This window comes from Gossypium arboreum, chromosome 10 (assembly GCF_025698485.1).
Source record: "Gossypium arboreum isolate Shixiya-1 chromosome 10, ASM2569848v2, whole genome shotgun sequence".
In the NCBI taxonomy this organism is placed as follows: Eukaryota; Viridiplantae; Streptophyta; class Magnoliopsida; order Malvales; family Malvaceae; genus Gossypium; species Gossypium arboreum.
Window position 1 is genome coordinate 84,447,818 of NC_069079.1, and position 72,089 is coordinate 84,519,906.

Here is a 72,089-nt window from a genome sequence, read left to right on the forward strand (position 1 = left end):
TTTTCTTTTCCTCGATCGCGACTTGAATCTCGTTTCTCTTGATCTATAATGCCAAATTAATCTTATTTAATACATACATTCATCAAAACAACATTTAATACGAACTTTGGAAAAATTACACTTTTGCCCCTAGGCTCGGGAATTAAACTTTATTCCTTATTCTTATGTTTATAACATGCTGATCACTTTTCCCTTCTATGGAAACATCAAATTCTCTCTCTAACATATACTTGTGACTATTAGGTATTTTTACCGATTAAGCCCTTTTACTCGTTTTCACTCAAAACCGAGTAGCACAAGTTGTCTAACATAATTTAAAACCTCATATTCTATCATAAAACATCAAAATACACAAATTTCACCTATGGGTATTTTTCCAAATATAAACCCTAGGTTGAATTATTGCTAACATAAGCTTAATCGAGCTACCGGATTCCAAAACGTAAAGAACATTAAAAGCGGGCTTGGAATCACTTACTATGGAGCTTGGAAGCTTGAAACAAACCCTAGCTATGGAGAACCCTTGAAATTTCGGCCTAATGAAGAAGATGGACAAAATTGGCTTTTAATTTTGTTTTAATTCATTTTAATAACTAAATGACCAAAATACCCTTACTACTAAACTTTCCAAAATTCCTTCCATGTCCTAATTTTGTCCATGAACTTAAAATTGGTCAAATTGCTATTTAAGACCTCCTAATTAATATTCCAAAACAATTTCATACTAAAAACTTCTAGAATGCAAGTTTTACAACTTATTCGATTTAGTCCCTACTTTCAATTTAAGCACTTTAGACATAGAATTTCATCACGAAATTTTCACACAATCATGTAATCATATCATAATCATCAAAATAATTATAAAATTATTATTTCTATCTCGGATTTGTGGTCACAAAACCACTATTCCGATTAAGCCCTAATTCAGGATATTACAACTCTCCCCCCTTTTTAAGGATTTTCGTCCTCGAAAATCTTACCGGTAAACAGGTGTGGATATTGATTTCTCATAGTTTCTTCAGGCTCCCATGTAGTCTCTTCTACCCCATGCTTTTGCCACAACACTTTCACAAGTGCAACACTTTTATTTCTTAGTTGTTTGACTTCTCGAGCTAAAATCTTAATCGGTTCTTCTTCATAAGTCATATCCGGTCGTAGTTTAACTTATGTCGGTGAAATTATATGTGAAGGATCCGAACGATACCGACGTAACATAGATACATGAAACACATCATGAATCTTCTCTAATTCAGGTGGTAACGCTAGCCAATATGCTAGCAGTCCAACTTTTTCAGTTATTTCATACGGTCCAATAAAACGCGGACTTAACTTGCCCTTTCGTCCAAATCTAAGGACTTTCTTCCATAGAGACACTTTCAAAAATACCTTATCACCAACTTGAAACTCCATTTCTTTTCGTTTCAAATCCGCATAAGATTTCTGTCTATCTGAAGCAGGTTTCAAACAATCTCGAATCACTTTCACCTTTTCTTCGGTTTCTTTTATTAAATCAACTCCATAAATCTGACTTTCCTTGAGTTCCGTCCAATACAATGGTGTCCGACATTTACGACCATATAATGCTTCATAAGGTGCCATCTTTAAACTTGTCTAATAACTATTATTATAAGCAAATTCTACCAATGGTAAGTACCTTTCCCAACTATCTTGAAATTCCAATACGCAACATCTGAGCATGTCTTCAAGAATCTGAATTACTCTCTCTGATTGTCCATCAGTTTGTGGATGAAAGGCAGTGCTGAAATTTAACTTTGTACCTAATGCTTCTTGCAACTTTTTCTAAAACCGTGAGGTAAACCTCGGATCTCTATCCGAAATGATTGACAAAGGTATCCCATGAAGTCTAACAATCTCTCAGATATACAATTCAGCTAACTTATTAAGAGAATAATCTGTACGTACCGGAATAAAATGAGTCGATTTAGTCAGTCTGTCAACTATTGCCCAGATGGCATTTTTCTTCCCTGGAGTTAACGGCAACCCTGATATAAAATCCATAGTAATCCGATCCCATTTCCATTCAGGAACCATAATAGGCTGAAGTAATCCAGAAGGTACCGTGTTCACTTTCACTTGTTGACAAACTAAGCACTTTGATACAAACTCGAAATATCTCTTTTCATTCCACTCCACCAAGACATTTTCTTTAAGCCATTATACATCTTCAGATCGCCGGATGAACCGCCAAACAACTATTATGTGCTTCATGCAAAATCTTTTGAATCAACTCATCATTTTTCGTACACAAATCCAATTTTAAACATCAAACAACCATCAAAACCGATTCAAAATCGATCCCAGATCGACTTCACATTATTTCCTTTTGGCTAGCAAATCTTGATCATTTTTTGAGCTTCGAAATCTCTTGTAAAAACATCAGTCTTGCTCTTAACTCGCTAGAATCGAATCATCATCTGAAATTTTCAACCGAGCGTTCAAAACTCTCAAAGCAAACAACAACTTTACGCTTAAAGCATCGGCAACCACATTCGCTTTTCTGGATGATAATCAATAACAAGCTCGTAATCTTTCAATAACTCTAACCATCTTCATTGTCTCAAATTCAAGTCTTTTGTGACATCAAGTATTTAAGACTTTTCCGATCGGTATATACTCGGCACTTTTCACCATACAAATAATGTCGCCAAATCTTCAAAGCAAATACCACCGCACCAATTCCAAATCGTGAGTAGGATAATTCTTCTCATGAGGTTTTAACTGCCTCAAGCATAAGCCACCACTTTTCCTTCTTGCATGAGTACACACCCCAAACCATTTAGAGAAGCATCACTATACACCATAAATTCTTTACGATTCGGGTTGTATCAACACCGGGCTTGATTAATAACTTTTTCAATTCTTCAAACTCTGTTGACATTCTTCCGTCCATTCAAATTTAACATCCTTTCTGAGTAGTCTAGTCATAGGAGCAGCAATTATAGAAAATTCATTTACTGAACCGCCGATAATACCCACTAGCCCCAAGAAACTCCTAACTTCAGCTTACATTTTTCGGTGGTTTCCAATCAACAATGGCTGAAATTTTACTAGGATCAACCCGTATACCATCACGAAACAATATGACCCAAAAATCTAACTTCCGGAGCCAAAATTCACTTTTACTAAACTTAGCATACAGCTGCTTATCTCTCAAAGTTTTCAAAACTATCCGCAAATGCTCAAAGATGCTCTGTCTCATCTTTTGAATAAATTAAAATATCATCTATAAACACCACAACAAATCTGTCCAAGTATGGTCGAAATATGCGATTCATTAAATCCATAAACACAAAGAGAGCATTTGTCAACCCGAATGGCATAACTAAAAATTCATGATGACCGTACCTTGTTCTAAAAGCGCTTTTAGGCACATCGACTCTTTTACTCGCAATGATAATACCCGGATCTCAAGTCAATCTTTGAAAACCATGTCGCTCCTTTTAGCCGATCAAACAAATCATCAATTCTTGGCAATGGATACTTGTTTTGATTGTCACCTTGTTTAACCGCCGATAATCAACACATAATCTCATAGAACCATCCTTCTTTTTTCACAAATAACATGGGAGCACCCCAAGGTGAAAAACTCGGTCTCACAAAGCCTTTATCACTCAACTCTTGCAACTGGGACTTTAATTCTTTCAACTCTGTTGGTGCCATTCTATATGGAGCAATCGAGATCGGAGTCGTTCCCAGATAAATCAATACCAAATTCTACTTCCTCGACCGGAGGCAAACCCGCAATTCTTCTAGAAATACGTCCAAATTCACACACAACCAAGACCGATTCAACTTTCTTTTCAACTTCTTTTGTATTAATTACATATGCCAAATAAGCTTCATAACCCTTTCTCAAATATCTCTCGAGCCGACATCAAGAAATCATACTAAATATTGCCTCGATTTGTCCGGTTCAACCCGCAAGATTTCACCACTTTCACATTTTAATTCTATAACCTTTTCTTTGCAATTTACTATAGCATCATGCAATGTCAACCAATCCATACCCAAAACAACATCAAATTCATCAAACGGCAATAACATCAAGTCGGCCGGAAAGTAATGACCCTGAATCATTAAAGGGCATTTCTTGCATACTTTATCAACTATCATGCATTTGCCTAACGGGTTCGACACTCTAATCATAAATTCTGTGTTCTCAACAGGTATATTCATACTAGACACCAGTTTCATGCATACATATGAATGAGTAGAACCGGATCAATCAAAGCAATAACATTAGTATCATAAAGAGAAAATGTACGGTAATCACATCGGGTGAGGAAGCATCTTCACGCTTTAATAGCATAAGTTCTAGCTGGAGCTCTTCCTTCAGATCTAACTGTTGCATCTCTGGCTACATTCTTACTGCTTGTTTCACTTCTAGCTTTTCTCGGATACCTTCCCCTCGAGTCTGCACCACTAGCTTTTACACTCTAAAATTTTTCTTTCTCAGCTCTCTCTGGGCAGTCTATAATAAAATGATCCGGAGAACCACATCGAAAACATTCATTTGCTCTGCACGGACCAAAATGATTTCTACCAGACCGCTGGCACTCGGGTTTAACAAATCTCGTATTTCCCACACTAGCCATAGAAGTAGTCTGAGATTTAGGACCCATATTTCGCTTCTTAAAATTTCCATATGATTGCCCAGCTGAAACTTGGGAATGAGGATCCATATTTCTTGACTTTTCGATTTGCTGTGAGGGTGCATTACTCATTGGTCTTTTCTTCCAATTTCGTGTTTCAGATTTTACCTTTTTCTTTTCCTTCAGTAATTCTTCAGCCTTGCAAGCTCGATCGACAAGTACCACCATTTCTTTTAGTTCAAGGATCCCAACAAATACCTTAATGTCTTCGTTAAGCCGGTCTTCAAATCGTCGGCACATCTTGGCTTCAGAGGAACATATTCCCGGCATACTTACTTAATCGAACAAACTCTCTTTCATATTCGAGATCATCATATTACCTTGCTTCACTCAAGAAACTCTTTACATTTCGATCAATAAATCTCTCACTAATATATTTCTTCCAAAACTCTTCTTGAAAGAATTCCCAGTGTTACCCTCTCGTTCGGTACCACCGAAATTAAAGTCTTCCACCAATTATAGGCTGAATCTCTCAACAAAGATGTAGCACATTTCAAACATTCTTCAGGTGTACAAGATAATTCATCAAATACCCGGACAGAATTTTCAAGCCAGAACTCTACTTTCTCTGCATCATCATCAATATTTGCTCTAAATTTTTCAGCCCCTTGTTTACGAATTCTATCAACGGGGGTTCTATGAAATTTTATCATATCCACTCCTTGAGGCATTGGAGGCATAGGTTGAGGAATTAGGGGAGGTCGTACATTTGGGTTCGTCTGAAACGAACTCAAGGTACCATGCACTCATCATTTGGAGAAAGGCTTCCGATCCCTTTCTCCTCCTCCCCGACCAACAAGGGAGGTGGGTTTTCATCGGCGTTGCCCTTCAAATGGAGTCATGCGCATTACTCTCAGCTTCATCTGCCACAAATGGATCGAGATCCATTTACTATATAAAATTCATTTAAAAGGTCAAGTCGTCACACTATCACAATTCATACATATGGCATGTATAGCAAAATCCGTACATACAACACGTAGTCCGAGAACCGACTAAACCTGCTCTGATACCACTAAATGTAACGCCCCTACACCCGAGACCATCGCTGGAGTCGAGCTTGAGGGGTTACCAAACAATATTTATCAAATTAAGAACTTCAAATCATTTATTTCTACATTCACAGCTTTCTAACTACCCGCATCACAGTTACAAGAAAAATCATATCTCGAGTTATGAAACTTGAAATCTAGATCTGTAAATTTTCCCTAAATCTAGACTCATATATCTATTTACTAATTTTTTTCTAGAATTTTTGGTTGGGCCAATTAGTACAGTTTATTAGTTAAAGTCTCCCCTATTTCAGGGATCAACTGCTCTGACCTCTGTGTATTACAAATCAGATATTTCTCTATACAGAAATTAAATGACTATATGGTTTGTTTCTCTTAAAACTAGACTCAATAAAGAACCTGTACATATAAATAAAAACTTCTAATTATTTTTTTAAAATTTGTTATGAATTTTTAAAGTCAGAACAGGGGATCCAGAAATCACTCTGGTCCTATTTCACAAAAGTTTAAATATCTCATAAAATATAATTTATATTCCTGTTTTGTTCAATCCACATGAAAATAGACTCATTAAGCTTAAATTTCATAACTTACTCATCATTTAGTTCCATTTATACTATTTTTAGTGATTTTTCAAATTCATATAATTGCTGTAGCAATATTCTGTTTTAAGGCAAGTTTCATCTTTCCATGAATTTTTATGAACTAGATAACCTATTAAACTTCCATAATATCAAACATGATCTGAATTAGCCATCACCATGACTTATCAATATCAAAAATTTTCTCAACCAAACATGGCCATATCATAAAATTATTTACACAAAATAAGTATATTGCTATACATGCCATACTTAAGTTTTACAAGCCATTTACCCAGATGAAAGTCCTTTGGATAGTGTGATCGAACCTTCGACCCGTCCCAATTCCCGAGCTGGCTTGTTCAAAACTACAGTAAATAAAGAGGAGGGAGTAAGCATAAATGCTTAGTAAGTTCATATGTAAATAACAAGTAACATAACAATACAAATATTCCAAACAACTTTAGCATGGTACCACCAAAACATATATCATATTTCTAAACATCATTCATCATCTTACCACCTTATCGTTGTTGTATCTATTTTCAACCCGAGGGTTAAGAACATACCTGTCCAAAGTGTCCATTTCACAACACTTACCAAAACGTCACTTGCATTTTAAGTTTCTTCCATTTCACTAGAAATTTCACCCGTTGAACACATCGGAATACAACTTGGATACACGGATAATTTGCACATAAGTGCCTCATATGTAATCAAGAAATCATGTAACCCGCCCCTAAGTGAACTCGGACTCAACTCAACGAGCTCGGGCGTTCGCATCCATTCGTGAACTCGGACTCAACTCAACGAGTTCGGATGCCTAGTTACATCTCACGAACTCGGACTCAACTCAACGAGTTCGGACATTTGCATCCATAAGTGAACTCGGACTCAACTCAACGAGTTCGGATGCCCAAACATCCTAGTGACATGTCACTTGTATCCTAATCTATTCCTAAGGTTCAAACGGGCTTTTTCCCTCGATCTCACATTTGCCGTCTTCCATGGAATATCGGAACCGATACTCGGTAGCAATTCATATTTATCAAGTAGTAAACATAATTTGCATATTACTCAACATTAACCACAAAGCATAATATTTCACGATTAAAAATCAGCATATCATATAATTAACATTAATAACTTAAAAATAACATTTATGCTACATTATTTACGCATGAACTTACCTTGGTACCAAAATATAAAGATTTTGCAATTTAGTCCACAATCTTTTCTTTTCCTCGATCGCGACTTGAATCTCGTTTCTCTTGATCTATAATGCCAAATTAATCTTATTTAATACATACATTCATCAAAACAACATTTAATATGAACTTTGAAAAAATTACACTTTTGCCCCTAGGCTCGGGAATTAAACTTTATTCCTTATTCTTATGTTTTATAACATGCTGATCACTTTTCCCTTATATGGCAACATCAAATTCTCTCTCTAACATATACTTGTGACTATTAGGTATTTTTGCCGATTAAGCCCTTTTACTCGTTTTCACTCAAAACCGAGTAGCACAAGTTGTCTAACATAATTTAAAACCTCATATTCTATCATAAAACATCAAAATACACAAATTTCACCTATGGGTATTTTTCCAAATATAAACCCTAGGTTGAATTATTGCTAACATAAGCTTAATCGAGCTACGGATTCCAAAACGTAAAGAACATTAAAAGCGGGCTTGGAATCACTTACTATGGAGCTTGGAAGCTTGAAACAAACCCTAGCTATGGAGAACCCTTGAAATTTCGGCCTAATGAAGAAGATGGACAAAATTGGCTTTTAATTTTGTTTTTAATTCATTTTAATAACTAAATGACCAAAATACCCTTACTACTAAACTTTCCAAAATTCCTTCCATGTCCTAATTTTTTCCATGAACTTAAAATTGGTCAAATTGCTATTTAAGACCTCCTCATTAATATTCCAAAACAATTTCATACTAAAAACTTCTAGAATGCAAGTTTTGCAACTTATTCGATTTAGTCCCTACTTTCAATTTAAGCACTTTAGGCATAGAATTTCATCACGAAATTTTCACACAATCATGCAATCATATCATAATCATCAAAATAATTATAAAATTATTATTTCTATCTCGGATTTGTGGTCACGAAACCACTATTCCGATTAAGCCCTAATTCAGGATATTACACCTCCTTTTTGGTTTATCTGGGGTGCCATAAATGAAAGCAACAAAAATTGGTTTTGACTGAAGAATGGATGAAATACGAGTCAAAATAAATTGAGGATGATTTCTGATCACCTGTATGTCAATAGACTCCTTCCATCCTAGCCAAATACCACCCAAGAAGCCAATTGATTCCACCTAATGAGTTTTATCCAACCCTCATTTTGTAATAATTTTATCGGCTTTGAGATGATTGACCCTTGGTTCAAGCACACTAAAAATATCAAGTTTAAATTCATTACTATATTCTTGAAAAATTTGTGGAAATTTTAGATTTGCACAACCCTGCACATTCCAAGATAAAATGTATAAATTCATAATAAACTTGAAAAAAGAGGGGACTCATTTACTGACGACCATGGATAGAACTATCCAAGCCTTCGGTATCTCCTATCAATTTTTCCTTGGAAGCTTGGTCATCTAACTCTGAAGAGATAAGATCCATTACCATCATCATGGATCCTGCAAGATAGACCTTGTGAATTCCTCATAGCCTTAAAACGGTTACTTGGTCCCTTAAGAGTTTTGTTAATCTTCTAACCACCCTTAAGGTCCCTTACTTTTCCACCATTATCATAGTTAAAAGTATCTCCTGAATTAGAATCTTTATTAACGTCCTTTACCCCAATCAAAGTTGAACTAGAGGTAGCATGGAAGGTAATTGCCAAATGGTTGTTAGAGTTGAGAAGACCTTCAACTTTCATTTCTTCAAATGCAAGATTAAAATGTAGGGATTTTTTATCATTAAAACCTACAGGAACCTTAAGTACAGAATCACCCAAATTTCTAACTTCTAAATTGTTAATTCGACCAGACTTTACAGTAGCAGTATCGGCTTGCCCAATGTTAGATTGGATCGTCCCACCTAATAAATGGTCCTCCAAAAATGCATTTGGCCCAGGCGCACTACTGGGTCCTAAAATCTGCCCAATTGATAGCCCATCTATTTTGCTTGGGCCTTTGTCATTATAAGGACACCGGTACACCCCGTGGCGCAACGAAAAAAATAAATTTGGCAATCACATCTAGGGATCCATATGCAAGGAACGAATCGGGGTGAGAAGGGTATGGACGATTACCTTTAATTGTCTAAAAAATCAAAGATAACTATTGTGAAATTGATTACGCTATTGTATGTCGATTCCAAGCCACTACGAAATGTTTTGGCCTCTACGTAATCCGCCCGGTGTGACAACGAATGGCAAGAACTCTCTTAAACTTTTCAAAGTGAATTCACTATATAATGGTTGCTAGGCCTCACTCTTTTTATTTTAGGTATGTTAGGTTTTCTTAAAAACCCTATATTTCCTAATTCAAGAATAGTTGATATTTCAAGATGAATCAAAATTCATTATAATAATTAATGAATATAATAATTATAATAATGTTTGACCGAAAAATTACAATTAGAATAATTATAATAATATTTGATCGTAAATTATAATTACAATAATTATAACAAGGATTTCGGTAAATTATGTTTAGTTAAATTTTATACGAATCAAATTCATATATATTAATTTAACCATGTTATCATTATGTGTATAACATAGTTGTACATATAATTCATTTAATATTTAACTGCCCAATTAAATCAACTCTATAATCATTTTAATTCATATGACAGCTAGACACAATACCAACTATATTTGGATTTCGTTTATTTCAACCATAGCGTGTAACCCTGTAGGTTCTTGTAATGTTACCAGTAATACTAGAATGATTCTAATATTACAAACAATGAGTGACATCTAGCAATGCATCATTTCTACCTAAGTTACAAGAACTCATGATTCGACATAACCTCTTTGTGATTAGCCCTTCATGTATTAAATCCTTTTGTCCTTTATATCTATAATTGACACAAGTCACGGAATAGTCACACTTGCATAGTCCATCTAATGTTTCTTGATATCCTAGTAGACTATGATAAATAAATAAGTATGGTATCTCATATCAACTTATTCGAGCAAGGCCATGCATTTCTAGTCTCACTCAATCAAATGGCCTAAGATATTGCTCCCATTATGTATGAGGGACAAATCCAATATTAATCAACTATATCCCACTACATAGATTCACCAGAAATCCATAAAAGAAAAGAATACTTCACAGTTGCGACATTTACCAATAACGCAAGAACCCAAAACAAAGGTGGCAAGTTGAGGCAATGAAAACCAAGGATTAAGGAAGGAATGACTTATAAGGAAAATCCAAAGCTGTGAGAAGAAAGGAAAAGAAAATTTAATTGTAACACCCCTTACCCGTATCCGTCGCCGGAACAGGGTACGAGGTATTAACAAATTATAGTATATACTATTAAATAAAATGCAACAAAAATATGGCGTGCAATTTGATCATGAATCATTATGACATATGCCATTAACAATACAAACCAATTTCAAAGGCTTCGTACAAAATGATTAGTTTGATACTATATGTAGTATTTTAAACCTAGACAATTATGACACGTAACAAAATAACTAAGTCTACTATACATGCCATATTTCAAAATGTTGAGTTCAGATACCAAGAGTATTGATAGTGCGGGCGGATCTTCAACGATCTCTAACTCCTGTGCTAGCTAGATGACACTATAAGACAAAGGAGAGAAAAGAAAGTAAGCTTATAGCTTAGTAAGTAAGGATATAAATAACAGATAAGGAATCTAATATGTTTACAACATAACTCAATTATATCATATTTTTAATTTTTTTACTATTTACTCCGGTTTGATCAAGCTGTCCCTCCTACGTCATGATCACTAAATAAATCATAACTCGAGTTACGAAACTCTAAATTCAAATCCGTAAAATTTCCCTGAATCTAGACTCATAAAAATTATTACTAATTTTTCTCACCCATTCATGCATATACCTACAACCACTTTTGCACCAAAAAACAATCCATCAAAATGCACCAAGACCATGCATAATCAAGCTATTCAAATATGGTACATTTGCATACAACCAATATGCCCAAAGGGCACCTCAATCTCAACAACTACACATACACAATCATATACTCAATTTTTCCAAAATGTTCACTAACTTCAAACTAAGTTTACATCAAAAACATACCATTTGATTTACCTATCAATAACATAACAAATGGTACCAAATATTCCATTCAACAACTAACATCAATGGCCATTTATGTCATTTATAATAATTGTACCAAATTACCACATTCCTACATATCACAAAACATTTATAGCATGCATTTTAAACCATTGTTTCATCTTTACTCATTCAAGCATCAAGAGCCAGGATATCAACCACTTTAAGGCCAAATATTTACATACCAAAACTAGTTCATATCATTCCCCAAAATACCATAAACACAAGCCAAGAAAAATGGCTACTTCAATAACCAAAATACCTATACATGCCATTATAACCCAAACTTAAAATACCAAAAGTACCGATATAGACGATGGATAGTGTGGTATAATTCTAACAAGCTTCTAACCCAAACGAGCTTTAGATTCACTATAAAACATGAAAAATAACACAGAGTAAGCACAAAATGCTTAGTAAGTTCGTATAATGTAAAAGTCAAATTATCATTTCAACACATAATAAGTAAGCTAAACATGGCATAATCCAACCACAACTTGGCCTAAGCCTAAGCATGTACACCAAACATGTTAGCCATTTTAATCATGTAACATAGGCAATATAATCATTGATGAACAATCATGTATCATATATATATATCATCCATTTCAACTCTCGATATACCATGTATCACCATTTCATTGAAATTCACATGTGTCCATGTCTTAGTTCGTATTGCATTCTTACCACTTTCTTTCAAATCATGCCTGTTGAACTATTTAGAATACCGTTGGATACCTGAGATAGCTCACACATAGTGTGCTAAATCATATAACTGTAATCTATGAATTTCTATACATGTATGCTCACACGAGCTTTGAAAATGGGCCTGCTTACACTAGTTGTGGATCAGAACATAGCTACACGATGCTGTTCACACGAGTTGTGGAGTATCCACAAGACATGTCGGACCTCAGCATCGGTAGGATGTTTAAGACTAGCACTCAAATCATGTAAACCCTACTGACATGTCATTTATATCGTATGAATTTCTAAGGTTCAAACAAAGCTCGATAGTTGGCATAACATCGTTGGATATGCGATTGAGATATATATATATATCTATATATATATATATATATATATATATATATATGGCAATTCAAAATATAAGTATAATTCAATTAAAAACATATAAGTACAAATTAATTACACAAATTTACCTCGACGATTAAACGTAGATACGGATGCGACTATTTTGAAACTTTATCTTTGCCTCGATCTAAAGCCGTACAAGGTTTGCCTTGATCTAAACGGATAAATTCAACTCAATTCAATAATTATTCTATTCAATTTAATCCAATTTCATATTTTAGCAAAATTACAATTTTGCCTCTATACTTTTGATTTCTTTTCAATTTAGTCCCTAGCTCATAAAAATGGAAATTCATGCAATTTTCCCAAAACCAATTATAGCCGAATTTCATATAGGTCCCTAGCAAGCCCTATATTTCATTTATTTCACAATCTCACCATGTATAATTTTATATTTTCCAATTTAATCCCTATTTGACAATTTCACCAAAAATAATTTAACAAAAATTGTTTATCTATCAACAACTAACCATTTTCTTCCATAAAACATCAAAACTCATACACATTCATTCATGGAAAAACTTTAATCCTTTAACTGTTTTACAAATTAGTCCCCCGGTTAGCTAGACTAAGCTACAACAATCCCAAAAACATAGAAATAATTAAAAACGGGACTAAAATACATACCATGCACTTAGAAATGAACTAGCCGAATGATGAAGCTTCTCCAATGGCTTTCTAACCCTTATTTTCGATTGAGGATGAAACAAAAAGATTATAACTTTTCTTTATTTTATTTAACTTGTCATTATTTAAAAATTACTTTTATAACGTTTTAAAACATTAAAAATTTCACTAATACCAAGCCATGTACATCCACTAACTTCTTTTATGGTCTAATTACCACACAAGGACTCATACTTTAAGGTTTTATAGCTATTTAATACCTTTAGCTACTACTAGAACACTACTTTTGCACTTTAAGCGACTTAGTCCTTTTTATTCAATTAAGCATGTAAACGGTAAAATTTCTTAACGAAATTTTTATACGATACTACTAACATGCTGAATACATTAAAATAATAATAAAATAAATATTTTGACTTCAAATTTGTGGTCCTGAAACCATTGTTTTGATTTCCATCGAAAATGGGCTGTTACAAATCTGACTCAACCTAAGTACATGTCGTATAACCAACAAAAGAAACTATACAAACATTGTTGAGTCTAGGATCTTTGTCTAGATGATGAAGTTAATGCTCAAGACCTCAATATGAATCTAACTTGTGCATGGAAAACAAAACCGTAAACTGAGCGATAGATCTTAGTGGTATTTCCATGTTTCAAATCAATATAGTACCAAATCCAAATCAATTGCATAATGTAACACCCCAAACCCGGCCCAGACGTTATGGCCAGATCTGACGTGTTACATGGACTTATGACTTAGTATGCATTTGCTGGTTTAAGTGATTAGGGTGGTCTTTGTAAAAATAGAGGTTAAATGAAAAGTCGGTTTATCAATCTTTAGGCTATCCATTTGTTGTGCTTGTTGAGTCTTGAAAACACTCATTAATTTTGAAAACCCGCAAGACCTAACACTAGCAGCTTGGCCATAGTATAAATATAATCGAAAATAAAACCATAGCGAAAAAAAGAAATTTAAATAGCGGTCTTATTACAACTTAAAACCCAAAATTAAATCGAATATAAAAATAATAAAATAAACTAACTTAGAAAACCAACTTTGCGATGATGTGGCCACTCAATCCTCACAGCCCAAGCCCACTATGGTTGGGGATTTCTGCAGAGATGAAAATAAAGGGTGAGTTTGGTAAACTCAAGTGTAACATAACCCAACCATAGCCCAAAACAGATCAAACCTTAGAGTCGACTTATCTCGGCCTTAGCCCAAGATGTAAATCGAATGAAACCCATAGGCCCGTAGCGGATCTGTAACAAATATGTCATGAATGCGAAATCCCAACCCGAGCCATCCATAACACCCCTGCACCAACCTTACACCATGTGGGAGACTACTCGACCCACCCAACCGCTACACACCACGTAAATTGAAGCGAGGTTGTTAGATATTGTGACTAAGTCACCAGATATGATATATTGTGGCTAGGCCACCGAACAAATATATATATATATATATATATATATATATATATATATATATATATGTGCGAAGCCACCAAATTGTAGCGTAGGTCGCCGATATTGTGACGAAGTCACTGTATCGTATATATGTGGCAAGGCCACCAGATTGCAAATGAGGTCGCTGTAACGCTTCCTCCATCAATATAAACCTATGTCCCATGCAATGTAAATAATATGTCATGGCATACGATACGTAAACAAAACATCATGCTTTTCACAAAAAATAACCCTAGGGTAAAATCGTAATTTTGCATGCATAAGGGTATTTCAGAATTATTACCTATTGCTAAGGTTTCATGCTCATTCTAACGCTTAACAAGTAATCGAAGTACTTACCTCATCTTTTTACCAAAGTGGGCCCATTGGCCCATTGGCCCGCTTCGCCCATTAAGCCCAATATACCGCAGTACCTAAAATGCACACTCTACACTCTAATCATCCAAATGCACCATATTCATTAACAACTATTCACGAGTGCTCGTGACGTCATGAAGTTCACAAAATACCAACCTTTCGGTATTTCGGCTTTTACCGATTCAGTCTAAGGGAGGGTGTCGTTTACACACCTGGTTGATGACGATTGATGACGATATCTCCCATGCGATAATCCTACAATCGATCACTAACACATTAGACTTACGAATTAACGATAACTAAAATAAATCCACGTCAACTAACCCAATCATCACACAAGTTAGTCATTTACGCACGAGGGGCAAAATAGTTATTTTACCCTCCAGGGGTAAATCGGTAGTCCTACCCTACAGAGGTATTTTAGTAATTCTACAACTTATCCATTTGGGCCTATGGACCCATCGGGACCACATGGCCCATTTCAGCCCATCGCGGCCTGAAATAGCCGTCCTACTGCTAGAGTAATAAGAAATACACACCTGTTAGGAAACTGCAGTTAATCCGCACTCCAAACACTCTTAGCTGACACCCAACCCAAACGAGCACGCCACAAAGCGAAAGGGATCAGCCATGAAGGGTATGCCTACTCTCCTCATGGTTTGCTCTATTTAAAGCCAGCTCTCCATCTACTATAATGTTAGCTTCCCGATGTGGGATCCCTCCATCACCAGAGTTTAAAACCAACACCAACTCTTGCCGTCCCAACATAGCAAAATAATCAACCTTTGCGTACCAAGGGATTCGAACCAAAGTCCTCTCACTTGCCAACTCACGCCACCACCACTAGGCCATCAACTCATTTGTGTCATAAATCCATCACATTAAACTTTAAAGTGCACCTACTTGCTTCCAGATTTATTGAAAAGAAAAACCAAAATATATTGCAAGAGCCAAGACTTGAACCTTGGACCCTTGCTTCCTCTATGACGTCACTTCCTTGTCCCCTAAGTGGCGCCACCTTGCCACTACACCACACACCTTTTTATGTCATCTTTTACCCCTTTACTCTTAAAAGCCCAAACGCCAATTGCATCACCTGTTCATAAAATAAAAATTTCGAAGACTACCACAGATTTAACTTAAGTTTGGGCCTTCCAAAGGACCACTAACTTACTAAAATATATATTTTAACCAACCAGAACACACACAAATTTTAAAAATCACAAAAACACAGAAAACCCAAAAATTGGGGCGTTACAACTCTACCTTCTTTAAAGAAATTTCGTCCTTGAAATTTTACATGAATCAAACAGATGAGGATATTGTTGACGCATCGCTACTTCTGGCTCCCAAGTAGCTTCCTCTCTGCCATGATTATGCCACAGCACCTTTACTAGCAAAACTGATTTCCTCCTCAAAATCTTAACATCTCAATCCAAAATCTGCACAGGCTCTTCCTCAAAAGTCAAGTGTGTTTGGACCTCGATCTCTGAGACCGGCACAACATGAGTAGGGTCAGAACGATACTGCCTTAACATGGAGACATGAAAGAGATCATGAATCTTATTTAACTCTGGAGGTAGCTCCAACTGATCAGCCACTGGACCCATTCACTTAAGAATCTAATAAGGCCCAATGAATCGCAGACTTAACTTGCCTTTCCTCCCAAACCTTAATATTTTCTTCCAAGGAGAAACCTTCAAGAAGACCATATCACCCACAGAGTACTCAATTTCCTTGCGCTTCAAATCTGTATATGACTTCCGTCTATCAGATGCTTCCTTCAACCGGTCTCTAATCAACTTGACCTTATCCTCAGTATCTGCCACAACTCAGGTCCAAGAACATGTCGTTCACCCAACTCAGTCCAACAACTAGGTGTACGACATCTTCGCCTATACAGTGCCTCATAAGGAGCCATTCGAATACTTTCCTAATAACTGTTGTTGTATGCAAACTCTGCCAACGGTAAGTAATCCTTCCAACTGCCTTAAAAGTCGATAATGCATCCCCTCAACATGTATTCCAAAATCTGAATAACCCTTTCCGACTGACCATCAGTCTGAGGATGAAAGGCTGTACTAAAGTTCAACCGCGTACCCAACGCCTCATGCAACTTTTGCCAAAATTGAAATGTGAATCTAGGATCTCGATTAGAAATAATCGACACTAGCACTCCGTGAAGTCGCACTATTTCCGCCACATACAATTTGGCTAACTTCTGAAGTGAATAATCAGTGCGGACAGGTATGAAATGAGCAGATTTGGTCCACCTATCCACAATTACCCAAATCGAGTCTTTCTTCGACGGTGTCAAGGGTAACCCACGCACAAAATCCATGGTTACCTTCTCCCACTTCTAAAGTGGTACTTTCACTGGCTGCAAAAGTCCAGATGGTAATTGATGTTCAGCTTTCACTTGCTGACAAGTCAGAAATTTTCCCACAACTTCCGTTACCTCTCGCTTCAATCCAGGCCACCAATACAACTCTTTTAAGTCGCGATACATTTTACTCCCTTCAGGATGCATAGCACACAGACCTCCATGAGCTTCTTTCAGAATTGCTTGCCTCAAGTCAGAGTCCTTCGGAATACAAACTCTACCTCGGTAACACAGAACTCCCTCACTGTTCAGTCCGAACTTAGAAGTATCCCCATTCTTAACTTGTCAGGATCGAAAAACCAGGGACTCATCCCTCGACTGTTTTTCCTTAATCTTATCCACCCAAGTCGGCCTAACATGCAGTTCTGCTAACAGACTACCGTCGTTATATAGTCTTTAACGAGCAAACATGGCTCTCAGATCAGATACAGTTCTACGACTTAGGGCATCAGCCGCCACATTAGCTTTGCCTGGGTGATACTCAATCGCGCAGTCATAATCCTTAAGCAACTCTATCCATCTCTCCTGCCTAAGGTTCAGCTCCTTCTAAGTCAGCAAGTACTTAAGACTCTTATGATCTGTGTATATAATTCACCTTCCTCCGTACAGGTAATGTCTCCAAATCTTAAGCGCAAAGATTACCGCTGCCAACTCTAGATCATGAGTAGGATAGTTAACTTCATGTGGTTTAACCTATCGCGATGCATAAGAAACCACTTTACCTTCTTGCATCAGCACACAGCCCAACCCTACATGTGATGCATCACTGCATACGGTAAAATCTTTTCCAGACTCTGGCTGAATCAGTATAGGTGCCTAGGTCAAAACTTTCTTCAGCTTCTCAAAAGATTCCTGTTGTTTCTCAGTCCAAACAAACGGTACTCCCTTCCTTATAAGCTTTGTCAAAGGCGCTGCCATCACAGAAAATCCTTCCACAAACCTTCTATAGTACCCAGCTAAACCCAGAAAACTTCAAATTTTCGACATTGACCTCGGTGGCTTCCATTCCAGAATCGCTTCAATCTTTCGAGGGTCCACCTTTATCCCTTCAGCAGAAACAACATGCCCCAAGAAAGTTACCTCTCTCAACCAGAACTCACACTTACTGAATTTCACATAAAGCTCCTTCTCCCTCTGCACTTGCAGCACAATACGAAGATGCTCATCATGCTTCTCCTTAGTTTCAGAATGAACCAGAATATCATCGATAAAGACGACCAGGAATCGATCCAAGTATGGTTGGAACACTCAATTCATTAGATCTATAAATACCGCAGGTGCGTTCGTCAACCCAAATGGCATAACAAGAACTCATAGTGACCATACCGAGTTCTGAATACCATCTTGTGAATATCCACCTCCTTAACCCTCAACTGATGATACCCAGATCGAAGGTCAATTTTGGAAAATACTGAAGCTCCTCTAAGTTGGTCAAATAAATCATCGATTCTCGACATGGGTACTTGTTCTTAATCGTCAGTTTGTTCAACTGCTGATAATCGATGCACATCCGCATTGACCCATCTTTCTTCTTTACTAACAACACTGGTGCTCCCCACGGAGACACACTTGGTCTAATGAAGCCTCTATCCAATAACTATTGAATTTGGGCTTTCAGCTCCACCAAATCCTTCGGTGCCATCCTATAAGGTGCAATGGACACCGGTGCCATTCCAGGCAACAAGTCGATTCCAAACTCAACCTCTCGATTCGGGGGCAAACCCGGAAGCTCCTCTAGAAAAACATTTTGAAAATATTTGACGGTTCTAACTTTATCCACTGTCAGATCCTCAGTTTTTGATTGCCTTACAAATGCCAAATAAGCCTCACATCCCTTTTGAATCCACTTCTCGACTCTCAATGCCGACACCACATTAGACAGATAATCCTTACGCTCGCCTATCACTAAAACCTCATCATCCTTTATGGTCTTTAACATTTTTCGCTTAGCAGCACAATCCAGAGTAGCCCTATGTTTAACAAGCCAATCCATTCCCAAAATGAGATCGAATTCTCCGAAAGGTAGCTCCATCAGATCTCTAGAGAAAATTTTTCCGTGAGTTTCTATAGGCACATCTATATATAGTTTATTTGCCCTAACCGAGTGACCCAAAGGACTTAGTACATATACCCCATTCACGGTCTCCTCAGAGCGTACACCCAGAGACCCAGATATAGCACATGCAACATATGAATGGGTAGATCCAACATCTATCAATGCAGTGTATAGCATACTGGAAATCAGAAATATACCAGTTATGACATTAGGTGCATCACCCTCCTCTCGGCGACGAGCTGCATACACCAACGCCTGCTGACGATCCTCATCAAATCCAGTACCCCTGCTAGGCACTCCTCTTCGTCGACCATTTCCATTACCACCTCTGCCTTGCCCACATCCTCTCGAAAACTGTGGTCCACCCCTCACTGGTTGAGCGACCCTATGCTCTAAAACTTAAACCTGATCTAGTTTCTGGGGACAATCTTTAACCCTATGCTCCATAGATCCACATCGAAAACAAGCACCAGAACGTTTTCGACACTCGCCCATATGCATCTTCCCACAATTCTTACAACCCTGCGGTCTAACAACATTCATCGGTACTGCTCAAACTGGCTCCATTACCCTTGCTCTCTTAACATCCCTGTTCATACCACCTGAAAGTCTTGAATCTCTCCTAAAACAGTTCCGATCTTTCTCACGATTCTATCTTTCTGTATGCTTCACTTCCTCAGCTATCTTAGCTTTCTCCACTAAAACAGCGAAGTTACGCTCCCTCTGCGGAGCAATCAGCACCCTAAGTTCATCTCTTAGACCATCCTCGAAGTGTACGCTACGCTCATACTCTGTAACGACAACCCTAGAAGCATACTGGCTTAGTCTCAGAAACTCAGACTTATACTCAGCCACTAACTTACTCCCTTGGACCAGGTTCAGAAATTCTTTCCAGCGAGCGTCCACGTAACTAGCCCCAACATACTTTCCTTTGAAGGTTGTCTTAAACAGCTCCCAAGTCACACTATTAGCAGGAGTTCCATCTCTCACCATGAGCCACCACTGATAAGCCTCATCCCTGAGTAACAATATGGCTCCCTTCAGCTTCTGCTCCACAGAGTAGTCCAGATCATCCATAATCCGCTCTGTGGCTTCTAACCAATACTCAGCCACATTCGGAGCTACACTAGATACGCCCCTAAATATCTCTGGTCCATTGGCTCGGAGCCGCTCAGAAATAGACCCTCAAATTTCGTTTCCCGTACTTTCCCCAGCAACCCTTTCCAAAACTTGGAGCATTGCCTAGGACAGAGCATCGTCCCTGGCACCTCGATCATGAGACGCTACCTCTGTTGCCGGTAGTACAGGTGCATCTACTGCCGGCACATGTCCTGAAGACGAAGATTCAGCCTGAGCATTACCTCGGCCACGTCCACGGCCTCTTCCACGAGCTGCTCGTGTACTCATTTCATATTATCTCGATTAAGAATTTTATGAATCGCTTTAATATTTCGTGTTTATTACAGATGTCTTATGAATAACAAGAATTCGAGTTTGAGTTTGTTTCCTTTTGCGGTAGCCTAGCTACGATCTCGGTCTACTTATCGAGTTTCTATAGTTCGTTGTTACCCTAACTAAAGTACCATGATAAGGTTTTGTACAAGCATATAATGATATTTCGAAACAATCGAAAGGCTCGTAAAACTTACAGACTTGGGCGGAGATTCTGCTGCTCCACCTTCTAAAAATTTAATTTTAGAAAATCGATTTTAATCTTTAAAATCATCTATTTGTAAAGAGAAAATATTGGAAACATTCTCGAAAACAATTTATAATCAAGTTCCAAAAAAAACGATTTTCGAAAACCTTTATTCAGTGTTTCTTTACAAACTCCCGTTTTTAGACCCGTTCCAAGGCCGAGTTGTTGCAACTTGGCTCTGATACCACTAAATGTAACACCCCAAACCCAACCCAGACATTGTGGTCAGATCTGACGTGTCACATGGACTTACGACTTAGTATGCATTCGCTGGTTTAAGTGATTGGGGTGGTCTTTGTAAAAATAGCGGTTGAATGAAAAGCCGGTTTATCAATCTTTAGGCTATCCATTTGTTGTGCTTGTTGAGTCTTGAAAACATTCATTAATTTTGACAACCCGCGCAGCCTAACACTAGCAGCTTCGTCATAGTATAAATATAATAAGAAAATAAAACCATAGCAAAAAAAATAAATTTAAATAGCGGCCTTATTACAACTTAAAACCCAAAATTAAATTAGAATATAAAAATAATAAAAATAAACTAACTTAGAAAAACCAACTTTGCAGATGATGTGGCCACTTCGAATCCTCACAGCTCCAAGCCCACTATGGTTGGGGATTTCCTATAGAGATGAAAATAAAGGGTGAGTTCGGTAAACTCAGTGTGTAACATAACCCAACCATAGCCCAAAACAGATCAAACCTCAGAGTCAGACTTATCTGGGCCTTGGCCTAGTATGTAAATCAAGATGAAACCCATAGGCCCATAGCGTATACTGAACAAATATATCATGAATGCGTAAATCCCAACCCGAGCCATCCATAACACTCCGTGCACCAACCTTACACCATGTGGGGAGACTACTCGACCCACCCAACCGCTACACACCACAGAAATTGCAGCGAGGTTGCTAGATATTGTGACGAAGTCACCAGATACAGATATTGTGGCTAGGCCACTAGAACAAATATATATATATATATATATATATATATATATATATGTAAGGCCACCAAATTGTAGCGAGGTCGCGATATTGTGACGAAGTCACTGTATCGTATATATGTGGCAAGGCCACCAGATTGCAAATGAGGTCGCTGTAACGCTTCTTCTATCATTATAAACCTATGTCCCATGCAACAGAAATAATATGTCATGGCATACGTATATAGAAACAGAACATCATGCTTTTCAGAAAAAAATAACCATAAGGGTAAAATCGTAATTTTGCATGCATAAGGGTATTTCAGTAATTATTACCTATTGCTAAGGTTTCATGCTCATTCTAACGTTTACCAAGTAATCAGAAGTACTTACCTCGTCTTTTTACCAAAATGGACCCGTTGGCCCATTGGCCAGTTTTCGACCCATTAATCCCAAAAATACCGTTGTGCACGAAAATACACACTCTGCACTCTAATCATCCAAATGCACCATATTCATTAACAACTATCTCACGAGTGCTCACACGCTCGTGAGTTCACAAAATACCAACATTTCGGTATTTCGACTTTTACCGATTCAGTCTAAGGGAGGGTGTCCTTTACACACCTGGTTGATGACGATTGATGATGATATCTCCCATGCGATTATCCTACAATCGATCACTAACACATTAGGCTTACGAATTAACGATAAGTAACATAAATCCACGTCAACTAACCCAATCATCACACAAGTTAGTCATTTACGCATGAGGGGTAAAATAGTCATTTTACCCTCCAGGGGTAAATCAGTAGTCCTACCCTACAAGGGTATTTTAGTAATTCTACAACTTATCCACTTGGGCCTACGGACCCATTGGGACCACATGGCCCATTTCAGCCCATCACGGTCTGAAATAGCCGTCCTACTGCTAGAGTGATGAGAAATACACACCTGTTAGGAGACTGCAGTTAATCCCAGCTCCAAACACTCTTAGCTGACACCCAACCCAAACGAGCACGCCATAAAGAGAAAGGGATCAGCCAAGAAGGGTATGCCTACTCTCCTCATGGTTTGCTCTATTTAAAGCCAGCTCTCCATCTACTCTTATGTTAGCTTCCCGATGTGGGATCCCTCCATCACCAGAGTTTAAAACCGACACCAACTCTTGTCGTCCCAATATAGCAAAATAATAAACCTTTTCGTGCCAAGGGATTCGAACCAAAGTCCTCTCACATGCCAACTCACGCCACCACCACTAGGCCATCAACTTATTTATGTCATAAATCCAAGACATTAAACTTTAAAGCGCACCTACTTGCTTCCAGATTTATTGAAAAGAAAAACCAAAATATATTGCAAGAGCTAAGACTTGAACCTTGGACCCCTTGCTTCCTCTATGGCGTCACTTCCTTGTCCCCTAAGTGGCGCCACCTTGCCACTACACCACACTCCTTTTTGTGTCATCTTTTACTGATTTACTTTTAAAAGCCCAAACGCCAATTGCATCACCTGTTCATAAAATTAAAATTCCGAAGACTACCATGGATTTAACTTAAGTTTGGGCCTTCCAAAGGCCCACTAACCTACTAAAATATATATTTTAAGCAACCAGAACACATACAAATTTTAAAAATCTCAAAAACACAGAAAACCCGAAAATTAGGGCGTTACACATAAGGTTAATTTCAAATGCAAATATCAACTAACTCACATACAACTTATGCAAATCTTCAAATCACATAACAATATGCATATGCCACAAGATACACTTATTATGCCAATTGATTCAACTAAACATATTATCTCAGTTAACAACTAAATGAACATTATTATACCAATTTGATTTACATTGACGTTTCTTTCACTTTTATGCATTCAATAAGGTTCATATATCATTTTTGAATTGAAAATAGTTCAACCATTATCTTTTCGTATCACCCCTTGGTCTCCTTTAACAGGTTCGTATGATCTTTCACATGCTATCAATATTCAAATATCATAAATAAGTACATGTAGTACAACTTTATAACATTTAATAATTTCCAATATTAATCAACCAATTCACACATTATATCCCTTATTAACATGAGTCAGACTTGAATGGATACATGAATCCCAACCAACACACCAATTTGGCATCTAGTACCTCATCAGAACATTCGAAGGAATATGCGCCTAGTGCTCATCGACATATAGCCAAAGTAACCTGTACTCAATCTATCCAATGGCATGCCAACTATATTTGACTTTGCCCGAACAGTTAATAGGGTAACTAATTAACCAATTCATCATATAACACAATCTACATTTCATCATTTCAAATTCATAATCCAATTCATCAATTTATCATATCACATAACATATTTAAGCCAAATTCAAGGTCAATTTCATATTTTCAACAAATTATACTATTTTCTATTCAATTAAATTTAGTTTTATTGTAACAACCCGATTTTTAGTAGTGCTGGAAACAGTGGTTTAAGGCCACCAAATCGAACGAGTAAGTTCGTAAATATTATTATTTAATATTTACGAGTCAAATATGGTTTTTAAAAAGTTTTTGATTTGATAATTTATGTTATTTAAACGATTTATTAACTTCAAGTGGTAAGACTCTAAGGTCGAGTGGTTTTTGAAAATAAGGTATCGGGACCTCGTTTCTATAAAATGAGTCGTAAATGTATTTATAAATATTTACAAAATTTCATTAAGGTGGTATTAAAGTCTCGTTGAAAAATTTTGATGTTGTGATAGTTAATTACGCAAAAGGACTAAATTGTAAACGCTGTAAAATTTAATGGCTATTAGAAATTCATGCTAAATGATATTTAAACATGAATTAGGGGTTGTGAAGTGTAATTATACCATTTTTATATGGTGGGTCGGTTAATAAGTAAATTATATACATTTTTTCTTATTAAATTACATGTTATTATAATAATAAAATGAATAAAGCGTAATAAAATAAAAGATTCATCTTCCAAAAAACCAATTCCCACTGAAATTGAAAGAAGAAAAAACTCCATTGAAGGGTTCAAGCTTCGGCCATGCTTTGGATGATGCATGTAAGTCCGATTTAGCCTTGTTTTTAATAATTTTTATGTTTTTGAAATTGTTGCAACTAGGTCCAGCTAGCTCGTACCTTCGATTTTGAAACTGTTAAATATATTGAATGTTGCCATTGATGAACCTTTTTATTTTTGATGTTAAATGATGAATTTGAAATATTGGTTGATATTTAAAAGTATTTTATTAAGTGATTTTTGATTAATTTTTCGATTAGGGACTAAATTATTAAAATAGTAAAGTACGAGGATTTGATGTGAAATTTTTGCAATAATGGGTTGTATTGGATGCAAAAAGTATTAGCATAGGCTCAATTTTGGGTAAAAATGGCTAATTTGCATGTTTTAGGCTCAGGTACTAAATTGAATAAAAGTAAAACTTTAGGGGTAATTTTGTAAAAATGAAAAATACTAAATTACAGAAAATACATTGTTTTACTGTCTAAATTAATATATTGAATAAAATTATTAATTTAGATCAAAATCGGGTGGAAAATTGATCAGAATGAAAAATTACCAAAATGACATTGTACTTTGACATTTATGCAATTTAGCCAGGTAATCTCATAGTGTTTCAATACATAAATAAATTTCTACTTACATTTTTGTAATATAGTTCTTTAATCAAATGTTCATAGTTAATTATTGAATTATTGCACTTACGTGCCAATGTTTGTACTTTAGTACCCCTGATTGCACTTAAATGCCCCTGTTTGTACTTCGGTACCCCTGATTGCAGTTACATGCCCCTGTTTGTACTTCGGCACCCCTAAATGCACATCTATGCCCTGGTTTTCACTCTGGTGCCTCTGATCGTACATTCGTGCTCCTGATTGCACTTTGGTGCCCCTATTATGCATCTGTGATACCCTTGGTATGGTGTAGTTACCCGATTATCCAAGTCAAGTTACTAGTTCAACGGGCATAAAAAGGGAAAGGATGATAAGTGTATCAAAAGCTAAGTTAAGAACCTATGAAAAGGTATGAATTGTTGATAATCAAAGTACAAATATTCATGATTATGAAAAGTATGATGTATGTGATGCTATGTTTTTGTACCTTTTCTTGCCCTGTGATGATATTGGTAAGCTGTGTGTTTAATCACTAACCTGTGTTGTTAATGATGCTTAGGTTTGTGCCAGGCTAGTAGTTGAATTATAGTATGTTAGTTTTAAAGTTATGTATTGAAATAGTAAATGGTCAAATGGAAAGATGCTTATGTTCATGAAAAAGTGGTAAGAATCAAAGTATGTAATTTATTATGAAATGGTTTATCGTGAAGTTGATTCTAAAAGGGTTATGTTTAAATACACTAAATTGTGGCTATAGTTAATGTTATGTTTATGTTTTATGTGTATGCAAATGAAATGAGTAAGAATAGGTATGAAATGATAAGTGCATAGTTGAGATGTAATGTGATGAAATAAAAGAGATTGTCATGTTAAAGGAGTTATTCGTAAGGAAGGAAATTTACTTATGATATATGTGAATTTACTTATATCTTGAATAAATACACTAATTCGTGAGTTGATAACGTAATTAAATTTATGCTAAGTAAATGGATTGGTAAGTAAATAAAGGAAATGGTTCATCGTTTTAAGAAAAGACTAATGATTTTGTAATTCAACTTATGAGACCATATTATGTTATAAATGGAAAGTATTCGGAATGTCAATGAACCTATTCATTTGGGAATTGATAGTTATATAGTTGATAAATCTTGAGACATTGGTATAGGGTTATTTACAACTTATAAAGTTCTTATTGAAATGGATTATAGCATTTTAAAGCTTATACGAGCTTACTAAGCATTCATTGCTTATGTGGTTTTCTTTGTCTTATTTTACAGATTATTGAAAACTCGATCGATTTGGAAGCTAGTCAGAGACTTATCACACTATCCAGAGATTTTATAGGTAGATTTTGATGCTTTAGTAATGGTTATAATGACATGTATAGGTGTCTTTTTTTGATGATATTAGACATTATGTTTGGCTTGTAAATATGGTATTTTGGGTAATGAAATAGTTGTTATGTTATCATTTATGTATGGTATTTTAATGGTTGTTATTTTGGCATTTAAGTACTTAAATGATGGTAGTTGAAATGATGAATATAATGCATGCTATAAAATGTTAATTTGGTATGGAATTAGATAGTGCATTGAGTTTTTAAATGGCTAGTTTTGGCAGCTTTGGGTGTGGTTGGCATATGGTCAAATTGCTAAGGTATTGATGATTGGTGTGAATGGTCATATTGGTGTTTGTGAGTATGAAAATGGTATGTGAACATTATGGAAAATGTAGTATATAATTTTTTCAATTGGTTGATTAATTTATGGATAAACTTAGCAAATGTTTAATCAAGTTTGATTGTTGTGAATGAGGTGCCTTTTAGGCATATTGGTTGTATGGTTATTTATTATGATGATCTAGCTTGGATATGCCTCTGTTAGGTGTAATTTGGTTGCATGAAAATATGTACATTTGGCTTGTATAAGTGACTAAGCTTTGGGTGAGAAAAATGGCTTGGAAATGACCTATTTTTCGTCCACATGGCCTAAGACAAGGGAGTATGTCTTAGCCTTGTATGACACACGGCCCTGTGACACGACTGTGTGTCCCTTGTAGGTTTTTAAAGGTTGTATTTCAAGGATTATACAGCCTGGAACATAGGCGTGTGGCTTGATCGTGTGAACCCAGTAAGAGAGTTACACGGGCTGGAACATGGCAGCGTGTCCCTACTTCGAATGGCCACATGGCCTGAGACACAAGCATGTGTCTCAATCATGTGAGTCACACGGCTTGGCCACACGGCAATGTGACCCCTACAATTTGAAAAATTTCATCTTTTCCCAGAAAATTCTATATGTTTTCGATTTAGTCCCGATTTGTTTGTATAGTTTAAAGGTTAAGAATTGGTCGCAGGTGAATTATAAGAGAAAAAAAATTTAATTTAGGTGAAAATATTGAGTATAGAGTGAGGTATTTGAAGTTAAATTTTGGTATGTTAAAGGTTTCAATTACATGAGAACTTAGATTAGGCTTATGTTTTTGATTGCTTGTGGTGAGTCCGTGATTGATTTTTGAATGTATTGTTGTTGGAATTTATTTTGTGAAGTTTTGCATTAGCTAGGATCATCTACAAACTTGGAAAGTGTAGATTGAGCTTTCGACATCTTGGCAAAAGAGTATTGGTGAGTGTTTGGAATTGTTGCTCATAGACATGAGTCATGTGTAATTTGGGAATTTAGTAGTAGCGTAAATCCCCACTCCAAATTTTAAGTGTAAGCTTTCTCATACCTATGGTTATCTTGTGAATTATATACTTATGTGAATATGAATATGTGAATTGGGATGAGATGCTATAATATGTGATATGTGGTTGTGATAACTGTTGTGAAAGTGAAAAGGTGTACATGTTATGTGTATGTTAAATGTTAGTGACAATGTTTTGGTAAAAGTGCAAATATGCAGTGATAGTGCACAGATAATCGGTAAGTGATATGTGTTTGTTTTAGATATTTTGGCCTTGTGATCTTGAAACTATTGGATATAGTTGACATGCCATAGGATTGCGAGTACTCATGTAACACCCCGAACCCGAGACCGTCGCCGGAGTCGAACGCGAGGTGTTAACAGACTTCAACCCACTTATTGACAATTTTCAGACAAGCTGCCAATCTGAGTACTAGTCGCTCTAAAATTCATAACTTGAGTTTTACAACTCGAAAATCAGTTCCGTAAATTTTTCCTGAAACTAGACTCATATGTCCATCTACATATTTTTTCTAGAATTTTGGTCGAGCCAATTAGTACAGTTTATTAGTTAAAGTCTCGCCTGTTGTAGGGATCGACTACACTGACCTTTGTGCGTTACGAATTGGATATCTCCCTGTACAGGGCTTCAATACTAGTGCCGTTTGTTTCTATAGAAACTAGACTCAGAGAGGAATCTACACATATATGGAATGACTCCTAATTATCTCTGGTTAATTTACAATGATTTTCCAAAGTTGGAACAGGGGATCCAGAAACCGTTCTGGCCCTATTTCACAAGAACTTTAAAATCTGTTAACTTATAACTCATATGACCATTTCGTTTCTTCCATATGAAAGTAGATTCATCAAGGTACACTTACATAATTTATTTGCTATTTAATACCATTCCTACTATTTTAGTGATTTTTCACATCCACGTCACTGCTGCTGTCAGCATCTGCCTTTAGTAGGCTTTACCTATTTCATACTTTCCATGATTCAATTGGCCCTTTTACATACATAGCACAAAGCGTGATCATGATTAACCATTCCAATGGCTAATCGTTTCAAAATAATTCCATACCTCATAAGGGTCAACATACAAACGATTATAGTTCTATGCTAAAACGATATAAGCCATTTTCGCATGGCTATCCAAGTTTACACAAACCGAAGGTACATGACCTTCAACAAAGGATGGTCCTATACATGCCATTTCAAAGTTCAACCAAAATTTGTACCAAAATGGGGCTTCGATAGTGTGGATGACTTCGACTTCTTTGATCCCGAATCCGATAGCTAACGAAATAAACCTATAAAACAGAGAGCCAAAGCAACGGGTAAGCATTTTAATGCTTAGTAAGTCTCAAGCAATGAAATCAGCTTTGACTAAGGTATTTTATTCACATGGCTAATTAAACCACTTTACTAATTCACATTCCCATACTCATACTTATTTCACATCACCGACCCTTATGTTCATACACAAAAGAACAACTTAGCCCAAGGCCGGTAGCTCGCTTATCAACTTAGCGATACTTACTTGTAAGAATTCAATTAGTACAAGCACATACAAACATACCTCATTGCTGGAATTTTCACAAGTGTATAAGCTGAAATTTTCACAGCAAGATTGCTCACTTCCGAATCACATACTTTCGGATTTAACCGGATATAGCGACTCAAGACGATTGCCTTCGGTCATAACCCGGATTTGGTGACTTGCACAAAGGCCTTCGGTCTTAGCCCGGATATATCAACTCGCATTTAATGCCTTCGGTCTTAGCCCGGATATATCAACTCGCATCGAATGCCTTCGGTCTTAGCCCGGATATATCAACTCGCACGAATGCCTTCGGTCTTAGCCCGGATATATTTCCAATGTTCACTTACATATATATCAATATTCAAGACACGTCCATAGTTCATTTTCGTTACTAAAGCTCTAACACAAAATATCTATCAACCTTTACTATTTCGCTCAATGGCCACACAAACAAGGAGCATAATTTTGATATAATTCAAGTAGGGTCATCACTCAAGACTTACCTTGGATGTTGTCGAGCGATTTCGACGGCTATTCAACTACTTTTTCCTTCCCTTTATCGGATTTAGCTCCCTTTGCTCTTGAGCTAATTTACACAAATTTAACTTATTAAAATCTCATCATGATAGCTTATGGCGAATATGACAAGGAGTGTAAATGGTCATATGGCCATCCTTTAGCTCAAATACACAATGGTCATGCACATTTTACATCACAACAAGCAATTCAATACATTCAAACATCAACGTGAAGTTCAAAGTACTTGGCCCTTATATACATTAGGCATCAAAGTTGTATATGTACGAAATCATAAATCGAACTCAACACATTAGTTAATATTCCTCTTAGCCAATTTTCTAAGCCAAGAATAGGCATCAATATGCTTGCCTCAAACCGAATGCATGCACACTAATTACCCTCATGTGGCGAATATACACTTAATACCACACAAAAAAAAACAGCATACATTTTACTACTAACACATTACATATCGTAATTCATTGCACATCTCTTATTTACTTCATAATCAACACATCATCACAAGCAAATATACACTTTGAATTAGTATATATGTCATACCAATCCATCATGTGCAAACATATATTCATGTAGGTGCAAGGGCGAATTCTCAAGTGGCTTATATCCAAATATATACACATTTCCAAAGCTTAAATCTTACTTACCATGCAACATGCATGAATTATACTTATGGATATATCATGGCGAATACCACAACACCACACCATTTCAATTTGGTCATGGTGAAACAAAGAACTTAGTATCTCATTCAAAAAAATGCTAAAAGAAAATCTAAGAATCTTCAATCCTCCATCACATGTATCACTTTCAAGCTTGTTATTTAACATGCAATGGCATTAACACCACATTCACTTTGGCGAATTTCATTCCCATGACATAACAAGGATTTGAACCATGGGCTAACAAGAACATTAAGCTAGCAACTAAAAACATGCATGAACCTCAAACATACCTTAATCTTGATGCAAGTTTAGCCAACCTCTTCCTAATCCTCTTCCAAACCAAGTATGAAGCAAAACTCCTTCCTTAACCTTAGTATTTTCGCCAACAAGAGAGTGAAAAGAGATGAACAAAATTTTTCTTTCTTCCTTTAGGACATTCGCCAAGCTATGGAGGAAGATGGACACTTTTTTTTTTGTTTCTCATCTACTAACATTAATTGTTTATTCCATAACCCTTATTTTATTCTTTCCATCATAACCCATTTACCAAACATGTTTCATGACATGATTTTTGCCCATAAATCCTTGTCATGGCCGCCACTAGCTATGGGGGAAATTTGACATGCAAGTCCATTGTTTTGCATGCATCCTTTAATTAGTCATCACACATTTCCCTCATACTTTCAAAGTTTATTACTAGGTCCTTTCTAGTGAAATTCACATCTATAATTCTAAATCAAAGCATAAAAATATCACACATGAGTTAACACACATTATAGGCAATAAAATAAATATTAAATTATTTTTATGCCTTGGTTTTGTGGTCCCGAAACCACATTTCGACTAGGGTCGCTTTTAAGGTCACACAACTCTCCCCACTTTAGAGATTTTCGTCCCAAAATCTTACCGTAAATAGGTTTGGATATTGCTCTTTCATAGAGTTCTCGGTTCCCAAGTAGCTTCTTCTATCCCGTGTTTGAGCCATAACACTTTCACTAGCGGAACCCTTTTGTTTCGCAACTCTTTCATTTCACGAGCTAGGATACGAATCGGTTCTTCTTCATAACTCATATCGGCTTGAATTTCAACCTCGATGGACTAATTACGTGCGACGGATCAGATCTATAGCGTCAAGCATTGAAACATGGAAGACGCTAGAATCTTTTCAAGTTCGGGGCAAGATCAAACGATACGCAATCGGGCCAACTCGTTCGGAGATTTCAGACGCCCAATGAATCTCGGCTCAACTTGCCCTTACTACCGAATCTGAGTATCTTTTTCCACGGCGAAACTTTAAGAAACACTTTATCTCCCACCGATACTCAATGTCCTTTCGCTTCAAATCCGCATACGATTTCGACGATCGGAGGCTATCTTCGATTTTCACGGATTACTTTTACTTTCTGCTCAAAGATCTTTAATCAAATCCACTCCAAAATTTTGTTCTCACCGAGCTCGGTCCAAAACAATGGTGTACGGCATTTACGCCGCATAAAGCCTCGTAAGGCGCCATCTTAATACTTGATTGAAAACTATTGTTGTGCGAATTCAATCAAAGGTAGGTACCGCTCCCACGAACCATCGAACTCGAGGATGCAACATCTCAACATATCCTCAAGTATCTCGAATTATACGCCGGATTGACCATCGGTTTGGGGTGAAAGGCGGTGCTGAAATGCAACTTGTGCCCAATGCTTCTTGTAATTTCTTCCAAAATCGCGAGGTGAACCTCGGATCTCTATCCCACACAATGTAAATCGGTACCCGTGTAATCTCACAACTGAGAAACGCACGATTCAGCTAGTTTATCCAATGAAAATCCATACGCACAGGATAAAGTGAGCCGACTTAGTCGGTCTATCAATAATAACCCAAATTGCATCCTTCTTACTTGTCGACAACGGCATCCGGACACAAAGTCCATTGTGACTCGATCCCATTTCCACTCGGGTATCGTGATCGGTCAAGTAACCTCAAGGCACTTGGTGCTCCGCTTTCACTTGTTGACATATTAAACATCTTGCAACAAAGTCGGAGATGTCTCGCTTCATACCATGCCACCAAAATCGACGCTTTCAACTCATTGTACATCTTCGTACTCCCGGGTGGATTGCCATTCGCTACAATGAGCTTCGCTCGAATTATCGAAATAAGTTCAATTCTTTGGAACACACAAACGACTTCGAACCTCAAACAATCGTCATCATCAATTTGAAACTCCGATTCCTTGTTCGAACACACTCAAATTTCGCTTTTGCACGCAACTCCTCATCAACTTTCTCGAGCTTCACGAATTTGATGAGTCAACAATGGTTTGGTGTTAATTCGCTACTAACACATTGTCGGGTAGGATAGACAAGTGTACATTCATCGTCAGAAGCAAAAAAGTGATTTCCGCTTAAGGCATCCGCAACCACATTAGCCTTTCCCGTGATAGTCAATGACCAGCTCATAATCCTTTAACACCGAGCCAACGCCTTTGTCGCAGATTTAAGTCTCTTTGAGTCATCAAATATTTGAGACTTTTGTGATCCGAATACACATGGCACTTCTCACCAAATAAGTAATGTCGCCATATCTTTAAGGCGAATACGATGGCGACCAATTCGAGATCATGGGTCGGATAATTTTTCTCATGTGGCTTTAATTGTCTCGACGATAGGCCACAACTCGACCTTCTTGCATCAATACGCAACCTAACCCAAGTAGGGAGGCGCCACTATAGATGACAAACTCTTTGCCGATTCGGCCGTATTAGTAATCGAGCTTCCGTCAAATGAGTTTTCAATTGGTCAAAACTTTTCGACACTTTTCCGTCCATTCAAACTTGACATCTTTCAAGCGCCATGGGTGTGGCTATCATCGAGAATCCTTTTACAAACCGTCGGTAGTAACCTAAGTCCCAAAAAGTCCGAACCTCAAGAATATTTCTTGGAGGTTTCCGCTAAGTATGGCTGAAATTTTGCTTGGGTCGACTCGAATACCCGATGCAGATACCACGTGACCCAAGAAGCTAACCTCTTAACCGTAACTCACACTTGCTAAACTTAGCATATAACCGCTTATCCCGTAAAATTTGCAACACTAATCTCGTGTGCTCCGCATGTTCGGTCTCATCTCTTGAATAGACCAAGATGTCGCCGATGAACACAACTACGAACCGATCCAAATATGATCCAAGATCCGATTCATCAAATCCATAAATACCGCAGGGCATTAGTGAGCCCAAACGGCATCACTAAGAACTCGTAGTGACCATATCTCGCTCAAGGCGGTTTTGGGTATGTCCGAATCTCGGATTCAAGAATCGATAATAGCCCGATCTCAAATCTATTTTTGAGAACACCGAGGTTCTTCAGCTTGATCGAACAAATCATCGATACGTGGTAACGGATACTTGTTCTTTATTGTCACTTTATTAAGTCGACGATAGTCGATGCACAACCTCATGGTTCCGCCCTTCTTTTCACAAACAACACCGGTGCACCCCAAGGTGAAAAACTCAAGCAGCAAAACCTCTATCCATCAACTCTTGCAACCGAAGCTTTCAACTCCTTTAATTCCGTTGGTGCCATACGATATGGAGCTATCGAAATCGGTGTGGTCCTGTACAAGCTCAATGCCAAACTCTATCTCCTAACAGTGGCAAACCCGCAATTCTTCGAAAACGTCCGGTATTCACAAACCACCGCACGATTTGGGTTCTATTCCTAACTCCTTATCATCAAGTACATACGCAAGGTATGCTTCACACCCTTTTCTTACATATTTCGGGCCAACATTGATGATATTACACCGGCAACCCTTCAAGTTCAGAGACTCAACTCGGATCATCTCGTTGTTTATGCATCTCAAATCAATAGTCTTGCTTTTGCAATTCACAACCGCATCATGCACGGTCAACCAATCCAACCCAAGAATAACATCAAATTCATCGAACGGCAAAAGCATCAAGTCCGCCGAAAAACAGTACCTCAATTACTAGGGGCATTTCTTACACACTTTGTCGACCAGCACATAACGACCCAAAGGATTTGACACCGAATTACGAACTCAAGAGACTCAATAGGCAAAGTCTTATCGGATGCTAAGGTTTCGCATATATAAGAATGAGTAGAACCGTGGTCAATCAAAGCAATCACATTAGTATCAAAGAGAGTGAAAGTACCAGAATAACATCCGGCGAGGAGGCATCCTCGCGCGCAGATAGCATAAGTCCTAGCTGGAGCGCGAGCCTCGGATCTGGTCGCAAAGATCTCTAGATCCTCTCGACCACCACTAGCCTTGCCCGTATTTCCGGATGGTCTACCTCGAGCGGTGGTAGTACCCGCTTCCCACTCCGATCTACATTCTGCTCGCATAACCTCGGCAATCTTTAATGAAGTGGTCAACCGATCCACACTTGTAACAGAGCGGTCACGGAATCTACAGCTTCAAAATGCCATTTGCCACAATATCGCACTCATTCCTCTCTCGTCGATCATTCCCACTCATCGGCGATCAAGTGATTCGTGTGGTCACAGGGGTCGATCGCGATCTCGCCTAGAAAAGCCCGGTGTCTCTAGATCGCCTAAGCCATCTCTAAGTTTCTTTGATGATCTGGAAGGGCTTCCCCGAATACCTCTTACTTAAACTCCCTTGCTCCCGCTTCCGCTTTCCTTTTCTCCATACTAAACTCCTCGGCTTTGCATCGCCGCCGACGAGAGTCACAAACTCTGATTTCCAAAATGCCAACATACAGCTTTATCTCATCATTCACCCATCTTCGCGCGTTTACATCACACTTCAAGAAATGCATTCTCGCAGAGACGGCTAAGCCTCACGAATTTTCGCTCATAGTCGGAACCGACATGGAACCTTGTTTAAGTTCGAGAAATTCCTTTCGCTTTTGGTCCATAAATCTCGATCGATATACTTTTTCCAAACTCGGTTTGGAAGAACTCCCAAGTTACTTGTTCGCGGGCACAACAAGTCGAGTACTCCACCAATAGTAGGCGTAATCACGTAGCAAGGAGATGGTACACTTTAGGCATTCATCGGTGTACAAGATAGCTCATCGAGTACCCGGATAGTGTTGTCCAACCAAAATTCAGCTTGCTCGGCATCGTCACTATCCGTAGCTTTAAATTCAGTAGCCCCATGTTTTCGGATTCTATCAACTGGGGGCTTATTCGACCTTATTTGGTCAGTTACCGGAGGCATTGTAGGTGCGGGGGCTGTGTTTGTTGGGAATGGAGGTTGTGGAACACCCGTATTAGTTCGAATGTATTGGTTGAACCAATCATTCATCACGCTATAAAAGGCTTGTCTAGCCTCGTCATTCGGATTGCTAGCAACAGGTTGAGAGTCCGCCGCGCTGTCCCTTGTGCGGAGCAGCGCCACACTCTCCACATCATCAGCTATCGCCGGTTGGGATCGGATCCATTACTATAAATAAACACAAGTTCAAACGCCGAAATCACCACACTATCATATAATCACATAAAATGGCATGTATAGCTAGACCCCAAACGCATTACGGTAGTCCTAGAATCGACTAAACCGTAGCTCTGATACCAATAAAATTGTAACACCCGAACCCGAGACCGTCACGAGTCGAACGCGAGGTGTTAACAGACTTCAACCCACTTATTGACAATTTTCAGACAAGCTGCCAATCTGAGTACTAGTCGCTCTAAAATTCATAACTTGAGTTTTACAACTCGAAAATCAGTTCCGTAAATTTTTCCTGAAACTAGACTCATATGTCCATCTACATATTTTTTCTAGAATTTTGGTCGAGCCAATTAGTACAGTTTATTAGTTAAAGTCTCGCCTGTTGTAGGGATCGACTACACTGACCTTTGTGCGTTACGAATTGGATATCTCCTGTACAGGGCTTCAATACTAGTGCCGTTTGTTTCTATAGAAACTAGACTCAGAGAGGAATCTACACATATATGGAATGACTCCTAATTATCTCTGGTTAATTTACAATGATTTTCCAAAGTTGGAACAGGGGATCCAGAAACCGTTCTGGCCCTATTTCACAAGAACTTTAAAATCTGTTAACTTATAACTCATATGACCATTTCGTTTCTTCCATATGAAAGTAGATTCATCAAGGTACACTTACATAATTTATTTGCTATTTAATACCATTCCTACTATTTTTAGTGATTTTTCACATCCACGTCACTGCTGCTGTCAGCATCTGCCTTTAGTAGGCTTTACCTATTTCATACTTTCCATGATTCAATTGGCCCTTTTACATACATAGCACAAAGCGTGATCATGATTAACCATTCCAATGGCTAATCGTTTCAAAATAATTCCATACCTCATAAGGGTCAACATACAAACGATTATAGTTCTATGCTAAAACGATATAAGCCATTTTCGCATGGCTATCCAAGTTTACACAAACCGAAGGTACATGACCTTCAACAAAGGATGGTCCTATACATGCCATTTCAAAGTTCAACCAAAATTTGTACCAAAATGGGGCTTCGATAGTGTGGATGACTTCGACTTCTTTGATCCCGAATCCGATAGCTAACGAGCGAAACCTATAAAACAGAGAGCCAAAGCAACGGGTAAGCATTTTAATGCTTAGTAAGTCTCAAGCAATGAAATCAGCTTTGACTAAGGTATTTTATTCACATGGCTAATTAAACCACTTTACTAATTCACATTCCCATACTCATACTTATTTCACATCACCGACCCTTATGTTCATACACAAAAGAACAACTTAGCCCAAGGCCGGTAGCTCGTTTATCAACTTAGCGATACTTACTTGTAAGAATTCAATTAGTACAAGCACATACAAACATACCTCATTGCTGGAATTTTCACAAGTGTATAAGCTGAAATTTTCACAGCAAGATTGCTCACTTCCGAATCACATACTTTCGATTTAACCGGATATAGCGACTCAGACGATTGCCTTCGGTCATAACCCGGATTTGGTGACTTGCACAAAGGCCTTCGGTCTTAGCCCGGATATATCAACTCGCACGAATGCCTTCGGTCTTAGCCCGGATATATCAACTCGCACGAATGCCTTCGGTCTTAGCCCGGATATATCAACTCGCACGAATGCCTTCGGTCTTAGCCCGATATATTTCCAATGTTCACTTACATATATATCAATATTCAAGACACGCCCATAGTTCATTTTCGTTATTAAAGCTCTAACACAAAATATCTATCAACCTTTACTATTTCGCTCAATGGCCACACAAACAAGGAGCATAATTTTGATATAATTCAAGTAGGGTCATCACTCAAGACTTACCTTGGATGTTGTCGAGCGATTTCGACGGCTATTCAACTACTTTTTCCTTCCCTTTATCGGATTTAGCTCCCTTTGCTCTTGAGCTAATTTACACAAATTTAACTTATTAAAATCTCATCATGATAGCTTATGGCCGAATATGACAAGGAGTGTAAATGGTCATATGGCCATCCTTTAGCTCAAATACACAATGGTCATGCACATTTTACATCACAACAAGCAATTCAATACATTCAAACATCAACGTGAAGTTCAAAGTACTTGGCCCTTATATACATTAGGCATCAAAGTTGTATATGTACGAAATCATAAATCGAACTCAACACATTAGTTAATATTCCTCTTAGTCAATTTTCTAAGCCAAGAATAGGCATCAATATGCTTGCCTCAAACCGAATGCATGCACACTAATTACCCTCATGTGGCGAATATACACTTAATACCACACAAAAAAAAACAGCATACATTTTACTACTAACACATTACATATCGTAATTCATTGCACATCTCTTATTTACTTCATAATCAACACATCATCACAAGCAAATATACACTTTGAATTAGTATATATGTCATACCAATCCATCATGTGCAAACATATATTCATGTAGGTGCAAGGGCGAATTCTCAAGTGGCTTATATCCAAATATATACACATTTCCAAAGCTTAAATCTTACTTACCATGCAACATGCATGAATTATACTTATGGATATATCATGGCGAATACCACAACACCACACCATTTCAATTTGGTCATGGTGAAACAAAGAACTTAGTATCTCATTCAAAAAAATGCTAAAAGAAAATCTAAGAATCTTCAATCCTCCATCACATGTATCACTTTCAAGCTTGTTATTTAACATGCAATGGCATTAACACCACATTCACTTTGGCGAATTTCATTCCCATGACATAACAAGGATTTGAACCATGGGCTAACAAGAACATTAAGCTAGCAACTAAAAACATGCATGAACCTCAAACATACCTTAATCTTGATGCAAGTTTAGCCAACCTCTTCCTAATCCTCTTCCAAACCAAGTATGAAGCAAAACTCCTTCCTTAACCTTAGTATTTTCGCCAACAAGAGAGTGAAAAGAGATGAACAAAATTTTTCTTTCTTCCTTTAGGACATTCGCCAAGCTATGGAGGAAGATGGACACTTTTTTTTTTGTTTCTCATCTACTAACATTAATTGTTTATTCCATAACCCTTATTTTATTCTTTCCATCATAACCCATTTACCAAACATGTTTCATGACATGATTTTTGCCCATAAATCCTTGTCATGGCCGGCCACTAGCTATGGGGGGGGAAATTTGACATGCAAGTCCATTGTTTTGCATGCATCCTTTAATTAGTCATCACACATTTCCCCTCATACTTTCAAAGTTTATTACTAGGTCCTTTCTAGTGAAATTCACATCTATAATTCTAAATCAAAGCATAAAAAATATCACACATGAGTTAACACACATTATAGGCAATAAAATAAATATTAAATTATTTTTATGCCTTGGTTTTGTGGTCCCGAAACCACATTTCGACTAGGGTCGTTTTAAGGCTGTCACAACTCACCTATATGTACACTGATTTTGGGTGTCGAGGCCCTGAGACATGTTAGAGGGATAAGGGAATGTGAGGTAAGCTCCATTCAAAAGGACATGCGAGGGAAAATAAGGAGAGTGTTAGCTACATGCCTCACTTATGGGATATGTTTGACTCTATGAGTCATTTGGTATGAGTGGAGACTCGTGTATCCTATGTGTGGTAATAGTGCCCACTTTATGTTTCATACCTCAAGTGTCATTTTATCATTATATGTTATTGTGTGAATTGTGCTACATGATGAGTGAAATATGAATTATATGATATATGCTTGAATGAGTATGTAAATTGTATGTAAATGAACTAATAGATAATGCATGAATAGGTATTATATGACACTAAACATAAGAATGTTGTATTTGTATATATATGTGGTTGTGTTGTGGATATTCCAACCATTCACTGAGTTTGCTTAAGCTCGCCCACTCTTTTCAACATATGCAGATTAGTGTCGTTTCAGTGTGGGTGGCATGTTTTTTCCGAGGTAGTGATCCAAGGAAGACTTGTTAGTATTTTGTAGGTGTTCCTTATTTATTTATTTACATTTTGGGGAATAAGGCAATGTGGTAGACTTGTTTATAGCCGTGTTAGTTCTGAGCATTTTACTTGTTATTACCTCTGTTTATGAGGTTTATGAGTTACAAATATGCTTAGGTTTATGAACATTGATGATGGCATGATGTTTCTTGCTCGAACATGTTTCTAACATTTTGAACTATTAAATTTAGCAATTTGGATGATTATTTATCGAAGTACTTGATGCATGATGTTTAGAAATTAAATTGGAATGGATTAAATACTTTTGTATGCTGTATTTTTGAGGCCTATAGTAGAGGTATTGATATTTCTATTTTAAAAATGATACCTCTATGTTTTGAAATGTGCATGATAGTCAATATATAGATTCGGTATCGATATATTTACTCGATTATCGATACTCGAGGTAAATATATCGATACTCTATGATAGGTATCGATAATTTTCAACAGTATGATTTTTGTGCGATAAATAGATGCAAGTTTGGTATAGATTTTTCAGGTGGTAGCAGTACCACTTAAAGAAAATATTGATTCCCTAGGGTCAATATCAATACCTACGTATTTAACTTTGAAATTTTGTTAAGTGGCCCAAATGCTTGATTTTTAACACGATAAGTTACATTGATATATGTCCAACATGATTTAATGATGATTAATGTATGTATGTCATAAAGCCTGTGAAAATGCAAAGAATAACATGTGTAGGCTTTAATAAAATGAACATTATAATGTACAAGAAGTGAGATGGTGGTGTGGTATTTTTATATTTGGGCTCGACAATCAGGCTGGGTATAGGGCATTCCATTTGGTGGTATTGGAGCTCTAGGTTGATTATGCTCAGACCTAGGTGATTGTTGTGTGTTTGGAGTTCCAAAACTCATGAGTCTAAATCTCTCTATTTTCTTGAAATTGTTAACATAATTCTTATTGAATTGTATGGAATTGTTTGAAATGATCTGTTTGAATTGCATGTAGGGTAGGAACGAGAACACATTACCTTTAATCCTAAAGTTTGTTTGCAGGAACGATACTTGGATCATTTCCCCGCCACTTACATTGTTTATTTGTTTGTGTATATGCTAGATTATTAAATATGCCTCTTAAATGTGTTAATGTGAGTGCTAGCGCTCAAGAGGATGGTACATCCTTTACACCTCCTGTGTCGCGGCGTAGAGTGAACATAACTGGTGAGGGTGTAGCCCTAAGATGGAAGCTATAATAGGAGCATTTTAGTGGATTGCTGTTGCTAACCTTACTCCTGCATCTGCCAATCTTGTACCTATTAATTGAAGGTTGCCGCTTGAACTTCTTTGGGCGTTGGGTGGTAAAGAATTTTTTGGAGTTAAAGGTACTGATTTGGCCGTAGCGAAGTATTGGTTGGTGTAACTGCCCAATTTCAATGAAATCAAAACAGTGGTTTCAGGACCACAAATCTGAGCCAAAAATAAAATTTATTTTAATTTTATTTCATGGTTCGTATTATGTTAGAAATGTCACTGAAAATTCTGATAAAACTTTTTTACCGATTACGTGTTTAGTTACGGGAAGGACCAAATTGCATAAAAGGCAAAAGTTAAATTCTAGTAGCTAGAAGGATCAAATAGCCATGGAATTCAAAACTTTAGGTCCTTATATGGTAATTAGACCATTAAAGAAAAGTATGTAGATATTTTTTGGTTACTCATCCATGGAAATTTAGAAAAAGGGCAAGGACTAAATTGGAAATTAATTTAATTTAATTAACTAAAAGATGATAAAAGAAATATCATCTTATTTTTATGTCATCTTCACTGCTAAAATACATGGAAACCCTAGGAGAGAGAGAAGAAACTTTCTTGGTTTAATTGGGTAAGTTTCTTGTCCAGTTTTTAGTAATTTTGATATTTTTGAAACCGGGATAGCGTAATCTATCTATTTGAGGGATCAATTTGAAAAGTTATCAAAGTATGGAACTTATGTCATGAATGAATATGCTGAAAAGTTGAAATTTATGGTAGAAAATGAAAGGTTGTTGAGATAGATAAACAACTTTTACAAAGTGATTTTTTATGAAAACATGATTTAGGGATTAAAATGTAAAGTTGTGAAAATTGAAGAAAAATTATAAATTTTATAGAATGTATGTGTTGCAAATTTTATAGTGAAATTTTGGTTAGACTTGGAGTAGGGAGTAAATTGTATAAATTTCATTTTCTGAGCCTAGGGACAAAATTAGAATTTATGGAAAAGTTGGGGGCAAAATGGTAATTTTTCCTAGGATGTAAATTGAGTCCACTTGAATGTGAAATGTGATAAATTGATGAATAAATTCATTTAAATAAGTCCAGATAACACTAATTCGAAGCTAGATCGAGGAAAAGAGAAAGTTTCAGATTAAAAGATTTATATACACGAACAAGTGTCGAGGTAAGTTCGTGTAACTTAATTGAGCTTGTAAATATGATAAATTGAATGTTGTGTTGTATGGAATGCGTTTTATATTTATGTGAGTTAATTTGAATGTTATAACATAAAAAATGATTACATGCTTGAGATTGTTTGAAAAGGGTCAAATTCCATTTGAATATTGGATTTCGATGGATAAATGAAATTTCCTTACTGAATGAGGTCTTGCATTGTTACTGACTGGATTTAATCTGGATTGGTAATCTTGATATGATCCCTCTCGAGCAAATGTTACCACTAGGATTTAGCCTAGACTTGTAATCCTAATTGAGCTCTTCTGAGCATATATTACAAAAAAACGGATTTAGCCTGGACTGGTAATCCTGTTATATATTATGAGGCTCGAGAGTGTACTTTCTGATTTAGTGCCCCAATGGGTACTCCTGAATATGATTGGGCAGGTTGTTAAATTGTACACTTTGAGTGTACTATTTAAATATCCATCAGAATTTGAATGATTCAATGCATAAAATACTTGACATGATATGAGAATTATGATACGAAATGAATGATGTCTTGAAAGAATATAGTATGATGAGCTCATCTATGCTTACTTGATGTTTATGTGAACATTAATGTAACTAACTTGTTTGATTGAGTGTATGTGTATAGGTAAATTTGCAAATTGATGAAAAACCAAGTTATTGAATGCTTAATGTTAATAAATGTAAATTAGTAAGTTTTAATTCCTGTTATACGAACTTACTAAGCATGTGATGCTTACTTAGTTTTATTTTCCCTATTTTATAGTGCTTGGAAGGTCGAGAAGGTTGAAGATCAATTAGAGCATCATCACACTATCCACTAGCTTATTTTGGGTATATATAGTAAAAATCATTTTTATATAATGACATGTACAGGATACTTGGTCATTAGTGGCTTTAAAATGATGTTTGTAACCTAGCCATTGGAATGACTAATAATGGTTTATTTTGGAATTATAAAGTAAGTTATTATGATAAACACACGTGCTATGTTAAGTGTATGTGGTCAAATGATGTTTATGCCTAGACTAAACTAAGGTAAGATTATAAACTTGTATGCGTCTGATGATATACCATGTTAAGTGATAGAATTAACTTGATTAAAATGCTTAATTAGTTGAGATATGAATGTGAATTTTGGTGTAGGTTATTGGTAAAGTTTTGGGTGAGAAATGAAGGTAGAAATGACTTTATTTTGTCCACACGGGTAGACACACAGGTGTGTGTGTTGACCGTGTGTGACACATGGCCTGGTACATGGGCGTGTGGTTAGGTCATGTGTCCCCTGCATCTTAAATTCAAGAAACAGAATGCTCAGAATTGAACTCATGGGTAGAGACACGAGCTTGTGTCTTAGCCATGTGTGCTACCATGCCTAGAACACGGACGTGTGTCTTGGCCGTGTGAACCCTGCACCTAGTTTTTGAAAATTAAATTGATCACAGGGCCAACTCACACGGGCGTGTGGCTGGCCGTGTGGCACAAGTCAAAGTGTTACATGGGGTTGAACATGGCCTGAGCAGGGGCGTGTCTTAGGGTCACATGGGTTTGTGAGCCCTGTAGCTAGGAAAATTTTAGAAAAGTTCACAAAAATTTTTTAGTGATCTCAGTTAAGCCCCTATTTGATTCTAAAGCTCATATTGGGCCTCGAGAGTCCACTTAAGGGACGTTATGAATAATTTTGGTAAACGAATAGAAATTAACGTGAATCATTTGTAAATGTTTTGAATATTCTGGTAATGCTCCGTAACCCTATTTTGATGACGGATACGGGTTAGAGGTGTTACATTTAGTGGTGTTAGAGCTACGGTTTAGTCGATTCTCGGATTTAACATAGCAAATGCTAGTTTTGGTATATATGCCATTATATAATTTGTGATAGTGGGATGTCTCCTGATCATTTTAAATGTGTTTTTCATATAGTAATGTCATCCAACCAAGCTAGAGCTGAATCCAAGGAAGCTGGGGGCAAATCTTCAGCTTCAGTTCAAAGAGTTGCATTTGCATCTGGTATTGAAAGGCCCGTATCTGAGGGCCAAAGTGAGGAGACAAAGCAGGCCTTTTGTAAATTGATGAATGAATGGTTTACTAAGTCTTTAAGAACAAACCCCGTTGTACAACGACCTCCCCAACCTGCTCCTCAACCGGTTCCTGAGATGCCAACCTATTAGAATTGGTAAGCCTCTGGTAGATAAAATCTGTAAGCATGAGGTAGAAGAATTTAGAGCTACCATAGATGATGATCTAGGAAGGGCTGAATTTTGGTTGGAAAAAATGTTATGCCCCCATGCCCGAAACCGTCACCGGAGTCAAGCTTGAGGTGTTACTAAACTTATCTTACCTTTTAAACAACTCTAAACCACTTATTTTAATTTTCAGAATAAACAGTTTTTCTGCGTTATCGTTGCTTAAAAATTCATTTCTCGAGTTCCAAAACTCAAAATTAAGATCTGTAAAATTTTCATGAAACTAGACTCATATATATATCTACTAAATATTTTCTAGAATTTTTTACTTATCCAATTAGTAAATTTTATTAGTTAAAGTTACCCCTGTTTCTGAATTCGACTGCACTAACCTGTACTTACTACGAACCACTTTTCTCCCTGCAAAAAAATTCATATTACTATACTATTTGTTTCTATTAAAACTAGATTCAATAAGGATTCTAACCATATAAAGTACACCACCTAATTATTTTTTTACAATTTATGGTGAATTTCCAAAGTTGGAATAGGGGATCCAGAAATCGCTCTGGCCCTATTTCACTAAAACTCAGATATCGTATAAAATACAAAACCTTTACCTGTTTTGCTTATTCCATATGAGAATAGACACAATGAGATTTAATTTCATATATTATTCACCATCCAACCATCTCTCTACAATTTTTTTTTGATTTTTCAAAGTCGCGTTATTTCTGATACTTGAATCCGTTTTTAAGTTACTTTCACATTTTTCGTAGTTTTCATGTGATAGTTACTACTTAATCATACATACTATTAAACATGTATATCATCAGCCATTCTATTAGCTGATCACTAGCAAGTATTTACACATCATTCATTGATCATATCATATCAAAAGAAACCAAGTTCCTATACATGCCATACACAAAATGAAACGTCTAACTATATCAATGTGATTTCTTCGATAGTGTGATCGGGTCTCCGACGTTTCATTTGATCCCTGAGTGGCTTGATAAAAACTATAAGAAAAAGAAAATAAAGAGAGTAAGCACTAGGCTCAGTAAGCTTACAAGAAAATAAATTATAACATTCAACATAATGAATAATTATACATAATGTCACCTAGGCTCATAAACTTTCTTTACTTCTCATTTTCTACCTTCTTCTTTACTCACTTACCTTCTTTCTTACCTGACCTTTCACTATTCATAAATATAATCTACCTTCCCTTTTACTGATAATTCACTGTAATTTAACGTGTACAATGACCCGTTGAGCCACTCGGAATACTAAGGATACTAGGGTCGTTCCTGTCTATGAATATCCTGCCAATGCCATGTCTTCGACATGGACTTACATGAATTATTCCTGCCTCCAATGCCATATATATATATATATCTAATATGGGCTTACATGGCTCATTCCCATCTCCAAAGCCATATATCTGATATGGACTTACATGGCTCATTTCTGTCCTGTCATGTCCTGTCAACCCCAATATCCTAACATTCCTAAGGTTCAAACGGGGCTTCCTAATACTTTTTCTTTGTCACTTCGCCTTTAATTCGACTTTAAATATTCTCAAAAAATAAGTATATAAATGCTGGAAATTGAAAATAATAATGTAAATTAAAAGAATATTGCATTTATTTACTGTAAATTTACCTCGATACAAAATGTGACTAAACTTTACAATTTAGTCCTTTACTTTTTCTTTTCCCCGATCTACTCCCAAATTTCGCTCTTCTTGATCTATAACAGCAATTTTAACCTATTTAATATTCACATTTATCAAAACAGTCCTTGACCCAAACTTTGGCAAAATTACATTTTTGCCCCTAAACTTTCACATATTTGTACTTTTGCCCCAAGGCTCGTAATTCAAAATTCATCCTATTTTCTTATGTTTTATGACATGCTGATCATTTTTCTCTTCTATGACAACATCAAATTCACACTCTAGCATGTACTTATGACTATTAGGTATTTTTACCGATTAAGCCCTTTTACTCGTTTTCACTTAAAACCGAGTAGCACAAGTTGTCTAACATAATTTAAAATCTCATATTCTATCATAAAACATCAAAATAAACACTTTTCACCTATGGGTATTTTTCCAAATATGAACCCTAACATAAATTATTGCTAGCATAAGCTTTATCGAGCTACCGGGACTCCGAAAACGTAAAGAACATTAAAACGGGCTTGGAATCACTTACTATGGAGCTTGAAAGCTTGAAACAAACCCTAGCTATGGAGAACCCTTGAAATTTCGTGCTAATGAAGAAGATGATGAATTTTGTGTTATTTTTCCTTTTATTTCATTTAATATCCAAATGACCAAAATGCCCTTCCTTATTAAACTTTCAAAATTCCATCCATGTCCTATTTTGTCCATGAACTTAGAAATTGGTCAAATTTTATTTAAACCCTCCTAATTAATATTCCAAAGCAATTTCATACTAAAAACTTCTAGAATGCAAGTTTTGCAAATTATTCGATTTAGTCCCTAATCTCAACTTAAGCACTTTATGCATAGAATTTCATCACGAATTTTTCACACAATCATGCAATCATATCATGAGCCTCAAAATAATAATAAAATAAATTTTTCTACCTCAGATTTGTGGTTTCTCAACCACTTTTCCATTTAGTCCCTATTTCGGGATGTTACATTTCTCCCCCCTTTAGGGATTTTCGTCCCCGAAAATCTTACCTGTGAAGAGATTTGGGTATTGTTTTCTCATAGCCTCTTTGGGTTCCCATGTAGCCTCGTCTACCCGATGTCTATTCCATAGTACTTTCACAAGTGCAGTACTTTTGTTCCTTAATTGCTTTATCTACTAATACATGCTTGCCTAATGGATTCGATACTTTAATCACAAATTTTGTAGATTCTATAGGCATACTTGTACTAGACATCAATTTCTTGCAAACATATGAATAAGTTGAACCCGGATCAATCAAAGCAATGACATTAATATCATATGGAGAAAATATACCCGTAATCACATCGGGGAAGGATGCCTCGTCGTGTGCACGAATAGCATAAGTCCTTGCAGGGGCTCTAACATCTGGTCTCACAGTCGAATCTCTTGAGGTACCTCTGTTACTTGCTCCTACTCCTGGTTGCCTCGATGATCTGCCTCTAGCAGGAGCATTTCTGGATCTAGCACTATGTGTTATCTCTCGATTAGCCACCTCTGGACATTCTCGTACAAAATGATCTGGAGCACCGCATTTATAACAAACATTTTCGCCTGTCCGACAAGGACCATAATGAAGTCTACCACACCGTGAACACCCTGATCTACCCTATCCAACATTACCTACACTCGCAGTCGAGGTGTTTTGAGCCTTCAATCCTAAATCATCGCCTCTATTCGACTAGAATACCCTACCGAGAAACTAGATCCGTAGAAAACTCCTTTGGTCTTTTGGATGTAGCCCGGAATGACCTGCTCATCTGCTCTTCTTTGTATCTTGTGTCTCTGTCTTAACTTTGCCTTTTGTTTTTAATCAGCTCCTCGCTTTACAGTGCTCTCTCAACTAAAATAACGAACTCTTTTATTTCTAGGACACCCACTGACAGTCGGATATTATCATTTAACCCATCCTCAAACCTTTTACACATAATAGCCTCTATGGACACACATTCTCGAGCATATTTACTAAGCCTGACAAATTCGCGCTCATAATCGGTCACCATTATATTACCTTGTTTCAATTCCAGGAATTCCTTTCTCTTCTGGTCAATAAACCTCTGACTGATGTACTTTTTACAAAATTCCTCCTGAAAGAAATCCCAAGTGACCCTCTCCTTTGGTACAATTGATACAAGTGTCTTCCACCAGTGGTAGGCTAAGTCTCTAAGAAGTGATACTACACATTTCATACACTCCTCGGGTGTACAAGATAATTCGTCAAAGACTCTGATAGTATTTTCTAACCAAAATTCTGCTCTTTCTGCATCATCATCTTTTGTTGCTCAGAACTCTTCTGCCCCTTGTTTCTTGATTCTATCAACTAATGGCTTTTCTCTTATCACTATACCTGTGATTGGGGAAGCTTGAACTACATGGGTAACCTGAGAATCATGAGGGGGTGGAGGTCTAACTTCCGGATTCGTACGAACGAACTCGGCAAACAAATCATTCAAAGCTTGGAAGAGAGCTTCCCGAGTCACTCCTCCCTGATTAACTGTTACTGGCCTATTCTCAGATGGCGCTGCCCCTTCCGCAGGAGCAGGCGCATTACTTTCTACATCATCATCACCAGCTCGCTCGGGATCCATTACTATAAAACAAAATATCTAAAAATCGTCAGGAGTCATCACACTATCAAAATACAAGTATGGCATGTATAGCTAGACTTTTACTCACACTAACTGTTCCAAGAACCGACTAAACCTGCTCTTATACCAATAAATGTAATTCCCCCATGCCCGAAACCATCACCGGAGTCAAGCTTGAGGTGTTACTAAACTTATCTTACCTTTTAAACAACCCTAAACCACTTATTTTAATTTTCGGAATAAACTATTTTTCTGTGTCATGGTTGCTTAAAAATTCATTTCTTGAGTTCCAAAACTCGAAATTAAGATCCATAAATTTTTCCTGAAACTAGCCTCAAATATATATCTTCTAAATTTTTTCTAGAATTTTTAACTTATCAATTAGTACATTTTATTAGTTAAAGTTACCCCTGTTTCAGAATTTGACTGCACTAACCTCTACTTACTTCGAACTACTTTTCTCACTATAAAAAAATTCATATTACTATACCGTTTGTTTCTATTAAAACTAGATTCAATAAGGATTCTAACCATATAAAGTAAACCACCTAATTATTTTTTTAAAATTTATGGTGAATTTCCAAAGTTGGAACAGAGGATCCAGAAATCGCTCTGGCCCTATTTCACTAAAACTTAGATATCTTATAAAATACAAAACCTTTACCTGTTTTGCTTATTCCATATGAAAATAGACACAATGAGATTTAATTTCATATATTATTCACCATCAAACCATCTCTCTACAATTTTTTTTGTGATTTTTCAAAGTCACGTTATTTCTGATACTTGAATCCGTTTTTAAGTTACGTTCACATTTTTCATAGTTTTCATGTGATAGTTACTACTGAATCATACATACTATTAAACATGTATATCATCAGCCATTCTATTAGCTAATCACTAGCAAGTATTTACACATCATTCATTGATCATATCATATCAAAAGAAACCAAGTTCCTATACATGCCATACACAAAATGAAACGTCTAACTATATCAATGTGATTTCTTCGATAGTGTGATCGGGTCTCCAACGTTTCGTTTGATCCTCGAGTGGCTTGATAAAAACTATAAGAAAAAGAAAATAAAGAGAGTAAGCACTAGGCTCAGTAAGCTTACAAGAAAATAAATTATAACATTCAACATAATGAATAATTATACATAATGTCACCTAGGCTCATAAACTTTCTTTACTTCTCATTTTCTATCTTCTTCTTTACTCACTTACCTTCTTTCTTACCTGACCTTTCACTATTCATAAATATAATCTACCTTCCCTTTTGCTAATAATTCACTGTAATTTAACCTGTACAATGACCCATTGAACCACTCGGAATACTAAGGATACTAGGGTTGTTCCTGTCTATCAATATCCTGCCAATGCCATGTCTTCGACATGGACTTACATGAATTATTCCTGTCTCCAATGCCATATATATATATCTAATATGGGCTTACATGGCTCATTCCCGTCTCCAAAGCCATATATCTGATATGGACTTACATGGCTCATTTCTGTCCTGTCATGTCCTGTCAACCCCAATATCCTAACATTCCTAAGGTTCAAACGGGGCTTCCTAATGCTTTTTCTTTGTCACTTCGCCTTTAATTCGACTTTAAATTTTCTCAAAAAATAAGTATATAAATGCTGGAAATTGAAAATAATAATGTAAAATAAAAGGATATTGCATTTATTTACTGTAAACTTACCTCGATACAAAATGTGACTAAACTTTACAATTTAGTCCTTTACTTTTTCTTTTCCCTGATCTACTCCCGGATTTCGCTCTTCTTGCTTATAATAGAAATTTTAACTTATTTAATATTCACATTTATCAAAACAGTCCTTTACCCAAACTTTGGAAAAATTACATTTTTGCCCCTAAACTTTCACATATTTGCACTTTTGCCCCAAGGCTCGTAATTTAAACTTCATCCTATTTTCTTATGTTTTATGACATGCTGATAAACTTTCTCTTCTATGACAACATCAAATTCACACTCTAACTTGTACTTATGACTATTAGGTATTTTTATCGATTAAGCCCTTTTACTCGTTTTCACTTAAAACCGAGTAGCACAAGTTGTCTAACATAATTTAAAACCTCACATCCTATCATAAAACATCAAAATAAACACTTTTCACCTATGGGTATTTTTCCAAATATGAACCCTAACTTAAATTATTGCTAGCATAAGCTTTATCGAGCTACCGGGACTCCGAAAACGTAAAGAACATTAAAAACGGGGCTTGGAATCACTTACTATGGGGCTTGAAAGCTTGAAACAAACCCTAGCTATGGAGAACCCTTGAAATTTCATGCTAATGAAGAAGATGATGAATTTTGTGTTATTTTTCCCTTTTTATTTCATTTAATATCCAAATGACCAAAATGCCCTTCCTTATTAAACTTTCAAAAATTCCATCCATGTCCTATTTTGTCCATGAACTTAGAAATTGGTCAAATTTTTATTTAAACCCTCCTAATTAATATTCCAAAGCAATTTCATACTAAAAACTTCTAGAATGCAAGTTTTACAAATTATTCGATTTAGTCCCTAATCTTAACTTAAGCACTTTATGCATAGAATTTCATCACGAAATTTTCACACAATCATGCAATCATATCATGAACCTCAAAATAATAATAAAATAAATTTTTCTATCTCGAATTTGTGGTTTCGCAACCACTGTTTTGTTTAGGCCCTATTTCGGGATGTTACAAAATACCAACCGAGTTTTAGAAGAATTATCTTGTACACCCGCTGAATGTTTGAAATGTGCAGTGTCTTTACTGAAGGATACAACTTATCATTGGTGGAATACCATAACTTTGGTGGTACCTAGAGAAAACATTACATGGGAAATTTTCCAATTTGAATTCAGAAAGAAGTATGTTAGCCAGATATTTCTGGATCAGAAAAAGAAAGGATTTTTAGAGCTCAAATAGGGGAATATGACTATATCTGAATATGAACGAGAATTTGTTTGGTTAAGTAAGCATGTCAGAGAATGGGTTCCATCTAAAGATGACATGTGCAAATGATTTGATGAGGGTTTAAATAAAGATATTAAACTGTTGATTGGGATTCTTGAATTGAGGGAATTTGTGGTGTTAGCTGATCGAGCACATAAAGCTGAGGAATTGAGTAAAGAAAAAAAACAAGATGAAAGAGAAGCTCAATTTTTGGGTAAAATAATTTTGAGTAAGTTACAATCATCTGCTTCTAAGAAATCAAAGAAGTATTATGACCATTTTACAACATCAGTGGGATATTCAGGAAAAGAGCGAGGCACTCAGTGCTTTAACTCGAGGTCTTCATCTCCATCTGTAACAAGTTTGGGAAGTGCCGATAATCCTAAACCAAAGTGAAAGCATTGCAACAAATTTCATTTTGATCCCTTGATCATTTCCTTAAAGACTATCCAGAAAGGGGTGAAAAAGAAATTGAACAGACCCCAAAGCCGAGTAATCCTATTGCGAGAGGCAGACCACCCTGTCACCTCGATAATGTTAGAGGTAACCAAGGTGCTACAAAAGATTCAACCGTTAAACTTGAGGCATGAGCACCGGTAAAGACATATGCTATTTGTGCTAGAGAATATGCTTCTACACCAGATTTTATTACTGGTACATATTCTCTTCTTGATACTGATATTACTACTTTGATTGATCCTAGTTCCACACATTCATACATATGCATAAACTCAGTGTCTGTTAAAAATTTACCTATTGAATTCACTAAATTTGTGGTTAAAGTTTCAAACCTCCTGGGCCAGTGTGTTATGGTGGATAAAGTCTGTAAAAACTGTTCGTTGATGGTAAAAGGTTATTGCTTTTCGGCTGACTTGATGTTATTTCCATTTGATAAATTTGATGTGATTTTGGGAATGGATTGGTTAACACAATATGACGCAGTGGTGAATTGTAAGCTGAGATATATTGTATTGAAATGTCAGAGTGGTGAATTACTTCATGTTGAATCTAACAAACTGGATAGATTATTAATGTGATTTCAGCAATATCAGCATAAAAGTATGTCAAAAAGGGTTATGATGCTTACACTTCATATGTACTGGATACTAAAGTATCTGAGTCGAAGATTCAGTTAGTGTCGGTTGTTTGTGAATTTCATGATGTATTTCCAGAAGAGTTACCTGGTTTACCATCAATTAGAGAAGTGGAATTCTCTATAGATCTTGTTGTGAGTACAACACCGATATCTATAGTACCTTACAGAATGGCTTTTACTGAATTAAAAGAGTTAAAAGCATAGTTACAAGAATTGATTAATAGTACCTTACAGAATGGCTTTTACTGAATTAAAAGAGTTAAAAGCATAGTTACAAGAATTGATTAATAGAGGTTTTGCTCGACCTAGTTTCTCACCTTGAGGTGTACCGGTTCTATTTGTAAAGAAGAAAGATGGATCGTTGAGGCTATGCATTGATTATAGACAGCTCAACAAAGTTACAATAAAGAACAAGTATACATTACCTCGTATTGATGACCTGTTTAACCAGTTGAAATGTGCCACTGTATTTTCAAAGATTGATCTCTTTTTTGGCTATTATCAGTTACGAGTAAAAGATTCAGATGTTCCAAAAATAGCTTTCAACACCAAGTACAAGCAGTACGAGTTTCTTGTGATGCCATTCAGTTTGACAAATGCACCTATAGTGTTTATGGATCTAATGAACAGATTTTTTAGACCATAATGGTATTTATAGATGATATTTTGGTTTACTCCTGAGATGAGAATGAACATGCTGAGCATTTGAGAATAATGTTGCAAACTCTACGTGAGAAACTATTGTATGCCAAATTCAGTAAATGTGAATTTTGGCTTTGGGAAGTTAGTTTTCTTGGGCATATAGTATCTGCTGAAGGTGTCAAGGTGGATCCGAATAAAATTTTAGCTATTGTTAACTGGAAGCCACCTAAGAATGTGTTAGAAGTCTAAAGTTTTCTGGGACTAGCTGGGCATTATTGAAGGTTTGTAGAAAGGTTCTCAATGATAGCTTCTCCGATGACCCGTCTATTGCAAAAAGATGTGAAATTTGAGTGGTCTGATAAATGTCAGTGGAGTTTTGATAGATTGAAAACCTTATTGACAAAAGCACCAGTGTTAGTTCAACCTGAATCAGGTAAGGAATTTATAATTTATAGTGATGCATCATTGAATGGTTTAGGCTATATTTTGATGCAAGAAGGTAAAGTAGTAACCTATGCTTTAAGACAGCTAAAACCATATGAAAGAAATTACCCAATACGTGATCTTGAATTGAAAGCAATTGTGTTTGCATTGAAAATATGGCGACATTATTTGTACGGTGAAAAATATCATGTATTCACTGATTATAAAAGTTTGAAGTATTTGATGTCACATAAAGATTTGAATTTGAGACAGCGTAGGTGGCTTGAATTACTGAAAGATTATGATCTTGTTATTGACTACCATCTGGGAAAAGCCAATGTAGTTGTAGATGCTTTGAGCAGAAAATCCCTGTTTTCCTTGCGAGTTATGAATACTCGATTGTCATTATCTGATGATGGTTCAATTATAGCTAAGTTAAAAGCTAGACTGACATTTTAGCAGCAAATATCTAAAGCTTAGAAAAAAGATAGTAAGTTGCAAGCAAAACGAATACAACGTGAATCGACTCCTGACTCAGGATTTCAGATAGGGACTGATGGTTGTTTGTTATTTAGAGATAGAGTATGTGTATCGAAAATTTCAGAACTAGTATAGAAGATTTTGAATGAAGGTCATAATGGTAACATGTCTATTCATCCTGGTAGTAATAAAATGTATAATGATCTGAAAAATATGTACTGGTGGCTAGGAATGAAACGGGATATTTCTGAGTTTGTATCTAAATGTTTGATATGTCAGCAAGTAAAAGCTGAATATCAGTTGCCTTCAGGATTGTTGCAGCTAGTTATGATACCAGAATGGAAATGGGAAAGAATTACCATGGACTTTGTATCGGGATTACCCCTGTCTCCAAAGAAGAAAGATGCCATTTCGGTTATTGTTGATCAGTTGACAAAGTCTTCACACTTTATTCCAGTACGTATGGATTATTCTTTGGATAGATTAATTGAATTATATGTCTCTGAGATTGTCAAATTGCATGGAATACTTGTCTCCATTATTTCAGATAGAGACCCTCAGTTTACATATCGATTCTAGAGCAAATTACAAGAAGCTCTGGGTACTCAGTTACACTTTAGTACTACGTTTCATCCCCAGATAGATGATCACTCTGAACGTGTAATACAGATCTTTGAAAATATGCTTCGATGTTGTGTACTTGAATTTCAAGGTAACTAGGAAAAGTATTTTCCTTTAGTTGAATTTTCTTACAATAATAATTATCAGTCCAGTATCAAAATGGCACTGTATGAAGCTTTATATGGTCACAAACGTAAAACTCCATTGTATTGGACAGAACTCAGCAAGAAAAAGTTCCACGGAGTTGACTTAGTCTGTGAAACCGAGGAAAAAGTGAAAGTAATTGGAAACAGTTTGAAAGCAGCCTCTGATCGTCAAAAGTCCTATGCAGATCTTAAACGAAAAGAAATAGAATTTCAAGTCAGTGACAAAGTATTCTTGAAAATATCTCATTGGAAGAAAGTTCTCCTGTTTGGTCGTAAAGGAAAACTATGTCCACGGTTTATTGGGCCATATAAGATTACAGAAAGAATTGGACCTGTTGCAAATCGATTAGCCTTACCACCAGAACTTGATCGTATTCATAATGTTTTTCATGAGTCTATGTTACGACGGTATTGATCGGATCCTCCACATGTTATTTCTCCAACAGAAGTTGAGATTCAACCTGATATGACTTATAGTGAAGAACCAATCAAAATTCTGGCACGTGAAAAGAAAGACTTAAGGAATAAAAAGGAAGCATTAGTAAAATTTCTTTGGTAATGACATGGTTTAGAAGAGGCTACCTGGGAACCAGAGGATTCCATGAGGAAGCAATACCCAAATCTCTTTACTGGTAAGATTTTCAAAGATGAAAATCCTTAAAGGGTGAAAGTTGTAAAAACCCAATTTTAGTGAAATCGGAACAATGGTTCCAGGACCACAAATCTGAGCCGAAAATAAAATTTATTTTAATTTTATTTCATGGTCCGTATTATATTAGAAATGTCATGTAAAATTTCTGATAAGAAAATTTTACCAATTATGTGTTTAATTATAGGAAGGACCAAATCACATAAAATGCAAAAGTTAAATTCTAGTAGCTAGAAGGATTAAATAGCTATGGAATTCAAAACTTGAGGTCCTTATATGGTAATTAGACCATTAAAGAAAAGTGTGTAGATATTTTTTGGTGATTCATCCATGGAAATTTAGAAAAAGTGCAAGGACTAAATTGGAACTTAAATTAATTTAATTAATTAAAAGACGAAAAAAGAAATATCGTCTTATTTTTATGTCATCTTCATCCACAAAAAACATGGAAACCCTAAGAGAGAGAGAAGAAACTTTCTTGGCTTAATTCGGTAAGTTTTCTTGTCTTGTTTTTAATCATTTTGATACTTTTGAAACCGAGATAGCTTAATCTATCTATTTGGGGGATCAATTTGAAAGGTTATCAAAGTATGAAAATTATGTCATGGATGAATATGCTGAAAATTCGAAATTTATGGTAGGAAATGAAAGGTTGTTGTTAGATAAACAACTTTTACAAAATGATTTTTGATGAGAACATGATTTAGGGACTAAAATGTAAAGTTGTGAAAATTGAAGAAAAATTCTAAATTTTATAGAATGTATGTGCTGCAAATTTTATAGTGAAATTTTGTTAGACTTGGAATAGGGAGTAAATTGCATAAATTTTTAATTTTCGAGCCTAGAGACGAAATTCGAATTTATGGAAAAGTTGGGGACAAAATGGTAATTTTGCCGAGGATGTAAATTGAGTCCACTTGAATGTGAAATGTGATAAATTGATGAATAAATTCATTTATATAGATCCGAATAACACAAATTCGAAGCTAGATCGAGGAAAAGATAAAGTTTCAGATTAGTAGATTTATATACGCGAACAAGTGTCGAGGTAAGTTTGTGTAACTTAATTGAGCTTGTAAATATGATATATTGAATGTTGTGTTGTATGGAATGTGTTTTATATTTATGTTAGTTAATTTGAATGTTATAACATAAGAAATGATTACATGCTTGAGATTGTTTGAAATGTCAAATTCTATTTGAATATTGGATTTCGATGGATAAACAAAATTTCCTTACTGAATGAGGTCCTACATTGTTGTTGACAGGATTTAGCCTAGACTAGTAATCCTGATATAATCCCTCTCGAGCATTTGCTACAATTAGGATTTAGCCTGGACTAGTAATCCTAATTGGGCTCTTCTGAGCATATATTACAAAAAGGATTTAGCCTGGACTAGTAATCCTATTATATGTTATGAGGTTCGAGAGTGTGCTTTCCGATTTAGTGCCGTAATGGGTACTCCTAAATATGAATGGAAAGGTTGTTAAATTTTACACCTTGAGTGTACTGTTTAAATATCCATCAGAATTTCAATAATTCAATGGATAAAATGCTTGACATCATATGAGAATTATGAGATGAAATGAATGATGTCTTGAAAGAATATAGTATGATGAGCTCATCTATGCTTACTTGATGTTTATGTGAACATTAATGTAACTAACTTGTTTGATTGAGTGTATGTGTATAGGTAAATTTGCCATATTGAAGAAAAAGCATGCTATTGAATGCTTCATGTTAATAAATGTACATTGGTAAGTTTTAATTCCTGTTATACGAACTTACTAAGAATGTAATGCTTATTTAATTTTATTTTCCCTATTTTTTTATGCTCGGAAGGTCGCGAAGGTTGGAGATTAGTTGGAGCATCATTACACTATCCGTTAGCTTATTTTGGGTATATATAGTAAAAATCATTTTGATATAATGGCATGTATAGGATACTTTGTCATTAGTGGCTTGAAAATGATGTTTGTAACCTAGCCATTGGAATTGCTAGTAATGGTTTATTTTTGTATTATAAAGTAAGTTATTATGATAAACACATATGTGCTATGATAAGTGTATGTGGTCAAATGATGTTAACTAAGGTAAGATGATAAACTTGTATGCCTATGATGATATACCATTTTAAGTGATAGAATTAACTTGATTAAAATGCTTGGATTGGTTGAGATATGAATGTGAATTTTGGTGTAGGTTATTAGTAAAGTTTTGGGCGAGAAATAAAGCTAGAAATGGCTTTATTTTGTCCACACGGGTAGACATACAGGCGTGTGCGTTAACTGTGTGTGACACACGGCCTGGTACATGGGCGTGTGGTTAGGCTGTGTGTCCCCTGAGTCTTAAATTTGAGAAACAGAATGCTCAGAATTGAACACATGGGTAGAGACACGGGCGTGTTGTCAACCGTGGGTGCTACACGGCCTAGAACACGGACATGTGTCTTGGCTGTGTGAACCCTGCACCTAATTTTTGAAAATTAAATTGATCACACGGCCTATTCAAACGGGCATGTGGCTAGCCATGTGGTTCAAGTCAGAGATTTACACGGGGTTGAACACAGCCTACAACACGAGTGTGTCTTAGGGTCACACGAGCGTGTCTCTAGACCACACGAGTGTGTGAGCCCTGCACCAAGTAAAATTTTAGAAAAATTCACAAAAAAATTTTTAGAGATCTCGATTAAACCCTGATTCGATTCTAAAGCTCATATAGGGCCTCAAAGATCCATTTAAGTGACGTTATGAATAATTTTGGTAAATGAATAGCAATTAACGTGAATCATTTATAACTGTTCTGAATGATCCGATAATGCTCTGTAACCCTGTTCTGGTGACGGATACGGGTTAGGGGTGTTACAGTTGGAGGGTGTTGAAAGGATCTTTGATCAGATGTCTTGTTCTGACAAAGAGAAGTTGGGTTGTGCTGTGTCCTTCCTTGATAGTGAGGCTCATCGTCAGTGGAATACAGATATCAGATGTACTGTTTCTGATAGGTTGACATGGGGATACTTCCTTTAGATCTATAAAAGGAAGTTTATAGGCGAACAGTATATGGGGGCTCATAAGCATGAGTTTCTTAATTTGATTCAGGGTGATTTGTATGTGGCTGATTATGAGGCTGAGTTTGTATGACTTAGCCAATATGCTCCTAAGATGATACTTTTTAAGAGGGATCGTTGTAAGAGGTTCTGAGTTAGGCTAAATCATGAGATTTAGGTGTTCTTGGTAGCTTAGAATGTAGTGATGTTTGTTGAGTTAGTTGAGAGAGCTAAAAAATTTGAGGAGACCTTAGATGAGCCACCTTATTATGTGGTTATTGATTCTGGTAAGAGAGCTTCTGATGGTGCATCTGCTTGACCACCTAAGGAAGGACGTGATACTCATAGTCCTAGTAGGGGTGCTAGATATGGGTCTCGACCGAGTCAGTCTAGGCAGCAGAGTAGTATTGTGGTGAGTGCTAGTGGTTCGACGGGTAGTTCTAGATGGCCACTTTGTATGCACTGCGAGTGTAGGCATTTTTGAGGGTGTCGTAAGTTGTCAAGTGAATGTTTTAAATATGGTTCGAAGGAACATTGTCTGAAGGGTTGTCCGAATAGAGTTGAGGTTTCACTAACTTAGAGTTTAGCACCTACTTCTGAGCCTACTAGAGGAGACCGTTGGGTAGCGGATTGTTGCACATATTGTTGCTTAATAGGTTGAGTCTGGAGGTCCAACTCGAGTTTATGTTGTTAGGGAGCCAGACGATTAGGATCTGACTGATGTTATCGCAAGTACTTTTACTTTGCAGTCTACTCCATTGTTTTCCTTAGTTGATTCTGGTTCGAAACATTTGTATATTTTGAGTGAATTGGCATGTAAGTTAGAGATTCTTGTTGAAACTATTGGTTTAGGTATGACTTTGATTAGTTCTTTCTGTGATAGTGTAGTAGCGAATAAAGTTTATCATAAATGTCCTCTTATGATTCAATGACAAGTTTTCTTTATTAGTCTTATGGAATTGCCTTTCTGTAGATTTGATGTTATTCTTGGTATGGATTGGTTAACTGAGAATAAGGCTAGGATAGATTTTGAGACTAAACAAATTACTTTGAGGAAAAGTGATGGGTTGAAAGTTGTTGTTGTTGGTGGAAGACTGGGGTTTTTTGTCTAATATGGTATCAGCTTTGAAGGCTGAGAAGTTGATGGGTAAAGTTTTGAGGCTTATTTGCCCTATGTGATGAATTCTGTTAGTATGTAGTTAAGAGTTCAGGATATTCGCACTATTAAGAATTTTCTTAACGTGTTTCCTGAAGAGTTACTGGGTTTGCCACCAAAATGTGAAGTTGAGTTTGAAATTGAGCTCTATCCTGGTACTACATCGGTATCAATTTCCCCCCATCACATGGCACCAAAAGAGCTCAAAGAGTTAAAGATTCAATTGCAAGAGTTTCTTGATAGAGGGTTTATTCGACCAAGTGTATCTTCTTAGGGAGCACCAGTTTTGTTTGTGAAGAAGAAGGATGGTACGATGAGGATGTGTATTGACTATAGGAAGTTGGACAAGTTCACTATTAAGAATAAGTATCCTTTTCCTCAAATTGTTAACTTGTTTGATCAGTTTCAAGGTGCAACGATGTTTCCAAATATTGATCTTAGATCTGGGTATTATCAGTTGAAGGTGAAGGAGTCTGATGTGTTGAAAACTGCTTTTAGGACTCAGTATGGGTACTATGAGTTTTTGGTGATGCCGTTTGGTTGAACTAATGCCCCTACTGTGTTCTTGGATTTGATGAATCGAGTATTCCATTCGTACTTGGATCAATTTTTGGATGTCTTTATAGATGATATTTTTGTGTATTCTCATTCTGAAAAGGACCACGAAGAGCATTTGAGGGTTGTTTTGCATATTCTTCGAGATAACCAGTTGTATGCGAGATTAAGTAAGTGTGAATTTTGGCTTAAGGAAATGGCGTTCTTAGGTCATGTTGTTTCAGCAAAAGGGATTCATGTGGATTCAAAGAAGATATATGAGATTTTAAAATGGAAGCCCTTTAGGATCATTACCAAAGTAAGGAGTTTCTTGGGTTTGGCTGGCTATTATCGTAGATTTGTTAAAGGGTTTGCTCTTATTGCTGCACCCTTAACGAAACTGCTTCAAAAAGATGTGGTGTTTGAATGGACTGATGCTAGGGAAAAGAGTTTTGAATAGCTTAAGACAGTTTTGACTAAGGCACTTTTGTTGGTTCAACCAGAACATAGAAAAGATTTTGTGGTTTATAGTGATGCTTCGTATTTGGGTCTTAAATGTTTGTTGATGCAAAAGGGTAAAGTTGTGGCTTATGTTTTGAGATAATTGAAGACGCATGAGCACAATTACCCTACTCATGATTTGGAACTAGTTGTTGTGGTTTTTTCATTTAAAATTTGACATCATTATTTGTATGGAGAGATGTGTGTTATCTATGCGAATCACAAGAGCCTTAAGTATCTCCTCACCCAAAAGTAGTTGAATTTAAGACAAAGGTGTTGGATTGATATTTTAAAGGATTATGATTGTGTGATAGAGCATCATCCCAACAAGGCGAATGTTGTTGCTGACACTTTGAGTAGAAAGTCGATGGCGGATTTAAGAACAATGTTTGCGCGCTTGAGTTTAGCTAGTGATGGTGGGTTGTTAGCTGAGCTTCAAGTGAGCCCAACTTTATTACAATAAATTAAGGAGAAACAGCCTTTATGTGACACCCCAAACCCGACCAGGACGGACCGGCCTGAATTGGAAGCGACACAATAGCCACTAAAGTGACTCTCTAGCTCAAGACCACCCAAAACACACCCCAACCTTATAACACCTCAATTTTAACTAATTAACTATCTAATTTTAATGCAAATGTGATTTTGTGAACCATTTTAAAACAATTTCTAATTAATAAACCCTAAAGGTATTTTGGTTATTTTACCATCTAAAGTTAAACAGTCTCGTTTTTAGTTCTAAATGATTACCAACCTTATTTTAGTCAATTTATGCAAGCCCTGAAAATTTCAGTTTTAATTGAGTTCTTTTACTAAGTCTAATTATTATTTTATTAATAGGAACTAAAAGGTAAATTTTATAAACTTTTAGTACATTACCTAAAATATTATCTAAGAATATTTCTACTAAATTATAATTTAAACAAATTAGGATACTAAATTACAAAATCTAAAAAAAATCAGACACAAAAGAACGACACGACCATGTCCTGTGCCCATGTGTCCTTAAATGCTCGTGTTCGAATCGCGAAAAAAATTTAGGATATTTGCACATGGCCGTGTCAAGTTTCCACAAGCCCATATGTGACCACCACTAGTGTGACAGCCCTAAATTGACCCTAGTCGGAAAGCGGTTTCGGGATCGCTAAACCGAATCACCGAAGTATTTGAATATGATATTTATTGTCTAAAATGTGTGAATATGAATGTGTGAAAGTTTTAAGCTTCGATTTAGTCGATTGCATGTGAATTCAGCTAATAGGACTTATGTGTGACACTTTTAAAATGTGACAGGTTAATCTATAAGGATCAATTAATGCATGTTATAAGAATGATGGGTTTGCATGTCAAATTTCCAATTATAATGAGTAGTGGCCGGCCATGGATGGGTCATTGATGATAATATGAATTTTCTATTAGCATTATTAGTTTAGAAAATAAAATAGTGAATTAAGAATGATAAACCATGAGGTGAGTGGGAGGAGAAACCAAAGTTGTCTCACCCTTACTCCCCCATTGCCGTGACTAGAGAAAGAGGAGGAAGAAAAATCTTTAGGGAAGAAATTCGGCCAAGGTGGATAGCAAGAGGAAGGTAAGTTCAATGCCATTCTTGAAAAAAAAAAGCTTATGCACCATTTGGATGATTAGTTAAATTCTACCCATTTTATGGTTTAAAGATAGGTTTTGTATGAGTTAAGTTTCGGCTAAGGTGGATTTGTGTTGATGTCATTAGCATGCTAAGTGTGAAGCTTTGTAATGATACATGTGATGGTGGATTGATGATTCTTGGATTTTCTTTTTAGCATTTGTGAGTTAGTCATTAAGTTCTTTGCTTAACCCATGGCAAAATTTGAAACGGTGTGGTAGCTAGAGCATTCGGCCATGGTAGAAAATGGAAGAGATATATGGTTGTTGTTTCGTGTTAAATTTAGATGAACGATGGTAGATGAGTGTTTGTATAACACCCTGAACCCGAGCCCGTTGCCGGTGTCGGACACGAGGGGTTAACAAGCCAAACCCACTTATAGCACCGACCAATTTGACATTTCCAGGTAAGCTGGAAAACTGCGTCACTGTTACCTTAAAAGGCATATCTCGAGTTACAAAACTCGGAAACTGATTCCGTAAATTTTCCCTGAATTTAGACTCATATATACATCCCTGGATTTATTTCTAGAATTTTTGGTCGATCCAATTGGTACAGTTTATTAGTTAAAGTCACCCATGTTACAGGGGTCGACTACACTGACCTTCGCGCGTTACAACTGGAATATCTCCCTGTATAAGGCTTCAATGCTGATGCCGTTTGTTTCTAATGAAAGTAGACTAAAAAAGGAATCTGTACATATAAGGAACGACTTCTAATTCCTTCTGGATAATTTGTGGTAAATTTTCAAAGTCAAGACAGGAGATCCAGAAACTGTTCTGGCCCTGTCTCACGAGAACTTTAATATCTCTTAGTAAACTGATCATATGATCGTTTCGTTACTTTCATATGAAAATAGATCCATCAAGGTTCGTTTACATAATTTATTCACTATTTAATACCATTCCTACTATTTTTAGTGATTTTTCATATTCACGTCACTGCAGCTGGCAGCATCTGTTTTTAAGGTAGGCCTTACCTAAATTGTAGTCTCTATGGACCCACTATAGTCTTGTCATACATAGGTCCACTTATGATCATATTTAGCCATTCCAATGGCTGATCATGTGACTAACACTCCCATTCCAATCCATAATCACATCATGAAACCATATATAATTACAAACCACAAATTCGAATGGTCTAATGCCATACTCCACCTTTACGAGCCATTTTCGCATGACCGTACACATATACATCACAAAGATACTTGAAAACAACCAAGGGTAGTCCTATACATGCCATATCCAAAATTCAACTAGAGGAGTACCAAAAGGGCTTTGATAGTGTGGTTGACTTCAACTTTGATGATCCCGAATCCGATCGCTAACGAGCAAAATCTATAAAACAGAGAGCCAAAGCAACAGGTAAGCATTTTTATGCTTAGTAAGTCTCAAGTAATGAAATCGGCTTTGACTAAAGCATTACATTCACATAGCCAAATGAATCACTTTATTAATACACATTCACATAATCGTACCTACTTCACACTTCATCAATATATACATTCACAAGATATCAACCCATTTCAAGAGCTGAAAATTCGTTAGTCGATTGAACGAATATTATTTCAAACGTATCGACTTTTCCATTGCACATGTAAACATACCTTATCCTTTGGGCTTTTCGAGCGTACTAATTGGATTTATTACAGCAACCAACGCTCACCTTCAACCCAAGCTTCTTGAATACAACCGATATAACCACACACACGAATGCCCTCGGTCTTAGCCCGGATATAACGACTTGCACAAATGCCTTGGTATTAGCCCGGATATAACAACTTGCACAAATGCCTTCTGGTATTAGCCGGATATAGTCACTAGCACAATTGCCTTGGTCTTAACCGGATATAATTACTAGCATAAATGTCTTGGGACTTAGCCCGGTATCATTCAATTGCTCATGCACACATAAATCAATAATCATTACACATCCATATTTCATTTTCAGTTACTAAGGCTCGAACACAAACATATCACTAGCATAATTGCCTTGGGACTTAGCCCGGTACCATTCAAATACTCATACACACATATATCAATAATCATTACACATCCATATTTCATTTTCAGTTACTAAGGCTCAAACACAAACATATCACTAGCATAATTGCCTTCGGGACTTAGCCCGTACCATTCAAATACTCATACACACATATATCAATAATCATTACACATCCATATTTCATTTTCGTTACTAAGGCTCAAACACAAACATATCACTAGCATAATTGCCTTCGGGACTTAGCCCGGGTACCATTCAAATACTCATACACACATATATCAATAATCATTACACATCCATATTTCATTTCACATAATTCAAGTAAGGTCATTACTCGAAGACTTACCTCGGATGTTGTCGAACGGCTTCAATGGCTATTCGACCACTTTTTCCTTTCCTTTATCCAATTGTGGCCCTCTAAGCTCTTGAGCTAATTCAAACAATTTCAACTTATTAAAGTCTCACTTGCTAGCCTTGGCCGAATACACATATTATTGACCCAACATCACATAACTAAGCACTTTAGTCAATTTTCTTTAATTTCGCATTACATTCGGCCTTAGCTCACATCAAGGTAGCCGATTACCTAATTCAAGAATAGGCATCATTATGCTTGCCTCTAACCGAATGCATGCACAACAATTCCCCTATTGTGGCGAATATGCATGTCCATGTTAGCCAATTTTATACTTCAAAACCGAAACATCATCACATATAAACATATATCAAAACACAAATTTTTACCTATCATGCAACAAGCAAAAATCACACTTATGAGCATACCATGGCCGAATACATCACACACCATCCCCTTTCAATTTTCGGTCATGGTTAAACATAGAACTCCATGTCTTACTCAAGAATGCTAAGAGAAAATTCAAGAGTAGTCAATCCATCATTAATGCATCATCAACAAGCTTCATATTTAGCATGCAATGGCTTTAACGCAATATCAACCTTGGCCAAATACCATTTCCATGGCATAACAAGGATTTGAACCATGGCTAACATGAACATCAAGTTAGCAACTAAAACATGCATGAATCTCATGACACAACCTCATACATACCTTAATCTTGATGCAAGTATAGCCAAATCTCCTTCTAGATCTCTTCTAAACCAAAATGGAGCAAAAATCCTCCCTTTTCCCTTAGTATTTTCAGCCAAAGAATTGAGAATGGATGAACAAATTTTTCTCCTTTCTTTTCCTCTACTCACGGCAACAAGGGGCATCCATCCATTTTTTTTGTCAACCTTTTCTTTAATGCTAACACATTATTTAATTGCTCCCAACATGCCTCACTAACCCAATATGTTGGAAACATGTTTTCCTTTGCCCATCACATCCATCTTGGCCGCCACTATAGAATAATTTGGGCAATTTTGACATGCAAGTCCACCTTTGTGTCAACATGCACAAATAAGCCATTACAAATTAGCCTATCATTTTTTACCATGTTTCACCTTGATCCCTATTTAATAATTTCTCATACATTTGGTAAAATTAGAGAATGAAACTTCCACATATTCATGCACACACATAGTAAGCATAAAATATAACAATTAATTATTTTTATGCCTCGGTTTTGTGGTCCCAAAACCACATTCCGACTAGGGTCGTTTTAGGGCTGTCACAGTTTGAACTATACAAATAATCATATGTGAGCATTGGGTGCTAAGGGTAAAGAATCGGCTACCTTATTATGTGCCAAGACCGAATGTGAATTTGGTTATGTTTGAGTAATTTATGTGCTTAAAATTGATGTAGTATAAATTATCATGTCCTTGCCGAATATATATTTGATCAAAGAGGAGTTTGTTATTGAATATTGGTTCGGCTATTAAGCTAGGAAATAATTGTTGGAAACATGGTATCTAAGCACTTATGTAGATATATATATATATGGCACTTTAAGTAAAATTGTTCATTTGATAAAGTTGGCTAATAGTTCAAGTAAGGATTACTCTATTTGAGAATGTACACGAATTGAGGGTTGATGTTTAAGTGAGGTAAGTATAGGTATATTCGGCTTGTAGTTTTATAAATGTGATATGAGTGTTTTTTTTTGTAAATGAGTAGTATGTTAAGAATGGTTCTAAAATATATATGGATGCCATGTGATTGTGTTTGATTGGGAAGCAAATTGTTTGATTTAGCTCAAGAGCTTAGAGGATCAAAGTTGGATAAGGGAAAGGAAAAAGTGATCGACTAGCCGTTGAAGTCGCTCGACAACATCCGAGGTAAGTTTTCGAGTAATGGAATTTGGATTATGATTTGATTAGATCATGTTACATAGCGAATCAAAACCATGCTTTTTGTATGTGGCTATTGAGCCGAAAATGGTAATGGTAGATAAGTGCCTTGTGTGTGAGTCCTAGTAATGGAAACGAAATAAAAATGTGTTATGATTTGTGGACATATGCGCATGATTATTCGGATGATAACCGGACTAAGATCTGAAGGCATTCGTGCGAAGTTGCTATATCCGGCTATGTCCCAAGGCATTTATGCTAGTGATTATATCCGGCTAAGACCAAGGCATTTGTGCGAGTTGCTATATCCGGGCTAAGACCCGAAGGCATTTGTGCGAGTTGTTATATCCGGCTAAATCCCGAAGATACTTGGGTTTGGAAGTGAGCGATCTTGCTGTAATAATTTCAATTAATACGCTCATAAAATTCCAAACGATAAGGTATGTTTCGTATATGCATCGGAAAGTTCGATTCGTTTTAAATAGTATTCGTTCAATTGATTAACGAATTTCGACCTTTAGTTAGGTTTGATACCTTGTGTATGAATATATTGATTGAAGCGTGAAGTAAGTATAATTATGAGAATGTGAATTTATGAAGTTATTCATTTAACCATATAAATGTTATACCTTAGCCGAATTAATTTCATTATTCAAAACTTACTAAGCATTAAATGCTTATTCCGTTTCTTTGATTCTCTGTTTTATAGATTTTGGTTCGTCAGCTATCGGACTCGGGATTGTCGAAGTCGAAGTCGTCCACACTATCAAAGCCCTTTTGGTACTCTTTTAGTTGAACTCTAAAAATGGCATGTATAGGACTGCCCTTTTGTTGTTGGTCATGTACCTTTTGGTATTGTATAAATTTGGATAGCCATGCGAAAATGGCTTATATATCTTGAGCATAGCATTATAATCATTTTGTATATTGTTCATTGAGTGGTATGGAAATGCTTGGTAACGATTAGCCATTGGAATGATTAATCACGATCATTTTAGTGCTATGTACGTCAAATGGCTAGTTGATCCATGGAAAATCATGGAATAGGTATAGTCTACCTTAAAAACAGATGCTGACAGCAGCAGTGATGTGAATTTGAAAAATCACTAAAAATAGTAGGAATGGAATTAAATAGCAAATAAATTATGTAAACGAACCTTGATGAGTCTATTTTCATATGGAAGAAACGAAACGATCATATGAGCTGTATTTTAAGGGATGTTTAAGTTTTCGTTAAACATGGCCAGAGCGATTTCTGGATCCCCTATTCTGACTTTGGAAATTCACTATGAATTAACCAGAGATAATTAGAAGTCATTCCTTATATTTAAAAATTCCTCTCCGAGTCTAGTTTCATTAGAAACAAACGGCATAAGTATTGAAGCCCTGTACAGGAAGATATCTAAGTCACAATACATGAAGGTCAGAGTAGTCGAACCCTGTAATAGGGGAGACTTTAACTAATAAACTGTACTAATTGGCCTGACCAAAAATTCTAGAAAAAATTTTGTAGACGGATATATGAGTCTAGTTTTAGGGAAAATTTACAGAATCAGTTTTCGAGTTTTGGAACTCGAGATATGATTTTTAAAGTGACTGTGATGCAGTTAACCAGCTTGTCTGGAAATTTTAAAATGAACTGTGTATAAATAAGTGAATTAAGTCTGTTAACACCTCGTGTTCGACTCCGGCAACGTTCTCGGGTACTGGGTGTTACAAATTTATTGGTATCAGAGCTACGGTTTAGTCGATTCTAGGACTACCGTAATACGTTTGGGTCTAGCTATACATGCCATTTTGTGTTTATTTGATAGTGTGGTGATTTACGAGCTTAAAATGTGTTTACTTATAGAAATGGATCCCGATCCCAACCGAACGGTAGTGATGATCTTGAGAGTGTAGCGCTGCTCCCTTTACAAGGGACAATAGCCGGACTCTCAACCTATTGCTAGTAATCAGAATGATGAAGCTAGACAAGCTTTTATAAGCGTGATGAATGATTGGTTCAACCAATACATTCGAACTAATACTACTGCTCCACAACCTCCATTCCCGACTAATACAACCCCAAGACCTACAATACCTCCGAATCGACCAAATAAGGTCAAATAAGCCCCAGCTTGATGAATCCGAAAACACGGGCTATTGAATTTAAAGCTACAGACAGTGATGATGCCGAGCAAGCTGAATTTTGGTTGGACAACACTATTCGGGTACCCGATGAACTATCTTGCACACCCGATGAATGCCTAAAGTGTACTATCTCCTTGCTATGTGATTCTGCCTACTATTGGTGGAATACGTTGATTTCTGTTGTGCCCAGAGAGCAAGTAACTTGGGAGTTTTTCCAAACCGAGTTTCGAAAAAAGTATATCAGTCAGAGATTCATTGATCAAAAACGGAAGGAATTTCTTAAACTTAAACAAGGTTCCATGTCGGTTACTGATTATGAACGAAAGTATGTAAGGCTTAGCCGGTACGCTCGAGAATGCATTTCTTCAGAAGCTGTGATGTGTAAACGTTTCGAGGATGGACTGAACGATGATATAAAGCTGTATGTTGGCATTTTAGAAATCCGAGAATTTGTGGTACTTGTCAAGCGAGCTTGCAAAGCCGAGGAGCTCAATAAGGAGAAAAGAAAAGCTGATATGGGAGCAAAGGAGTTTCGTAAGAGATCTTCAGGAAAGCCCTTTCAACAGTCATCGAAGAAATTTAGAGATAATTTAGGCTGATCTAGAGACACTTCGGGCTTTTCTAGACGAGATCGTAATCGACCCCCTGTGAGTGCACGAGTCACTTCGGTCGCCAGTGTTAGAAATGATCGTCGAGACGAGCGGAGTGCCGTGTTGTGGTAAATGGCATTCGGGAGTTGTAGATTCCATGACCGCTCTGTTACAAGTGCGGATCAGCTGACCACTTTATTAAAGATTGCCCGAGATTGTCTGAACAGAATGTAAATCAGAATGGGAAACCGGGTGCTACTACTGCTCGGGGTAGACCATCTAGAAATACGGGCAATGCTAGTGGCGGTCAGAGAGGATCTAGAGATGCTACAACCAGATCTGAGGCTCGTGCTCCTGCTAGAGCTTATGCTATACGCGCACGCGAGGATGCTTCCTCGCCAGGATGCTTCCTTGCCAGATGTTATTACCGGTACTTTCACTCTCTTTGATACTAATGTGATTGCATTGATTGACCCTGGTTTTACTCATTCTTATGCATGTGAGACTTTAGCATCCAGTAAGACTTTACCTGTTGAGTCTACTGAGTTCGTTATTAGAGTGTCGAATCCTTTGGGTCATTGTGTGCTTGTTGATAAGGTGTGTAAGAAATGTCCCCTAGTAATTCGAGGTTCCTGTTTTCCGGCAGACTTGATGCCTTTACCGTTTGATGAATTTGATGTTATTCTCGGTTTGGATTGGTTGACCGTGCATGATGCGGTTGTGAATTGCAAAAGCAAGACTATTGATTTGAGGTGTGCAAATAATGAGATAATCCGAGTTGAGTCTACTGTCTTAAATGGATTGCCAACAATAATATCCTCGATGTTAGCTCAAAAATATGTGAGAAAGGGGTGTGAAGCGTATCTTGCATACGTACTTGATAATAAAGAGCCAGAAAAGAAACTTGAATCGTTACCGGTGGTTTGTGAATATCCGGATGTTTTTCCCAAGAATTACCGGGTTTACCACTGTTCGGAGGTAGAGTTTGGTATTGAGCTTGTACTTGGGACTACTGCGATTTCGATAGCTCCGTATCGTATGGCACCAATGGAATTGAAGGAATTGAAAGCTCAGTTGCAAGAGTTGATGGATAGAGGTTTCGCTCGACCAAGTTTCTCACCTTGGGGTGCACCAGTATTGTTTGTGAAAAAGAAAGACGGAACCATGAGGCTATGCATCGACTATCGTCACCGAATAAGGTGACAATAAAGAATAAATATCCGATCTCGCGTATTGACGATTTGTTTGATCAACTAAAGGGAGCCTCGGTGTTTTCAAAGATAGATTTGAGATCGGGTTATTATCGATTCTTGAATTTGAGATTCGGATATACCCAAAACTACTTTCGAGCGAGATCGATCACTACGAATTCTTAGTGATGCCGTTTGGGCTCACTAATGCCCTCGCGGTATTTATGGATTTGATGAATCGGATCTTGAACCGTATTTGGATCGGTTTGTAGTTGTGTTTATCGATGATATTTTGGTCTATTCGAGAAATGAAACGATCATGCCGAACACCAGGATTAGTGTTGCAAATTTTACGGGATAAGCGCTTATATG